The sequence below is a fragment of the Salvelinus alpinus genome, chromosome 22, assembly GCF_045679555.1.
Source record: "Salvelinus alpinus chromosome 22, SLU_Salpinus.1, whole genome shotgun sequence".
Taxonomy (NCBI): Eukaryota; Metazoa; Chordata; class Actinopteri; order Salmoniformes; family Salmonidae; genus Salvelinus; species Salvelinus alpinus.
Genome location: NC_092107.1, coordinates 11,613,723 through 11,685,225, shown reverse-complemented (window position 1 = coordinate 11,685,225; position 71,503 = coordinate 11,613,723). Strand labels below are relative to the sequence as shown.

The 71,503-nt window shown below is 42.3% G+C and overlaps 4 protein-coding genes across 7 annotated transcripts; 1 reads left to right on the top strand and 3 right to left on the bottom strand.

Moving 5' to 3' along the window:
• Positions 1 to 21,192: 21,192 nt before the first annotated feature.
• LOC139549000 (homeobox protein otx5-like) lies at positions 21,193 to 26,333 on the bottom strand. Its single transcript, XM_071359037.1, has 3 exons — positions 25,492 to 26,333; positions 24,190 to 24,341; positions 21,193 to 24,020 (listed from the first exon to the last, which is right to left on the bottom strand). Exons 1-3 carry the CDS (start codon positions 25,586 to 25,588, stop codon positions 23,388 to 23,390), a joined length of 882 nt encoding a protein of 293 aa, XP_071215138.1. The 5' UTR covers positions 25,589 to 26,333; the 3' UTR covers positions 21,193 to 23,387.
• A 23,337-nt stretch (positions 26,334 to 49,670) lies between these two features.
• LOC139548999 (histone H3.3A) lies at positions 49,671 to 53,370 on the bottom strand. Of its 3 annotated transcripts, none has more exons than XM_071359036.1 (4): positions 53,304 to 53,370; positions 51,717 to 51,860; positions 51,293 to 51,446; positions 49,671 to 51,074 (listed from the first exon to the last, which is right to left on the bottom strand). In XM_071359036.1, the coding sequence occupies exons 2-4, from the start codon at positions 51,842 to 51,844 to the stop codon at positions 50,946 to 50,948; spliced, it is 411 nt and encodes a 136-aa protein (XP_071215137.1). In that variant the 5' UTR covers positions 51,845 to 51,860; positions 53,304 to 53,370; the 3' UTR covers positions 49,671 to 50,945. The 3 variants fall into 3 exon arrangements, with proteins under 3 accessions (XP_071215137.1, XP_071215135.1, XP_071215136.1); XM_071359034.1 differs by lacking the exon at positions 53,304 to 53,370 and adding an exon at positions 52,695 to 52,837; XM_071359035.1 differs by lacking the exon at positions 53,304 to 53,370 and adding an exon at positions 52,699 to 52,818.
• Positions 53,371 to 54,017: 647 nt separating this feature from the next.
• On the bottom strand, positions 54,018 to 57,022 carry LOC139548998 (histone H3.3A). 2 transcript variants are annotated; one of them, XM_071359032.1, is made up of 4 exons: positions 56,730 to 57,022; positions 55,346 to 55,489; positions 55,057 to 55,210; positions 54,018 to 54,587 (listed from the first exon to the last, which is right to left on the bottom strand). In XM_071359032.1, exons 2-4 carry the CDS (start codon positions 55,471 to 55,473, stop codon positions 54,459 to 54,461), a joined length of 411 nt encoding a protein of 136 aa, XP_071215133.1. In that variant the 5' UTR covers positions 55,474 to 55,489; positions 56,730 to 57,022; the 3' UTR covers positions 54,018 to 54,458. The 2 variants fall into 2 exon arrangements, with proteins under 2 accessions (XP_071215133.1, XP_071215134.1); XM_071359033.1 differs by lacking the exon at positions 56,730 to 57,022 and adding an exon at positions 56,226 to 56,568.
• Positions 57,023 to 65,802: 8,780 nt separating this feature from the next.
• On the top strand, positions 65,803 to 70,839 carry LOC139548997 (ribosome biogenesis protein NOP53-like). The gene is made up of 12 exons (XM_071359031.1): positions 65,803 to 66,107; positions 66,653 to 66,729; positions 66,831 to 66,927; positions 67,453 to 67,652; positions 67,738 to 67,793; positions 67,947 to 68,042; positions 68,186 to 68,287; positions 68,407 to 68,556; positions 68,662 to 68,837; positions 69,168 to 69,234; positions 69,492 to 69,568; positions 70,163 to 70,839. Exons 1-12 carry the CDS (start codon positions 65,902 to 65,904, stop codon positions 70,221 to 70,223), a joined length of 1,365 nt encoding a protein of 454 aa, XP_071215132.1. The 5' UTR covers positions 65,803 to 65,901; the 3' UTR covers positions 70,224 to 70,839.
• Positions 70,840 to 71,503: the final 664 nt, after the last annotated feature.

The window sequence follows — 71,503 nt, the reverse complement described above, 5'->3', positions numbered from 1 at the left end:
TTGGTAATCAAGCCTACCACTGTTGTGTCGTCTGCAAACTTGATGATTGAGTTGGAGGCGTGCATGGCCACGCAGTTGTGGGTGAACAGGGAGTACAGGAGGGGGTTGAGAACGCACCCTTGTGGGGCCCCAGTGTTGAGGATCAGCGGAGTGTAGATGTTGTTTCCTACCTTCACCACCTGGGGGCGGCCCGTCAGGAAGTCTGGGACCCAGTTGCACAGGGCAGGGTCTGCTTTGCTTTATCTTAGCCAGGTCGCAGTTGTAAATGAGAACTTGTTCTCAACTAGCTTCCCTGGTTAAATAAAGGTGAAATAAAATTAAAATTAAATAAAAGGGTCGAGACCCAGGGACTCAAGCTTAATGATGAGTTTGGAGGGTACTATGGTGTTGAATGCTGAGCTGTAGTCAATGCACAGCATTCTTACATAGGTATTCCTCTTGTCCAGATGGGATAGGGCAGTGTGATGGTGATTGCATCATCTGTGGACCTATTGGGGCGGTATGCAAATTGAAGTGTGTCTAGGGTGTCCGGTTAGGTATAGATGATATGATCCTAGACTAGTCTCTCAAAGCACTTCATGATGACAGAAGTGAGTGCTCTGGGGCGAAAGTCATTTAGTTCAGTTACCTTGGCTTTCTTGGGAACAGGAACAATGGTGTCCATCTTGAAGCATGTGGGGACAGCAGACTGGGATAGGGATTGATTGAATATGTCCGTAAACACACCAGTCAGCTGGTCTGTGCATGCTCTGAGTACGCGACTAGGGATGCCGTCTGGGCCGGCCGTCTTGTGAGGGTTAACATGTTTAAATGTCTTACTAATGTCGGCCAAGGAGGAGGAGAGCCCACAGTCTTTGGTAGCGGGCCGCGTCGGTGGCACTGTATTGTCCTCAAAGTGCGCAAAGAAGTTGTTTAATTTGTCTGGAAGCAAAATGCCGATGTCCGCGACGGGGCTGGTTTTCTTTTTGTAATCCATGATTGTCTGTAGACCCTGCCACATACGTCTCGTGTCTGAGCCGTTGAATTGCGACTCCACTTTTTCTCTATACTGACGCTTTGCTTGTTTAATTGCCTTACGGAGGGAATAACTACACTGTTTGTACTCTGCCATATTTCCCGTTGCCTTGCCATGATTAAATGCGGTGGGCCGTGCTTTCAGTTTTGCGCGAATGCTGCCATCAATCCACGGTTTCTGGTTAGGGAAGGTTTAAATAGTCACAGTGGGTACAACATCTCCTATACACTTCCTTATAAACTCGCTCACCGAGTCAGCGTATAAGTCAATGTTGTTCTCTGAGGCTACCCGGAACATACAGTGGTGCAAAAAAGTATTTAGTCAGCCACCAATTGTGCAAGTTCTCCCACTTAAAAAGATGAGAGAGGCCTGTCATTTTCATCATAGGTACACTTCAACTATGACAGACAAAATGAGAGAAAAAAATTCCAGAAAATCACATTGTAGGATTTTTTATGAATTTATTTGCAAATGATGGTGGAAAATAAGTATTTGGTCAATAACAAAAGTTTATCTCAATACTTTGTTATATACCCTTTGTTGGCAATGACAGAGGTCAAACGTTTTCTGTAAGTCTTCACAAGGTTTTCACACACTGTTGCTGTTATTTTGGCCCATTCCTCCATGCAGATCTCCTCTAGAGCAGTGATGTTTTGTGGCTGTTGCTGTGCAACACGGACTTTCAACTCCCTCCAAATATTTTCTATGGGGTTGAGATCTGGAGACTGGCTAGGCCACTCCAGGACCTTGAAATGCTTCTTACGAAGCCACTCCTTCGTTGCCCGGGCGGTGTGTTTGGGATCATTGTCATGCTGAAAGACCCAGCCACGTTTCATCTTCAATGCCCTTGCTAATGGAAGGAGGTTTTCACTCAAAATCTCACGATACATGGCCCCATTCATTCTTTCCTTTACACGGATCAGTCGTCCTGGTCCCTTTGCAGAAAAACAGCCCCAAAGCATGATGTTTCCACCCCCATGCTTCACAGTAGGTATGGTGTTCTTTGGATGCAACTCAGCATTCTTTGTCCTCCAAACACGACGAGTTGAGTTTTTGCCAAAAAAGTTCTATTTTGGTTTCATCTGACCATATGACATTCTCCCAATCTTCTTCTGGATCATCCAAATGCTCTCTAGCAAACTTCAGATGGGCCTGGACATGTACTGGCTAAAGCAGGGGGACACGTCTGGCACTGCAGATTCAGTCTTCCCAGCCTGGTGCAGGTCTACAATTTTGTTTCTGGTGTCCTTTGACAGCTCTTTGGTCTTGGCCATAGTGGAGTTTGGAGTGTGACTGTTTGAGGTTGTGGACAGGTGTCTTTTATACTGATAACAAGTTCAAACAGGTGCCATTAATACAGGTAACGAGTGGAGGACAGAGGAGCCTCTTAAAGAAGAAGTTACAGGTCTGTGAGAGCCAGAAATCTTGCTTGTTTGTAGGTGACCAAATACTTATTTTCCACCATAATTTGCAAATAAATTCATTAAAAATCCTACAATGTGATTGTCTGGATTGTTTTTTCTCATTTTGTCTGTCATAGTTGAAGTGTACCTATGATGAAAATTACAGGCCTCTCTCATCTTTTTAAGTGGGAGAACTTGTACAATTGGTAGCTGACTAAATACTTTTTTGCCCCACTGTATCTCCCCCACTCTTGACAGTGTTCTCTTAGGGTAATCAGCAATTCCCATCCTCCATTGTAGAATATTAAAACCCTTGGATAAAGCCAGACTCAGCTATATTCACTACAATGAAACATACAGACACAAACAAACATCTAATCAAAGACACAATTCTAATCCTGTTGTTTTGAATGGGCCTCACTCACTCACTCACTGAATGGGCCACAACAATGTCACAACATTGACACAACACTGTCACAACTAAAGGGGAATAGTGCAATCAGTAAGTCAACCCAGTATCCAGGGTTGGGTTCAATTCCATTTAAAATTCAATTTTCCTGAATTGACTGAATTGACCCCATCCCTGCCAGTATCAGGGAGTAAGGGCCTGCACAGTATGCAACAGTGGTACCATGCTAGCTGGTTGGACTGCATTGGATTGTTGTGCTAAAAAGGAAATTGGATGGACTTTATTATGTTTTCTGGGCATTTCTTCTTGTCTTGACATGGCTGCAGGATGCCACCGTTTATATTGGGCTCCTGTAATCCAAAGGGAAAACGAAACTGGTTATGGGGCAGTTCTGTGAAATGAGGTTTTGGACTCATTGGGAAAGGGGGATACCTAGTCAGTTGCGCAAATAAATGCATTCAAACAAACCGAGTCTTCTGCATTTAGCCCAAACCCCTCTGAATCAGAGATGTGCATGGGGCTGTCTTAATCAACGGCCTGGGGAGCAGTGCCTTGCTCAAAGGCAGAACAGATGATTTTTCAACCTTGCCTGCTCAGGGATTCAAACCAGTGATCTTTCTGTTACTGGCCCAGCGCTCTTAACCGCTAGGCCATGTGTTGTACTGTATGTATTTGGGCATGTCCAGACAGACAGGTAGTGGCTGCAGCCAGCTGCAGTACAGTAGATTACGTCTAGACAGATCATTATGGCTAACTCACCTGAGCACCCTCACATCAAAACACAGATTATTGACCCTACAGTAGATCTAATGCCTTCACTGGATCAGCTTTTACTTAGCCTACTACAGTAGCAGTACACTAACACACTAAAGCCTATGTCTAAAGTAGAGTAGTGTACCATTCATTAAAACACTTGTGTGAAACTTTGTACATGGCAGATTGCAGTAAACTTGTAAAATTAGTTTGATTTCATTCTTACAGAAGAAAAGCAAACTTCATAATAACTTAGTTATGAAATCAAATTGAAGGATTAGGGGACTGTATCAAAAAGTGTTTTGTTACAGGATGTATGATATCAAAGAGGGTTTTGTTACAGGATGTATGATATTAAAGAGTGTTTTGTTACAGGATGTATGATATCAAAGAGTGTTTTCTTACAGGATGTATGATATCAAAGAGTGTTTTGTTACAGGATGTATGATATCAAAGAGTGTTTTGTTACAGGATGTATGATATCAAAGAGTGTTTTGTTACAGGATGTATGATATCAAAGAGTGTTTTGTTACAGGATGTATGATATCAAAGAGGGTTTTGTTACAGGATGTAGGCCTGGTCATAGTTCCTGTAAGAAACCATGTGTTCTTGATATTCCAGAGAGGCTGATAACAATACAGTGCATTTGGAAAGTATTCAGACCCCTTCACTTTTTCCACATTTTGTTACGTTACAGCCTTATTCTAAAATTGATTAAATTGTTTTTTTCCCTCATCAATCTACCCCATAATGAAAAAACAAAAACAGGTTTTTAGACATTTTGGCAAATGTATAAAAAAATACAAAACTGAAATATCACATTTACATAAGTATTCAGACCCTTTACTCAGTACTTTGTTGAAGCACCTTTGGCAGCGATTACAGCCTTGAGTCTTCTTGGGTATGACGCTACAAGCTTGGCACACCTGCATTTGGGGAGTTTCTCCCATTCTTCTCTGCAGATCCTCTCAAGCTCTGTCAGGTTGGATTGGGAGCGTCGCTGCACAGCTATTTTCAGGTCTCTCCAGAGATGTTCGATCGGGTTCAAGTCCGGGCTCTGGCTGGGCCAATCAAGGACATTCAGAGATTTGTCCCAAAGCCACTCCTGCGTTGTCCTGGCTGTGTGCTTTGGGTTGTTGTCCTGTTGGAAGGTGATCCTTCGCCCCAGTCTGAGGTCCTGAGCGCTCTGGAGCAGGTTTTCATCTAGGATCCTTCTGTACTTTGCTCCGTTCATATTCCCTCGATCCTGACCAGTCTTCCAGTCCCTGCCGCTGAAAAACATCCCCACAGTATGTTGCTGCCACCACCATGCTTCACCGTAGGGATGGTGCCAGATTTCCTCCAGATGTGACGCGTGGCATTCAGGCCAAAGAGTTCAATCTTGGTTTCATCAGACCTGAGGATCTTGTTTCTCATGGTCTGAGAGTCCTTTAGGTGCCTTTTGGCAAACTCCAAGTGGGCTGTGGCTTCCATCTGGCCACTCTACCATAAAGGCCTGATTGGTGGAGTGCTGCAGAGATGGTTGTCCTTCTGGAAGGTTCTCCCATCTCCACAGAGGAACTCTGGAGCTCTGTCAGAGTGACCATCAGGTTTTTGGTCACCTCCCTGACCAACGCCCTTCTCCCCCGATTTCTCAGTTTAGCCGGGCGGCCAGCTCGAGGAAGTGTCTTGGTGGAAGTGTCTTGGTGGTTCTTCCATTTAAGAATGATGGAGGCCACTCTGTTCTTGGGGACCTTCAATGCTGTAGACATTTTTTGGTACCCTTCCCCAGATCTGTGCCTCAACACAATCCTGTCTCAGAGCTCTACGGACAATTCCTTTGACCTCATGGCTTGGTTTTTGCTCTGACATGCACTGTCAACTGCTGTAGGACCTTATATAGACAGGTGTGTGCTTTTCCATATCATGTCCAATCTATTGAATTTTCCACAGGTGGACTCCAATCAAGTTGTAGAAACATCTCAAGGATGATCAATGGAAGAGGATGCACCTGAGCTCAATTTCGAGTCTCATGGCAAAGGGTCTGAGCACTTATGTAAATAAGGTATTTTTTATTTTTATTTTTTATTGATTTGCTAACATTTCTAAAAACCTGTTTTCACTTTGTCATTATGATGTGTTGTGTGTAGATTGATCTGGGATTTACATTTTTTTTTAATCAATTTTAAAGTAAGGCTGTAACATAACAAAATGTGGAACATGTGAAGGGGTCTGAATACTTTCTGAGTGCACTATATACAGTTATTCATCCCCCTTGGCGTTTTTACTATTTTGTTGCTTTATAACCTGTAATTTAAATTGATTTTTATTTGGATTTCATGTAATGGACATACACAAAATAGTCAAAATTGGTGAAGTAAAATGAAAAAAAGAACTTGTCTCATAAAATGTAAAAAATAAAAAAAACGGAAAAGTGGGGCGTGCATATGTACAGTTGAAGTCGGAAGTTTACATACACTTATGTTGGAGTCATTAAAACTCGTTTTTAAACCACTCCACAGATTTCTTGTTAACAAACTATCGTTTTGGCAAGTTGGTTAGGACATCTACTTTGTGCATGACACAAGTAATTTTTCCAACAGTTGTTTACAGACCAATTATTTCACTTATAATTCACTGTATCACAATTCCAGTTTACATACACTAAGTTGACTGTGCCTTTAAACAGCTTGGAAAATTCCAGAAAATGATGTCATGGCTTTAGAAGCTTCTGATACCTGTGGATGTACCTGTGGATGTATTTCAAGGCCTACCTTCAAACTCAGTGCCTCTTTGCTTGACATCATGGGAAAATCTATAGAAATCAGCTAAGACCTCCACAAGTCTGGTTTATCCTTGGGAGCAATTCCCAAACGCCTGAAGGTACCACGTTCACCTGTACAAACAATAGTACGCAAGTATAAACACCATTTGACCACGCAGCCATTATACCGCTCAGGAAGGAGACGCGTTCTGTCTCCTAGAGATGAACATACTTTGGTGCGAAAAATGCAAATCAATCCCAGAACAACAGCAAAGGACCTTGTGAAGATGCTGGAGGAAACAGGTACAAAAGTATCTATATCCACAGTAAAACGAGTCCTATATTGACATAACCTGAAAGGCCGCTCAGCAAGGAAGAAGCCACTGCTCCAAAACTGCCATAAAAAAGCCAGACTACGGTTTGCCACTGCACATGGGGACAAATATCGTACTTTTTGGAGAAATGTCCTCTGGTGTGATGAAACAGAAATAGAACTGTTTGGCCATAATGACCATCGTTATGTTTGGAGGAAAAAGGGGAGGCTGCAAGCCGAAGAACACCATCCCAACTGTGAAGCACTGGGGTGGCAGCATCATGTTGTGGGGGTACTTTGCTGCAGGAGGGACTGGTGCACTTCACAAAATAGATGGTCTCATGAGGAAGGGAAATTATGTGGATATATTGAAGCAACATCTCCAGACATCAGTCAGGAAGTTAAAGATTGGTCGCAAATGGGTCTTCCAAATGGACAATGACCCCAAGCATATTTCCAAAGTTGTGGCAAAATGGCTTAAGGACAAAAAAGTTGAGGTATTGGAGTGGCCATCACAAAGCCCTGACCTCAATCCTATAGAAAATGTGAGGGCAGAACTGAAAAAGTGTGTGTGAGCAAGGAGGCCTACACGCCTGACTCAGTTACACCAGCTCTGTCAGGAGGAATGGGCCAAAATTCACCCAATTTATTGTGGGAAGCTTGTGGAAGGCTACCCGAAACGTTTGACCCAAGTTTGACCCAATTTAAAGGCAATGCTACCAAATACTTATTGAGTGTATGTAAACTTCTGACCCACTGAGAATGTGATGAAAGAAATAAAAGCTGAAATAAATCATTCTCTCTACTATTATTCTGACATTTCACATTCTTAAAATAAAGTGGTGATCCTAACTGACCTAAGACAGAGAATTTTTACTAGGATTAAATGTCAGGAATAATTGAAAAACTGAGTTTAAATGTATTTGGCTAAGGTGTATGTAAACGTACAACTTCAACTGTATCTCCTATACATCTGGACTGCATTGGGACAAACAGAATTCATCAGTATCTTCATCTGGTGTGTGCACACTGTGTGTGTTTGTGTGTGTGCCTGGTAGTAGTGTGTTGGTCTCTATCAACCTAGTGGGTCTGAAACAGGACGCAGTGTGTGTGTGTGTGTTCACCTTCCCCAAGGTCTGCATAGTGCCGCTCCATCTGTGCCACTCCGGGGATTACAGCCCAATCCGTCTGTCTGCCTCTCAAAGTGCTGACGGACAGACCGCAGATTAGCACGGAGCTGCAGAGCACTGCCTCCACCAGCAGCAGAAAGGGTGGTGGGTGTGAGGGACCAGGGAGAGAGAGAGAGGAGGGGAGGAGATAGAGAGAGATTATCAGAGCAGTGCCAGAGACTGGGGTGATGTGGGGTGTGGGGGGCAGATTAGAGCAGCACAGAGAGGCATGGAGAGATTAGTACGGCGTAGTGCACAAAGAGATGATGGGGGGGAAGAGGGGGAGGAAGGAGGGGTCCGAGCCAGGAGATTAACCTTGTTCAGCCACGAGCAACAGCACAACCTGGCTCCACAACAACCATGTCCTCGTTCCAAATGGCACCCTGTTCCCTATAGAGTGGACTACTTTTGAACAGGGTCCATAGGACTCTATAGTGCACTATACAGGGAATAGGATGCCATTTGGGAAGCATCCTGATTCTCGAGTCTACATTATACTGCATATATTATTAACCCATCATACTTTATGACTGGTCTTAGTCTTACCTAGAGGCAATGATAGTATAGTTCAGAGCGTATTGACATGCACACTAAAATGTCACACACTCAATTACACTGAAGTGCTACTGGTAATGTTATACTGAAATGTAACAGGTTGAGGCTAAAGTACACAGATACATTATCAATCAACGTGTTCTGAGATTTTATGATCCTTCTGCATGCTACGATATAGACTACAATAACTAAATCAGAACAGTCTAGTTTACTGGAAACATGCTGACACAACAACCCTATCGGAACTACTACTACAATTACTACTACTACTACTACTATTAATACTAATATCACTACTAGGTGGGTCATGGCTCACATCAACATCATTATCCCAGAAACCCCAGACCCACTCCAATTTGCATACCTGACTGGTTGCATCACTGCCTGGTATGGCAACTGCTCGGCCTCTGACCGCAAGGCACTACAGAGGGTAGTGCGTACGGCCCAGTACATCACTGGGGCAAAGCTTCCTACCATCCAGGACCTCTGTACCAGGTGGTGTCAGAGGAAGGCCCTAAAAATTGTCAAAGACTCCAGCCACCATAGTCATAGACTGTTCTCTCTGCTACTGCTCGGCAAGCGGTAGCACCAAGTCTAGGTCCAAGAGACTTCTAAACAGCTTCTACCCCCAAGCCATAAGACTTCTGAACATCTAATCAAATTGCTACCCAGACTATTTGCATTGCCCTCCCCCTTTTACACCTCTGCTACTCTCTGTTGTTATCATCTATGCATAGTCACTATAATAACTCTACCAACATGTACATATTGCCTCAATTACCTAGACTAACCGGTGACCCCGCACATTGACTCTGTACTGGTATCCCCCTGTATATAGTTTCGCTATTGTTATTTTTCTGCTGCTCTTTAATTACTTGTTACTTTTATTTCTTATTCATATTTATATATATATACATATATGTATGTGTGTATGTATATATATGTATGTATGTATATATATATGTATATATGTTTTTTTAAACTGCATTGTTGGTTAGGGGCTGATAAGTAAGCAATTCACTGTAAGGTCTACACCAGTTGTATTTGGCACATGTGACTAACTTGATACTACTTTTATTTGATACTACTACTACTTCTACAACTACTACTACTATTACAACTACTACTACAACTTCAACTACTACTACTATTACTACTACTAATATCACTACTACTACTACTATTACTACTACTAATATCACTACTACTGCAACTACGACTACTACTATTACAACTACTACTACTACTATTACTACTATTACTACTACTACAATTACTACTACTACTACTGCTACAACTACTACTACTAGCACTACTACAACTACTACTACTACTTCTACTACAACTATTACTACTACCACTACTACAACTACTACTACTCATACTAGTACTACTAATACTACTACTACAACTACCAATCAGGTAGGCTCCCCTCACAGCTTCCTATTTAAAAGTAGATGTGCGTGTGCGTGTGTGTGTGTGTGTGCGTGCACACAAATACACTGTCAACATTGTTATTGCAGGTTTGATTGAATATGGTCATCAGATGTGCTGGAATATGAGTACAGTAACAGAGTGAAGGCCTTATTGTTCAGGCTCCTCACACTGGCCCTCACACTGGCCCTCACCCTGGCCCTCACACTGGCCCTCACACTGGCCCTCACCCTGGCCCTCACAATGGCCCTCACACTGGCCCTCACACTGGCCCTCACACTGGCCCTCACCCTGGCCCTCACACTGGCCCTCACACTGGCCCTCACACTGGCCCTCACACTGGCTCTCACACTGGCCCTCACACTGGCCCTCACCCTGGCCCTCACACTGGCCCTAACACTGGCCCTCACACTTGCCCTCACACCCTCACACTGGCCCTCACCCTGGCCCTCACACCCTCACACTGGCCCTCACACTGGCCCTCACACTTGCCCTCACACATGTGTTCCTCAGGTCTCACTGTTCCAGTATTAGACCAGGCCAGAGGGAAGGGAGTGGGGTGGAAAAGTGCCAGAGTTTTCAGCTGGAGCCTGTGCACACACTCAGAGCTGCTCTCTCTAGCTCTCTCACTCTCTTTCTCTCACTTTCTCTCTCTCTGTCTGGCACTCTGACCACATCACTGTCATTGACTACTCTGCTCTAGGCCTCCCCCTACTGACTGCTGTTGTTATAGAACCTACAGTGCATTCGGAAAGTATTCAGACCCCTTAACTTTTTCCACATTTTGTTACGTTGCAGCCTTATTCCAAAATGGATTCAATTCATTATTTTCCTCATCAGTCTACACACAATATCCAATAATAACAAAGCGAAAACAGGTTTTTCGAAAACAGAAATACCTTATTTACATAAGTATTCAGACCCTTTGCTATGGGACTCGAAATTCAGCTCAGGTGCATCCTGTTTCCATTGATCATCCTTAAGATGTTTCTACAACATTGATTGGAGTCCACCTGCGATAAATTCAATTGATTTGATTTGAATCATCCAAACATGATTTGGAAAGGCACACACCTGTCTATGTAAGGTCCCACAGTTGATAGTGCACGTCAGAGCAAAAACCAAGCCATGAGATCGAAGAAATTGTCCGTAGAGCTCTGAGACAGGATTGTGTCGAGGCACAGATCTGGGGAAGGGTACCAAAAATTGTCTGCAGCATTGAAGGTCCCCAAGAACACAGTGGCCTCCATCATTCTTAAATTGAAGAAGTTTGGGAGCACCTAGACTCTACCCAGAACTGGCTGCCCGACCAAACTGAGCAATCGGGGGAAAAGGGCCTTAGTCAGGGAGGTGACCAAAAAAACGATGGTCACTCTGACAGAACTCCAGAGTTCTTCTGTGGAGATGGGAGAACCTTCCAGAAGGACAAACATCTCTGCAGCACTCCACCAATCAGGGCTTTATGGTAGAGTGGCCAGATGGAAGCCACAGCCCGATTGAAAGTGCCAAAAGGCACCTAAAGGACTCTCAGACCATGAGAAACAAGATCCTCAGGTCTGATGAAACCAAAATTGAACTCTTTGGCCTGAATGCCAAGCGTCATGTCTGGAGGAATCCTGGTCCCATCCCTACGGTGAAGCATGGTGGTGGCAGCAACATACTGTGGGGATGTTTTTCAGCGGCAGGGACTGAGAGAGTAGTCAGGATCGATGGAAGATGAACAGAGCAAAGTACAGAGAGATCCTTGATGAAAACCTGCTCCAGAGCGCTCAGGACCTCAGACTGGGGCGAAGGATCACCTTCCAACAGGACAACAACCCAAAGCACACAGCCAGGACAACGCAGGAGTGGCTTTGGGACAAATCTCTGAATGTCCTTGATTGGCCCAGCCAGAGCCTGGACTTGAACCCGATCGAACATCTCTGGAGAGACCTGAAAATAGCTGTGCAGCGACGCTCCCTATCCAACCTGACAGAGCTCAAGAGGATCTGCAGAGAAGAATGGGAGAAACTCCCCAAATGCAGGTGTGCCAAGCTTGTAGTGTCATACCCAAGAAGACTCAAGGCTGTAATTGCTGCCAAAGGTGCTTCAACAAAGTACTGAGTAAAGGGTCTGAATACTAATGTAAATGTGATATTTCATTTTTTTTTATACTGTTGCCAAAATGTCTATAAACCTGTTTTTGCTTTGTCATTATGGGGTATTTTGTGTAGATTGATAAGGGGGGAAAAAATTACGTAACAAACGTAAGGTAACAAAATGCGTAAAAGTCAAGGGGTCTGAATACTTTCCAAATGCACTGTAAATACTACATGGCCATCATTGGTCTAATAGAATTGACAGCCCATCGTTTGTGACTAGTTTTATATCATGAGAATGTGTTTGAGGTGCAAACACCACTGTAGCCTGAATTTGCTCTATCCAATTATATTTTCTAGGCAACTGTTTTTCTTTTTTAGAATGGCTTGACTGGTCAGTAATCTCATGCCATTCAAAGTGCCAATTGTATCCAGTAAGTCAATATTGAACATTTATCCATTTGTGATCGGGCGTGTGGTAAAACCGGATCAATAGCCTATACAGGACAAGCTTAGTATAGTAGGTAACTATCTCTGTGTATTCTGCCAACATTTTCCTGTAGTTGAAATAAATCCACAAAGGATGGACAAACTGATGTAGGTAATGGGGTAGGGTAATGCTTAGTGAAGAGTCTGTCACATAAAGTATTATTTTTGTTCTCCTAGTGCTGTATAAATGGAGAACAGGGGCCGGATTCACAAAACACTTCTTACACAAAAACTTTCATCAAAAAAGTTCATAAGATAGTTCGTAAGTGCAATTCCTCAAAAATATCGTAAGATGTAATGATTTTATTATGAACTTCTCAAATATCTTCTTATGAATCTTCTTAAGATGTATGTTGCTAGGCAACCAATTTAGCTATCTAGCTAGCAATGGCAATCATGTTAACATATTTCGCAACTAAATTACTGTTCTAAAACATGTTCTTGGGTTTAAGATACTCCATTTTGAAACTTTCAGGTGAAGTTTGAGTGAATTAAACATGTTCAATTGCTTTCATGAGCTGTTTTCTCTCACTGCCCTGAGTTTAAGACAAGGGTTTAGCTATCTTGGAATCAACAACATTTCCAAGAACTTTATTTTCAAGAAATTGCGCTAGAAAATATCCAATAACCTTTCTGAGGAATAGCAACTTTGCTTAACTTTCTTCTTAAGTCTACAGTTAAAGGGAAAATGGCAGTTAAGAAGAAATGTGTTCTTAAGAAGGTTTTGTGAATCTGGGCCCTGGTTCTGAATACCGTGTCTGTACTTGTTTGTCTAACCCTGACACTTGTTATCAATAATCAACAGACACAGACACATTGAGTCTCATGGAATCATTGGAGTCATCATGAATAAACATGTTGACTTGAAGTTCCAAAAGGTCCACTCTGATATTTTTTTACTTAATGGAAATACGTACACCCCCCCACACACACCCTCGCCGCCTGTGATTGGTCACCACGTCCCGGCAGCACAGATTAAGACATGTTTCCCCACTTTACCTCCCCTGTTCCCCACGCCAGCATCACATGACCCATTACATCACTGGATTGAGGTCAGCTCTGGATTAGGATGCTGGGAGAGCGGTGGAATTACTGAAAGTGAGGGAGAAGTGGCGGGAGGAAGGGGGGTTCAAAGGGTACAGAGCGAGAGAGTGGCATTAAGAAGAAAGAGGGGCAAAGGGGAGAGAAGTAAGAGTCTCTGTACAGTAGAGGGCTTAATGTAAAAAGGGGGATTGTACAAAGCAAGCATCTTAAATTCCATGTCCATACTTTGGTTAAAGTGCAGTTTGTGTGTGGTCATGCAGTTGACCTCTGTTAGAGTTCGAACAATCATTTGTTATCAGAGGATAGATAATAACAGATAATGGTCTTCTACATAAGTGAGGAGGAAGGATATGTGACCCACAGGAATGGGGTCACCGTGAAATGATTGGTTGACTGTTTTGGAGATCACTCCACTGTGTCTCTACTTGTCTGCTCTGTTCCTCTGTTGACCACTCTCTCATGTATTCATTGTATAACGTTGTGTTTATCAAGCCATATGGGCAGGCCTCTCCGCCTGCTTGTTGCACTGTTCTCTCCCCTCCCTCTCTATTCCTCCCTCCATCTCTCAGGAGATTACGTTTGGAGAATAGTTATTGATGGTCGGTGATGCTAACAGTCAGTGGTAGCTGCTTCTTAACAGCATTCGCTAGTACATACCATATCAACACACTTTGGGAGATAACAAAAAGCCACAGGTTCATAACAGCAGTCTAAATCTATAACAAAGACAGGTTCATAACAGCAGTCTAAATCTATAACAACAGACAGGTTCATAACAGCAGTCTAAATCTATAACATCAGACAGGTTCATAACAGCAGTCTAAATCTATAACATCAGACAGGTTCATAACAGCAGTCTAAATCTATAACAAAGACAGGTTCATAACAGCAGTCTAAATCTATAACAAAGACAGGTTCATAACAGCAGTCTAAATCTATAACATCAGACAGGTTCATAAAAGAAGTCTAAATCTATAACATCAGACAGGTTCATAACAGCAGTCTAAATCTATAACAAAGACAGGTTCATAACAGCAGTCTAAATCTATAACATCAGACAGGTTCGTGACAGCAGTCTAAATCTATAACAAAGACAGGTTCATAACAGAAGTCTAAATCTATAACATCAGACAGGTTCATAACAGCAGTCTAAATCTATAACAAAGACAGGTTCATAACAGAAGTCTAAATCTATAACAAAGACAGGTTCATAACAGAAGTCTAAATCTATAACAAAGACAGGTTCATAACAGAAGTCTAAATCTATAACAACAGACAGGTTCATAACAGCAGTCTAAATCTATAACAAAGACAGGTTCATAACAGCAGTCTAAATCTATAACAAAGACAGGTTCATAACAGCAGTCTAAATCTATAACATCAGACAGGTTCATAACAGCAGTCTAAATCTATAACAAAGACAGGTTCATAACAGCAGTCTAAATCTATAACATCAGACAGGTTCGTAACAGCAGTCTAAATCTATAACATCAGACAGGTTCATAACAGAAGTCTAAATCTATAACATCAGACAGGTTCATAACAGCAGTCTAAATCTATAACATCAGACAGGTTCATAACAGCAGTCTAAATCTATAACATCAGACAGGTTCATAACAGCAGTCTAAATCTATAACATCAGACAGGTTCATAACAGCAGTCTAAATCTATAACATCAGACAGGTTCATAACAGCAGTCTAAATCTATAACAAAGACAGGTTCATAACAGAAGTCTAAATCTATAACAAAGACAGGTTCATAACAGAAGTCTAAATCTATAACAAAGACAGGTTCATAACAGCAGTCTAAATCTATAACATCAGACAGGTTCATAACAGCAGTCTAAATCTATAACATCAGACAGGTTCATAACAGCAGTCTAAATCTATAACATCAGACAGGTTCATAACAGCAGTCTAAATCTATAACAAAGACAGGATCATAACAGAAGTCTAAATCTATAACATCAGACAGGTTCATAACAGAAGTCTAAATCTATAACATCAGACAGGTTCATAACAGCAGTCTAAATCTATAACATCAGACAGGTTCATAACAGCAGTCTAAATCTATAACATCAGACAGGTTCATAACAGCAGTCTAAATCTATAACATCAGACAGGTTCGTAACAGCAGTCTAAATCTATAACATCAGACAGGTTCATAACAGCAGTCTAAATCTATGACATCAGACAGGTTCATAACAGCAGTCTAAATCTATAACATCAGACAGGTTCATAACAGCAGTCTAAATCTATAACAAAGACAGGTTCATAACAGCAGTCTAAATCTATAACATCAGACAGGTTCGTAACAGCAGTCTAAATCTATAACAACAGACAGGTTCATAACAGCAGTCTAAATCTATAACAAAGACAGGTTCATAACAGCAGTCTAAATCTATAACATCAGACAGGTTCATAACAGCAGTCTAAATCTATAACAAAGACAGGTTCATAACAGAAGTCTAAATCTATAACAACAGACAGGTTCATAACAGCAGTCTAAATCTATAACAAAGACAGGTTCATAACAGCAGTCTAAATCTATAACATCAGACAGGTTCGTAACAGCAGTCTAAATCTATAACAACAGACAGGTTCATAACAGAAGTCTAAATCTATAACAAAGACAGGTTCATAACAGCAGTCTAAATCTATAACATCAGACAGGTTCATAACAGAAGTCACTATCTGCAGTATGTTGTCAGACATATAATTTAGGTGAAATATAAATCCTAAACGGACTAGGACTTGTTACTATAACCCAGTGAATTCCTCTGAGCCAGACTCTCCAGATTAGTCTGTGAGAGACTGGCACAGCAGGGCCTGGCAGGACTGGGACTGGCTACTGGAAGAAGTCGCACACGGCCAGCCTTGCCATGAAGACACAGAAAACACTATACTGTATGAAAACATGATAGTGATGGAAAGTATTTTACTGTAATTTTTAGGTATTCTAGTTTTCTTCATGTTTTTCCCCAAATTAATTTGTATTCCACTCTTGTTCCAATATGTAGGCCTCGTTCTCTTCCCTCATTTATGTACTACAGGTCAAAATTTCATTAAATATCCTTTTTCCCAGGATGCACTGGGCTTCGAGGGCAGCTGTCATGGGTAATGTTGGAACCAATTTGTCATCTGGAGAGAGAAGGACAGTAATCCTGCCAGGAGAGAGAAAGATGTCAAGAGAATAATGCACGTGGAGATGGAGAGGAAGAAAGGCTGGAGAGACAGAGACACCATGGAGAAGAGAGAAAGAGAGAGAGATAGGAGGAAGAAGAGAGAGAGAGAGAGAGAGAGACTGTAATCCTGTCTAATTCACTTAGCGAAGCGCTGAAGGGGCAAAACACTAAGAGGATTGGGACATTCTCTAAATTAGATCAGTAAAAATAACAAAGTGCAAGGAGAGTTGAGAAGAAGTGTGGACATGTGGACACTTGGACACAGGCCAGGGGGCCAGGACAGGGCGACAGGATGGGAGAGGGGGACTAAGGATGATAGTGGACATGTTTACTGACAGACATCGGAACAGCTTGGCCTAGTGCTCCTGTTTGAGACTTCTCTCCAAGTCAGAGAAGGAACCACAATCCCCTAGTTAGTTCTACTTCAATTTAACCCTAATTCTAAGGCTGACCTATCCTCTTTTCCTCCCTCCTCCAACCCTGACTACGCCAAAATCAGACTTCTCTCATAAACAAGTCTAATCCGGACAATAATCTCAGTCCAAGACATTAACAATAATCTTGGATCCGAACACTGACTTTTAGTCTCGATTATAACTAGGTGTTAAACTTTAAGCCCCAGTATTGACTTAGTAAAAGTATATAACATGATTGTCAGTCAGGTGTTGATCCAGTGATAGACCTAACCATAATACTGATCTTATTACTACATAAAGTTGAATTGAGCATACTGTACTTATCCTTTAAACAAATGATGGAGTTAGGTCATTCCTGTTACAATTCTATCTTAGATGAATCATGACAGTAATAATCAGAGAACATTTTCACTAAAATAATAGTAATAACTTTTTTCGTGTAGGACTTCTTAATACAAGTAACAAAGGGCTTCACGTCATAAAATAAAAGTACTAACAAAGAAACAAAAACAAGAGGGAGATGAAATGTAAAAAAGAAGATAGCTAATTAAAATCGTACAGTGAAATCAAACATTAAAAGCATCTTTATGAAGTGTATCGTCACAAGGTAAAAAGAGGCACTGAATCTGCAATATGATGGAAGGAACAGTAATTACAGTGATAATGATAGAATATGATTACATTCATACTGCAGTTTTATTAGTAAAAAGAGATTTTCAGCCTTGTCATATCAAACAACCAATATTAGAATTAGACACCATTCAAAGATTCAAATGGGCAGCCATGATGCCATTTGGTTGATTGAAGAGAAGTACAGTGAATGGCATATAAAGCTTGACAGGGATAGACATAAGCTATTTGTTAATGTTGGCCATATATAGATGTAAATTTACAACCAATTGCATATTAGGATTAGGTTTTATGTCATAGAGAATACGGGCTTTTGGGGATTGTAAATTATCACAGATGGTATTTAAAACAAAGGCAGACAAATTTTCTCCATCTTCTCTTATCTAAAAAATGTTACTTTCTCTCTCAGTGTCGGTCTTCTTCCTCTTTTAAGTCTTATTTTGGACTTTATGTTGTAGAAAAAAAACGATTAAAACTTCACTTTCATGAGATGAACAAATTCATTGGATTTTCCTCCTTTCAATAAATCCATTTTGCACCTATAGAATTAGAATTGACTTTTAATCAGCTTGATTCACAAACAAAACATGTGGTATCCAGTATCCTTTGATTGGCTCCTTTCTGTTCACATAACCTCTCAGTTGTTTCAACCAACAATAAATGACAAACGATTGTAGATAAAGAACCATCCAACCTATCCCTGAGAGCAGTCTAGAACCCTGCCTAGAACCCAGTCTTGAACCAAAAGAACCCAAGCATGCCACCGCGTTTTCACAAACAATGTTCCTCCCCCCAAATCTTATGTGACCCCAATTTATCTCTGTGAAACTATGCCTCTGAGCAGAACAGAGCATAATTGGGATTTTTTTTTTTACCTTTACCCCCCCCCACACACATACACACACCCCTCCACCACCATCCCTGCCCCCACACTTTCTAGTTCCATCCAACCTATCACAGAGAGTAGTCTAGAACCCAAAGCCAGAGAACCTAAGCGTCCTACATGCCATCATGTTCTCACAAACAATGGTTCCCCCAACTCAACTCTCACGTGACGCCAATTCATCACTGTGAAACTATGCCTCGGACAGAACAGAATTGGGAAATTTGATTTCTTTTTCATTTACTTTTATTCCTTACAAACCCCCCACCCCCCTCGTGCAGAATGTCGGGGTGGACTGGTGGGTGGGTTGTTGGGATTAGGAATCGATTAAGAGGAAATTGGACTGTAGGGCTGGCTACGTCTCGCAGGGCCGCCGGCCCGGCCGCAGGATGATTACAGTATTTACAGAACAGCCCGGTGGCCAGCTTGTTTGCCAGGGATTAGAGGCAAAGAAATGAATCATATTTTTAAGTCCTAAGTGTATCTGTCTCCTGCTCTGTCCCACTCTGTCTCTGTGCTTTACTAGTCCATATGCTGCTCCCAGGGATTACCATGGGGGAGGTTCTGGTCCTCTCGTCTGTTTCCTCCATTGCTCTACTCCTCTTTCTCATCTCTTATCCCTCTCCTTACTTTTCATCTCTCTTTCCTCTCCTGCCTCGTCTCTCATTTCTCATATCTCTTTATCCCTCTCTCTATTCCTCTCCCTCCTATTTGCCTCTCTATCGATCATCTCTCTGCTCCCTGACTATAGACATGTAAATGAATACGGGCGGCAGGTAACCTAACGGTTAAGATCATTGGACCAGTAACTGAAGTTAACAGTTAACCTCCAACAACAACTGCTCACTGGGCTCTGATGATGTCGATTAAGGCAGCGCACCTCTCTGAATCAGAGGATGCACTCAGTTGTGGAACTGACTAGATATCTCCTTTCCTTTTGGGTATCCTTACCATCTATGTCAGGGGTTTCCAAAGATGTTTCACTCAGGCCCCCCTTCTAGCATTAAGGGAACACCCCCCCCCCCCCCCCCCCCCCCCTGCCCTTGTGCCATGTCTATTTCTATGGGAATAAGCACGGTTCGTGACACAAAATGTTCCCTCTTGTTATTCGAGCACTGTTCATGACACAAACTGTGAGAGAGAACATTTTGCAGGTTTAAAGCTAATTTTCTGCAATTCTACACATATTGCCATTTTTTATGTGTGTTCATATGATATTTGAGTGACTTTAAACATTACAACAATATCTATGGGCGAAAATTTTTATCTGACATGGGCTAGTTGATCTGGACATTTCTGACAAGTTATAAATAGCTCTGTAAGGTATGCAATGACTGACATGAGAAGAAGAAAACTGATGATGCACTACTCTATTTCGAAATTGCATCTTGTGCATTCTACTTTTACAACTTTCAAGAGTAAGTTGAAAGCTGGACTGAGTTCCTTAAAAAAATCAAAAAATAAAAGGGAGTTACATAGATTATATAATCTTTGTAACTCCCTCTGTGGACATCATGTTGAAACGCAAAGATCTGAACAGAGATGCTGTGCCATTACAGTCCTAAAACAAACTTTGACCCAAATATGTCAATGCCGTACTCAGTTGATAGTGTGGAAGTATTTTTTTATACAAATCAAGAAATATCACAATGGACTTATAAAACAGGTACAGAATTAGTCTTCTAGATGGTTATGCAAAGTTTTATTTAGGCTCGTCTAGGATTGGTTTGGTCTCTTGGATAATAATTAATAAGATTATATGGACAGGAAGGACCCTGATCCTAGATCAGCACTCCTACTCTGAGACGCTTTGTGAATATGGTCCCAGATCTTTTTTTAACATGCATTGGTCTTTTTACAACCTTTTGTCCAGTGCACTTTTCATAACACTGGTATAGCTGACTTACTAATAAAACACATGGAAATATATATTAGCCATCCAAATCCCTACCTCTCTGTTTTACGAGGTTAATCAATGGGCCCCCACAGATTTAGGCCTACTTCTAATCTTCATAACTTGCATCCACTCTGTTCTTTCTCCTCTCAACATCTCCCCTCTCAAACGTTTGCATGGATTAGAGTAGTGTCCCCGGACGTCACTTTTCAATCCCACTCTGTGTATGTACGATAGATACTTTACTTCCTGCTCTCCTTGCAGGGATACAGGGATACAACAGGATAACACATGTGGGAAAGGGATCTAGGAGAGGCATGCGATCTTAAAAGCATAATAGCAGTTGCTTCATTCTTATTGGTTGGATGATTAAGTGCCACTAAAGTGTACAATGAAGTTGGACTGCTGCTGTTCATTGCACACTGATAGGATTGTCTTATTACTTTGTTGGGCCCATTCTTATGCACGTCGTTATTATGCAAGCATTTATGTAGCAGTTTTAAAGGAGGAATGTCACATATTTGATTTGATCTGTGGCGAATGAGTTTTTCAGCACATGAACTAGATGTAATCATTGTATAGGGATAATCTTTGACTATACTGGTCTTTGATTAAATGTTATTTTCTTCGCTGCAAAGCAATTTCTCTCTTGGATAATAAAGTTATAGTACTCCTGCTAGTAGTACTGTATCCATCAACCACCAGTTGGTCTTTTAGCCTGTTGTGAGGCTCAGGGTACTGGAACAGGGTACTGGCACAAAACACAATGACCACTTAGATTTTCTTCAGTTGTTTAATGTCTTAAAACTCAATAGCTATCCCATGTAGAAGTCGGGGGTGGGCAAACAAACAGGAGATATGTCCGATATACTAATACTAAAGAGGGGGAGTCATTCGTATCAGAAATAAAAGCATAGAATGCAAATAATGAATGTGGATGATCAGGAAGTATACAGAGCATTGTATGCTATCACCACTAACTTTATTGGATAAACCCCTGAGTTTGAAAAACATTGTTCAGAAAAGAAGAGACCAGAAAACAGAAAAAAATACAATTAAAATGGCCAGTCTTCTAGAAATTTGCGTGGTGTGTCTGTGTAACACATTGTTAGTACCAGACATGATTGCATTTTCAAGTCAAGTTTAATATTTACAAAAAGAACAAAATAAACAGAATAGTAGCAATATTCATAATAGCTTTAGAATTAATAATAATAATAATTATAGTAATAATGATAATATTAACTTCAAACAAATTACCACAATTTTACTTCAAAGGACTCACAAATTTAAAGAAACATAATATGTTATACTCTAATACAAAAAGATGAAACGATACATCAACACAAAATGGTAGCCCTCGCTCCTTTACAGGTAACAACTGAGAGATGCTCCATGCTTTCTGTGCAAGGGTAGCGCAATCATGCCCAGACCCTTCCCTTTCTACTGTTGAGTCTTCTCTCCTGCAAATATCTCATTGTAACAGTATATTCGGCAACAGGGTTAGTTAAGTCATTAAGAGGAAATGTAGTATTTAAGTACTGGTGAAGTAATCATCAAACCCCCCCACCACCCACCCGCCCAACAAACAAAGAGTGGGATAAAAACGCAAAGGCTACACATTTGTCATCCTTGCATATCCCAGAATGCCTTGTGCCCAGATGTGATTCATTCCATGATTGGTGCTCAAAGATTAAGAGGTCTATTACTGACCCTATCACCCTAATCCAGCCCCCCTCCTTTACCCCCCTTCACTCTAACACACTGTCTGCCGAGGGTCCCCTCCCTTCAAAGCTACTGGGTAAAATGATACAACAATAGCCTATGGTCTCTACTTGACAGTACCAAAGGTTATCCTTGCTTTACCCATCCCCTCTTGCTTATGGAGACACCCATGCACGTCTGTGTGTCTGTCTGTGTGTCTGTTTGGCTCCAGGATCTCTCAATTCACCAAATATGAAAAGCAGCTTCATAACAAAAATAAACCATAAAACAAATGACAGAGGGAAAAAGAAAACAACCATTGTCCCCATTGGAGTCAGGCTTTGCCTATTGCTGGAAATCCCTCTGTTTGTTCAATATCAAATTCAAGGCAGAGTCATTTTCTTCATTACAATGTACACAACTTTCAATTGTCCTGAAGTAATGACAAAAATAACCACTGAATCCAATTTGGTCTAAAGTCAAGGCCAGCCCACCCATCTTGGGGGTGGAATTCCACTTTTCCTTTCTAATTCTCAGTTACCATTAAGCACAACAAGACCACTAAAGGAGTGACAGATCTGTTCAGAAATCAACTTGGGGTTGACTATCAGCTACCTGACCAATGGGATCCATTGCAACCAATATTTAATATCCTTTTTTTCCTTTTTTTTTTAAATCAATTGTTCGTTCTCTCCATCAAATTGATACTTCATCCAGCCTTCAAATTGCAAATCTCTATTAATTTGGTCCTCAAAACCCTGATTATGGCATACAAGAATGGACCTTTGTTAATTATGCTGTTTTTCGAAATGTAATCATCAAATTATAAATGTATACAATTTCATTCTACAGGTATTGCTTTCAATCGTGTGGTATGTATTCCTTTTTAAAATCAGTTCTCAATTTTAGTATCTCAATTATCTTTTTACATGTCGATTTGTTTGTCATCACTTCTATATGACTAACTTTATTACGTCAATGTCCCATTGATTGTGCATCCTCACGTTGATAATGCTGTATTAATTGGATATCATTGATTTAACAATATTGATGTGGTCAGTCATTTCTTGTCACCTTCCCAAAAATCACAAAGCCCAACATCAGTGGATCTGCTTCCACATTGCTTTCCATAACACAAAAAAGAATGACATTTTCTCAGTCATTGAGTTCATGGACTGAAATGATTAGTTGACCATCTATGTGTCCAAGTCTTTAACACTGAATGGAATGGGAGCTTCTCCTGGCTGGTCCCTTCCTTACCTCCTCCCACCTACAAGACCTGGAACTTCCAGGAGTTCTGGTCTTTGTAGTCCAGGCAGTCAGCTGCGTTGAAGTTGAGTTTCCAGGAGGCAGCTTGGTCCTTGTAGTCCAGGCAGTCGACGGCCCCGAAGCCCAGCGAGGCGCCTGTGTAGCCCTGCGAAGACAGAGAGGCAGGGGACTGGCCGAGGTGCCCGCCCATGGAGGTGATGGGGCTGAGGGCGCCCCCGGTGGCGGAGAGCTGTGAGTGCATGGGAGACAGGTAGGAGCTGCAGTCCAGGCCAGTGAAGTAGGAGGACGAGCCTGCGTAGCTCTGGTTGTAGGCCGGGGCCTGGGTGTAGGTCATGGGGTAGGCAGAGGAGCGCTGCATGCAGGGCGTGGTGGAGGCTGACAGGGGGTCTGGCAGCGGGGAGATGGAGGCAGGGCTCCAAATGGACACGGTCGCGTTGGCACTGCTGGAGCTGGGGGTGATGGCGGTGCCAAGGGGAGGGGGTACTGGACTGTAGGACCCGTTGGTGTTGACACTGGCCTCAGAGTTGGCCTCTCGGGCTGGAGAGGCCTTCTTCTTGGGTGGACGAGGTTTAGACTGGCCCGTGCTCTGCTGCGCCTGCTGGCGGCATTTAGCACGGCGGTTCTTGAACCATACCTGTGGAGGAGCACGTGGTGAGTTCTCAGACAACTCAGCTCCCATTCTGGCCAAACAATCACTGACGTTTTGTAAATAGACATTTGACCCACACTTTCATTTTTGCAAGATCATTTTACCAATTCTGGTGGGCATTTATGCATGGACGTATATATATCCTGTTTATTACCTGTACACGAGACTCTGGTAGGTTGATCTTGAGGGCCACTTCTTCCCTCATGAAGATGTCGGGGTAGCGCGTTTTGGAAAACAGTGCCTCCAAGATGTCTAACTGCGCGCGCGTAAACGTGGTCCTTTCCCGACGCTGCTTTCTGGGGATGTCTAAAATACACACACACACACAAAAGTTATTTTTTTATTATATTTCGTTAACTCATCGTATATTTGGTTTTGTGAACCTTTTCCCCCTTGGCCAAAATGCTTTCAAATGGAACAAGAGAAAAATAGAACGGAAGAACGAACTGTGAATCACTTGTTTGGTGTAAAAATGTTGTCAAATTGCCAAGTTAAATAATAGTCTAAATTCCATTAGGCTCATTTAGAACTGAATTCGTGTAATTTCGTGTAATATAATGTTACTAATAAGTACTTATACTGAGGCATATATGATGTTCTCTATTAAAACATGTATTGTATATTAATGAGTGCTTTGTTTCCAATGTTATAGAAAATAAATATATGTCTCTAGCCTATATATAGGCTATATATATATATATATATTTCCCTTTATTACAAATGTGTTTTATTTAATGTTCGAGTGTTCTATCTTTTTCTCATATCTCTTCACATTATACATTAATTCAGCTAAACACTGTGGCTTTATAAAACATAAACAAACACTAAATAAAATACGTTCGATAAAGGGAAGAAATGTATCTTGATAAAACATGAATGTTTTCACATGAAGGTAGAGCTCTATAACTCTTGATTACACAACTGACAGGAACCTCAAATATCTAGAGTTACAGGTCTTTGTGAATTAGACTGGTGTTTATAACGTATGGCCCTGGACCAATCAAAAATAAAACATCTGCATTTCCTTTCATACAAATAGTTGTTACCACTTACACATGAAGTATATAGGTCATCTCATTTTAAAACTGGAATTTTACTCCAAGGCCATTGAAACAAGTTACTATGGACGTTGACCATATCTTTAAAAATACAAACATGGTTTGTTGTATGTGCGCAATAAGACATTTCCATTTGAAACAATGTAGTTCAGTGATGACCCTCAAAATGTGGCATCAGCTAAGAATAAGACATGGTGTCCGTAGTATGACTATATATTATCCACAACTCGCTGTCATAAGTCTAACAACAAGAACGTAAACAACATAATGGGGGCTTGTTGTGCCCTGTTCCCTTTACGCACTCGTTGCTCATGGATATGTATCAGTACCGCTTGGAATTCAGGCAATTGTTGAGACAAACAGTTCTAAAACATGAAAAAGTTACAAATATGACTTACTTGGGTATCCGACGGCAGAGTGTAGTAGATCCATGCCAGGACCAGACAGAGTTAACCCGTTCACGGCGTAATGAGGCTGCTTAATGTAGGACATCATGCCTGTGCCGGCTTTAAAACGCTCCCTCGCCCTCTCTCTCTCTTACACTCAGGCCGGGGGCCGGGTCTTCTGCTATTCTCCAAGGGTTGTCCCTCTCTCTCTCTTCCTCTCTCTCTCTCTGTCCCTCCCTCTCTCTCTTTCTCTCTATCACTTCTTTTTCTTTATAAATGCCGATCGGCTTTTTGTTTTGTTTTCCTCCTTTGTCTCGGACCCTCTCGCAGTATTTTGCCAACTTTTGAGGCTACAGTAATACTCGCTGGTAAGGAGTGCAGGTTCAGGGCGCCGATACTCCTTGTTCTGCTGCCTTCACACCTGTTGATCAAGCTCTGTCAAAGCACATCTATTCAATAGGTATTGTGGTGCCGGTGTATTCTTTCAATTTCACTTACAAAGTAGCCTGAAACCAACAATTAAACACACTAGCCAGTGGTATGATCACCGTTCTAAGTGTGATGAACCTTTCAATCCAAGACGTGCGCTTTCGAAGTGCGCATCGGCGTCAAGAAGGGAAGGTATTGTTCCTTATTCTTCCGGTGTCAGATCTAGCGTTCCCTGGACTGAGCTCGAGCCTGTCTGTTGAAGCAAAGAGGATCGAGTCGTGCTTCCAGTGAGTGGCGATAAGCTGGGGTGAGAACGCGGAACTGAGCGAACCAAGAAAGAAGTTGGCTAATTAGAGCGAAGTTCTTGCGCCGAGTAGACTCTGACCCCTCCCTCTCTCTTCTCTCTCTCTCTCTACATCTCTCTCTTTATCTCTCTCTCCACCTCTCTCTATCTCTTTATCTCTCTCTCTCTATTTATCTCTCGCTCTCTCTTTATCTCTCTCCATGTCGTGACACACACTTTGCACTTTGTTGGATTTGATGCACATTCATCCAGTCAAATGAAACAACAGTTTGATATGTGTAGGATAAGGAACAAACAGGTGGACACAAACCAAATGGAACACTGGCGAGACAAACTGAGTTACACGGTTATTTTTCAAATCTCCTTTATCCACATTCAAGTTAAAAGGGGAAACATTGGTATAACAATTTTGAATTAAAGCGTACAGTAACTGCATAGCCTACCAATCCACTTAACCAAAACATACAATTGCACACTCATTCGTGAAAGTTAAATTGTGAAATTAAATAGATGGGCCACTCAATATTTCGGAGTAGCCTATACGTTTGGTGTGTTATAAGAGTCCGTTTTGAATTGTTAAAGACAAAGGGACAAGCTAGCAACTCTGTTGAAGTCATTTTCCTGGAGACGAAGAGGACCTTTAGGAGTTGAATAACAGTGCTGCACTGTCAGGGAAAGCTTGATAGCTATCAGAAGAGTACATCCGTATCGAATCTATTGTCTTGTTTGGGGAGAGCACATTTCATACATTTTACACCGCTTTTAAAACACAGAAGTAATTGGGCGATGTAGTCTGAGTGAGGAAATTCAAGGGGTGGAAGGGGCTGGGGGTGGGGGTGTGGTGGGTGTACAAGCAGGATTAAAACGACATAAAGGCTGCGTTGTTCTCTATTAAACCCTCTACTGATCCCCAACATACTCCCTCTTTTACTATTCATCTTTCTGTAGTAATAATAATAACAATATTAATACTTATAATTATGATATTAATAATAATAATGGTATGATGTTATTTGTTGTAATATTATAATTAACAGGGATAACAGTGCATCTTATTATTGTCTATCAAAATAGTAACATGATATCAACATTATGGTCATGATTGCAATTTAAAGCCATACATTTTTATAGTCTCTTGGTGCATTTCATTCCAAATAAGTGGGTGAATTATTATAGGCAAACTTGCAGAAGTCTATGTAAGTTGTACTCGTTAGCGCATGTCCCTCAGCGCATTTAATTGTAAATCATGACCATAATGGTTTGATTGATAGTTTCGTCGGTTGTGGTGTAAAACAATGTTAAAGACAGCATTAAGATTGGCCAAAAAGTTATAATAAACTGCAAAGCTACTTGTTGTTGAGTTGGGACTGAAAACATTGCGTTGCTTTCGGTTACTTTGTCCAGTGTTTTTATTCGTTGTAGAAATCTACCCCGGTGATTTATTTAAATGCGATGAGTGGTTGTCCATCCTGCGATTGTTGGCCTGTGTCTCATCCTATCCCTGTGGCCAGACAATTTCACAGTGTCCAAAGCCGATTCTCTGCTCTTGTTAATTGAATCGGATTTCTTATAGTTTAAAATCCACACAGACCCATGTACTGCCCAAACTGTATAAGGGGTTTATCTGAATCTGTAAAGCCACGGCGGAGATATAAAGAGAGAGAGACTATACCCGCATGTTGAACATTTTAAATCTCAAATAAACGTCTTTACCTGCGGCATCTGCCGGTGCGCACAGCGTGAGTATGTGTGTTGTTTTAACCGTCCAATTTGGAATATGTGTTTCAAGAGGCCACATCACCTGCCCAACTGGGCTATCAGGTATGGTTTTCGTCTTTACATTTCATATAGATAATATCGAAAGCTGACGATCGAAATAGCCTATTATTTGTAAATAGGACAAGAAGCGCAACAGTCGATGGTTAAAGACTTTAAAACTACGTGTGACATACTTTCTGAGGAGCAAAACAAAGAGCGCGTGTCAGAGTAGGCCTACACGCGCACTCATATGTGCACCTGCTCGTCTGCGCTTCTAGGTCTCGCTCTCTTACCATTCCTTCAGTACAATTTTAGGATATGCTTTTATGCGTTGGGAGAAACAATTAACTCGTACAAAAGCTTTTCAAATATAGTATTTAACATTAATGATGTACGTTTTTCCACGCATTTCCTGATTGTTATATTATTTTTACCATGATCAAACCGGTAGCATTTTCAAAGACAACCAAATTGTATTCATGTAAGTTATTGACTTTTGGTTGGGCATATTTCCATACTTTTTCTGATTTCTTTAGTTTTTATTTACGATTTTGTTGCATAAAATGCAAATGTTATGCATTTGGTTTATCGAATGAATTCGATAAAAATTAAAGACACACGCTCGGTTAAGGTGTTTGTGTTTGACCTACACTAGCTTATTTCTTCATTCATTCTTTTTCATCCTAGTCTACATCACTTTATCCTAAAATTGTGTTTAAAACGGAGGACATTCTAAATACAAAAAAAATATAGAACCTACAAATTGTTAATGAAGAAGCACTGCATTTTGAGACATTTGGCAATAGCCTGTCATTAATATATTTCTAGTCTTCCAGAAAAGTGTAACCTGGTCATTTATTTTCTGAAAGTATTGCTGTTGTTCTTTTGTGCTGTCAATAACAACTGTAATAACAGTTGTGAATTGATATTTTAGGAGGTGCTTGTCTTGGAAATTTACTGTGCATTGCAATTAATTATACTATGGTTGCACTAGGACCCAGGGCAGATACAAATTCAGAACACAACCACCACATAAGAGGCTTACCATATCTAATCACACACACACACACACACACACACACACACACACACACACACACACACACACACACACACACACACACACACACACACACACACACACACACACACACACACACACACACACACACACACACACACACACACACACACACCACTTAGAAACATCATATTATTTTAAACTCGCATGCAATCAGTCTCAGAGGCATGCATAACAACTGCTGTATTTTGATAACATTTTCATCTTCTCCAAACTATTTTATTCCCTAGTTGACCCCGACTTCCCTCCCACTTTGTCAGAAGACTGCAGCCATATGTTGCATGGTTGCTCTTGTCTAATTTAATTACCAAATATGTAAGCTCTTTCAATGTATATTTTTCCTGTCTGGCTACAAAGAAAACGGGTAAAATGCAAACATGTTACTTTCCAAACCAATGTCTAAATGTGCAAAAATATATATTTGCACCAGACACGTAGTAATCGGCCTATACATATATTGATATATTTACTGGGGTCAAACATTCATTTGTGGAGCCAGTTTCCCCTCCAGGGGCCTTCTGTTGTAAAACAAGCAGAGGCCTGTGGATATTCAGGGACCTACTGAAAAAACTGTCATGAATGTGAGGATGTGACTTATTAGTGAGGGATATTAATCTCTATTTAACATCCAGGTCATGTTAAGACAATGTAACCTTGATTGGTTGCATATACAATTTGAGTGTACTTATGTGAGTGTGTGATACCTTGGATGGACAGGGCCTATGCTCATGGGTGACAGTGCTATGGCTCTCAGGGAATGTGTGTGTGTGTGTGTGTGTGTGTGTGTGTGTGTGTGTGTGTGTGTGTGTGTGTGTGTGTGGTGTGTGTGTGTGTGTGTGTGTGTGTGTGTGTGTGTGTGTGTGTGTGTGTGTGTGTGTGTGTGTGTGTGTGTGTGTGTGTGTGTGTGTGTGTGGTGTGTGTGTGTGTGTGTGTGTGTGTGTGTGTGTGTGTGTGTGTGTGTGTGTGTGTGTGTGTGTGTGTGTGTGTGTGTGTGTGTGTGTGTGTGTGTGTGTGTGTGTGTGTGTGTGTGTGTGTGTGTGTGTGTGTGTGTGTGTGTGTGTGTGTGTGTGTGTGTGTGTGTGTGTGTGTGTGTGTGTGTGTGTGTGTGTGTGTGTGTGTGTGTGTGTGTGAGCGTGTGAGAGAGAGAGAGATTGTGTTAGCACAGAAAAGAGGAGATTACCCAATGATCACTACAAAGTTTAAGAGGTCACCGATATAGAGCATTGGTGATTGGTTGCATTAAGCATGGGCCAAAAAATACAAACCAAACACAACAACCCCCTCCTCCAAAACCCCCAAAACCCCAACAGTGTTAGTGTGCAGCTGCTAGAGCCCTGACTTCATGGTATTTGTTCGATACACACATTGTGACACCAACACCAACACACACACACACACACGCACAGAGTTCAGCCGATTTATCATAATATGCTTTATCTGAAAAGTAAGTATCTTACCTCGGGATAAAGGGAGGATAGTGGGGCTTGTAGTCAGATTGGCAGAGGAAGGGAGAGGATGGAGGGAGTCCGCTAGTCCATAGAGAGGACATGAAGGACCTGTTTGGAACGAATTGATGACTGATAAGATATAGGGGCCTGCTCGCCAATACAATGGGGAAGTGTTGTACCCAGGAACATAGATCTCTGTGGCACTGATATGATTGACAGATGGACCTGGAGGGACCATCGTCGTACATAGATGAATGGATGGATGAACAGGTAACCCCCGAGGAGGAGGGGAGGGTGTTTGGACCCCACTGGGGGCCTTTTCTATAGTTGTAAGGAAAAATAATAGTGTGATTCCTGATAAAGGAGTGTAGAGAACGAGAGGAAGTAGAGAGAGAGGAAGGGAGGGGTATAGTGGGAGGGGCGTGGGGTAGGACCTGTCCACAGAGACATTATCAGCGGCATAGCTATATACTTTATACAGGTGTGTGTTTAGTGGTTTCAACCCTTTTGTTGTGCTATGTTTTACATTTGAATTCCAATAGTTTTCTTTATGTGTCTTGCGTGATTGTGTTTTTGTATGTGATTGTCCTTATATGTAAATCTTGCAAATACTGGCATTTACATTTAATCGTACACGGTTAATGGTGAAGTCATAACATCCATGTCAGTGGTTGTCGTGGCATCAAGGTCAGGCTGTGTTAATAATGAAATTAGACTGATGTAGGGATTACGCTGTGTAACTAAGCCAGGCAGTGACAGTAGTGAGTCTGTGTGCACAGATACACTGACTGTACAAAACATTAGGAACACCTTCCTAATATTGAGTTGCACCCGTTTTGCCCTCAGAATAGCCTCAGTTCGTCAGGAAATGGACTCTAGAAGGTGTCAAAAGCGTTCCACAGGGATGCTGGCCCACGTTGACTCCAATGCTTCCCACAGTAGTGTCAAGTTGGCTGGATGTCCTTTGGGTGGTGGACTATTCTTGATACACATGGGAAACTGTTGAGCGTGAAAAACCCAGCAGCGTTGCAGTTCTTGACACGCTCAAACCGGTGCTGGCACCTACTACCATACCCCGTTCAAAGGCACTTACATCTTTTGTCTGGCCCATTCACCCTCTGAATGGCTTACATACACAATCCATGTCTCAATTGTCTCAAGGATTAAAAATCCTTCTTTAACCTGTCTCCTTCCCTTCATCTACACTGATTGAAGTGGATTTAACAAGTGACATCAACAAGGGATCATAGATTTTACCTGGATTCACCGTCTCAGTCAAAGACTCCAGTCACTCAAGTCAACTCTCTGCTACCGCACGGCAAGCAGTACCGGAGCGCCAAGTCTAGAACCAAAAAGCTCCTTAACAGCTTCTACCCCCAAGCCATAAGACTGCTGAACAATTAATCAAATGGCCACCCGGACTACTTACATTAACACGCTGCCCCTTGTTTGGGGCGGCAGGTAGCCTAGTGGTTAGAGCGTTGGGCCAGTAACCAAAAGGTTGCTTGATTGAATCACCGAGCTGACAAGATAAAAATCTGTCATTCTGCCCTTGAACAAGGCAGTTAACCCACTGTTCCCCGGTAGGCCGTCATTGTAAATAAGAATTTTGTTATTAACTGACTTGCCTAGTTAAATAAAGGTTACATTTAAAATTGTTTTTACACTGCTGCTACACTCTGTTTACCTAATAACATTTTATTTGTCACATGCACCGAGTACAACAGGTGTAGACCATGTACAAAATAACTTGACTAACCTGTACCCCCACACATTGACTCGGTACCGGTACCCCCTGTATATAGCCTCGTTGTTGTTATTGTGTTACTTTTTAGCTTTATTTAGATTTTTACTTTAGTTTATTTAGTAAATATTTTGAACCGCATTGTTGGTTAAGGGCTTGTAAGTAAGCATTTCAAGGTAAGGTCTACTACACCTGTTGAATTCGGAGCATGAGACAAATACATTTTGTTTTGATTTGTCATGTAAAGAGCAGGTGTTTCTAATGTTTTGTACACTCAGTGTATATCATCCCTTTATATTTGCATTAGTGGTTCCTGCTTTATGTTACATACATCGTTTAATGTTTGATGTATAATACAGTATAATATAAATTAGAGTTAATGATATGGGAGCATAGCACTTCTCATTTTGAACATGTATTAAAGGAGCAATCTGTGATTCAAACAACAACAAAGCAAAAATAGATGTACCAATCCCAGATTGCCATTTGTAATCACAGGCCATTCAGTCTGGGTACATTTGTTAGGATAGGGTTCCTACTACAGTGTACAGTTGAAGTCGGAAGTTTACATACACTTAGGTTGGAGTCATTAAAACTCATTTTTCAACCACTCCACACATTTCTTGTTAACAAACTATAGTTTTGGCAAGTCGGTTAGGACATCTACTTGTGCATGACACAAGTCATTTTTCCAAAAATTGTTTACAGGCAGATTATTTCACTTATAATTCACTGTATCACAATTCCAGTGGGTCAGAAGTTTACATACACTAACTAAGTTGACTGTGCCTTTAAACAGCTTGGAAATTTCCAGAAAATGATGTCATGGCTTCAGAAGCTTCTGATAGGCTAATTGACATCATTTGAGTCAATTGGAGGTGTACCTGTGAATGTATTTCAAGGCCTACCTTCAAACTCAGTGCGTCTTTGCTTGACATCATGGGAAAATCAAAAGAAATCAGCCAAGGCCTCCGCAAAAAACTTGTAGACCTCCACAAGTCTGGTTCATCCTTGGGAGCAATTTCCAAATTGCCTGAAGGTACCATATTCATCTGTACAAACAATAGTACGCAAGTATAAACACCACGCAGCTGTCATACCGCTCAGGAAGGAAACGCGTTCTGTCTCCTAGAGATGAACGTACTTTGGTGCGAAAAGTGCAAATCAATCCCAGAACAACAGCAAAGGACCTTGTGAAGATGCTGGAGGAAACAGGTACAAAAGTATCTATATCCACAGTAAAACGAGTCCTATATTGACATAACCTGAAAGGCCGCTCAGCAAGGAAGAAGCCACTGCTCCAAAACCGCCATAAAAAAGCCAGACTACGGTTTGCCACTGCACATGGGGACAAAGATCATACTTTTTGGAGAAATGTCCTCTGGTCTGATGAAATAAAAATAGAACTGTTTGGTCATAATGACCATCGTTATGTTTGGAGGAAAAAGGGGAGGCTGCAAGCTGAAGAACACCATCCCAACTGTGAAGCACTGGGGTGGCAGCATCATGTTGTGGGGGTGCTTTGCTGCAGGGGGGACTGGTGCACTTCACAAAATAGATGGCATCATGAGGGAGGAAAATTATGTGGATATATTGAAGCAACATCTCAAGACATCAGTCAGGAAGTTAAAGCTTGGTCACAAATGGGTCTTCCAAATGGACAATGACCCCAAGCATAATTCCAAAGTTGTGGCAAAATGGCTTTGGGACAACAAAGTCAAGGTATTGGAGTGGCCATCACAAAGCTCTGACCTCAATCCTATTGAAAATTTGTGGGCAAAACTGAAAAAGTGTGTGTGAGCAAGGAGTTCTACAAACCTGACTCAGTTACACCAGCTCTGTCAGGAGGAATGGGCCAAAATTCACCCGACTTATTGTGGGAAGCTTGTGGAAGTCTACTGAAACGTTTGACCCAAGTTAAACAATTTAAAGGCAATGCTACCAAATACAAATTGAGTGTATGTAAACTTCTGACCCACTGGGAATGTGATGAAAGAAATAAAAGCTGAAATAAATCATTCTCTCTACTATTATTCTGACATTTCACATTCTTAAAATAAAGTGGTGATCCTAACTGACCTAAGACAGGGAATTTTTACTAGGATTAAATGTCAGGAATTGTGAAAAACTGAGTTTAAATGTATTTGGCTAAGGTGTGTGTAAACTTCCGACTTAAACTGTATGTGCATGGGGCAAGTTAAAGATTTACAATGTAGTAAGCCTTGTGTAGGGTTTCTTACAAGACGGATGGGTAGGGTTTGTAAAGTACAAACGGCCTGTGCCCAGACACCTTTGAATTACTATCTCTATTGCTTCTGTGTGAAAATATTGGGCCTTCTCATTATAAAGTGCAGGTCTGGTGCTGCTCACCAAGATATTTACTCATAAATGAATCTGGCCGTTGGTTATGCATCTAATCAGTCCTGCCAAACTCTGATAATGTGTGCTATGCTGTATATCAATATGAGACATACTAAAAAAAAGGTAATTAAATAATGCTTTCAAAGTTTTCATGTTTGCATGCGTTCATGGTTAGATGATGTTATCTGTCTCTTTTTGCAAAGGTTTTGTTGCTGATTGTATTATCAATATTCCTGGCTTGTTAAAGTTAGTTTAGTAGAGATATTGGATATTGAAGGAGACACAGACTGAACGCAACATGTCGTTGTTTAATACACAGTCCTCAGCCAGGATTTGTGGCTCAGTCAATGTCTATTAAATCTCGGTATGTGTGCAATCAATACTCACAGTCTGGGTTGTGTCTTAATCAATGTCACTACTCTGTAAAACACACACACACACACTCACGACGCGTGTGCTGCTGACTGCGTCTGAGGGCAGATGGGCAGATTCCTAATCCTGTGCAGACGGCAGCAGGTGGGGTCTGGGACTGGGTGAGTCAGCAGGGCAGGCAGCAGTTTAACTGTGCTAATGGCCGGCGTTTAGAGTAGACACCCTGTCTTGCCCTGGACCACACTGTCCTGTCTGGGGATTACACAGGTTAACACCTGCCATGCTGCTTCAACGTACACCGGGCCTTCACTCAGGCATAAAGTCCATGTTTCAAATGACCTTTTAAATTATATTTTGGTAAAATCCACTACATTTCAACCTATGCTGCTATGTCACATAGCATAAGTGTACTTATTAGTATCAATTCATGCAATCTTTTATTAGTATACATTTTATCACGACTCGGGATATGACCCAGATGCAGACACAGGAGGCAGATGGTTCAGTTCTCAGATAATTTATTATAACACAGGGGGCAGGCAAAGGGCAGGTTGAGGACAGGCAGAGTTTTGTAACCAGGTCAGAGTCCGACAGGTACAGAACGGCAGGCAGGTTCAGGGTCAGGGCAGGCAGAAAGGTCAGAACCGGAATGGCTAGAAACAAAACACTAGAGAGCAGGGAATAACAGGAAACACACTGGGACGACCTGACAAAACAAGACGAACTGGCAACAAACCAAAAGAAAACGCAGGTATAAGTACACAGGGGATAATGTGGTAAAATTGGAGACACCTGGTGGGGGGGTGGAGACAAGCACAAGACAGGTGAAACAGATCACGGTGTAGCGCATTTATCATATATGTATAATCTGTCAAATGACTTTGTGACCCCCCCTGAATTGCTAATAATTTGCACCAGTCCCCCCCCCCCCCCTTCAAGAAATAAGAGCTGCAAAATTGACCAAGTATGTCTCCCATTTCAGTCATCCTTGGAGCAGGGGACAACATGTATTTGTATTTGTACTGTACATCCATTTAGAGAGGGCATTCTGTGGTGGACAGAGCTAGAGTTAACATCTCTGCAGTAGGACAGACGTAATATAAGAGAAGCAGGACACAAAGTACGTGAGGATGGCTCGGGGGGGATCCAGATGGGTGCCATGCCTCCGGTACGTAAATTGGAGAATTTTGCATTTTTCAAACACCTGAAACAGCTTTTTCCTGCAATCTAGAGCCATAATCAGTATGCTTAATTCTATGTAAAAAGATGTCTATTTTTCTGCATATCTAAGCATACCTCTGGAGTTGTCTGTATCCTCCTGACTGGTGGTTCTTTTCTTAAATAAACTAAATATGCTTCTCTGCATCTCTGCTAAAATCTGGGTAAAAGATTGAAAGGAATGTGAGTCTTATTCAGTACATTTAGTTATTGCTTGCTTTTCTAAAGTCTACTAACCTTGCCAGCTAAGGCATGCCAACTAAGGTAGTTAGACAAGCTAGCTACTCTAACTTGATTTATAGCCTGAAATGGCTTCTTGGTATCTAGTTATGAGGTTGGGAGTTTGGGAACCTATCAGGGCTAACTTAAGCCAACTTCATAAAAATTGCTAGGTGGCTAGCTAGTAGTACTGCAGAGGAACCCCCCCCCCCAGGACAAATCTGAGGGGGCACATGCCCCTTTGCCCCCTATGGGCATGACGCCTCTGAAGAGAAGTGATGTTTCAATTGTGTCAGTGTGTTTGGAGGAAGAGCTCTGGTTGGTATTCACAAAGTAAATGCAACTGGATTGAACTGGATGTATGAAGGTATGCAGAGTGACGTGTATACACAATTTGCAGATTCAGCAGGTTTCACAGTTACAGACCGGGTTAAAGACATGACATGTAAAAGAAGGGAGAACAGCTGCACACTGAGCACCTAAACAGTGTGAGGATATGTTCCTTTCTTTTCACATTTCTAGAACACATCAGTAACTCATCTACTACACTAATTCTGACAATACTACTGAATATAAATCGATAGTTATGTTATTATTAGACAGACTCAATCTAAATTCATAGATTTAACCATTCATTCAAACTGCTTGCTAGAAATTGAGCCTGTCTGATTGACAGGGTTGTGCTGCAGGTACCAGACACAGACCAAGTTAGGGTAGGTTAGGTAGGTTAGGGTAGGGTAGGACCACTCTGCTCTCCATAAGGCATTGCATATGAGACCACGCATGAATGCACATATCAGCTTTATTGTTTGTGCTGGGGCACGTTGGAGTGTGTGTGTGACCATGTGTCCTGACAGAATGTGTGTGTGGTGGTGTGCTGGTGGGCCTGGATGGGTGGGGGGGTTGAGTGGGGTAAGGGGGTGTACAGTGGCTTGGGCACTCTCCCCCGGCCCATATGGCAGCAGACAGCAGTAGTAATCAAGGAAGTGGAGCAACAGGCCTGAGTCCTTATAATCCCTAACCACACTCTGACACGTGCCATGCTGACGCACACACCACCCGCCACACAAATACACTTGGATGCATGCACACGCACATGCACACACACACACAAACGCACGCAAAAACATGCACATCATGTACACGCATACATGTGTACACATACAGAAGCACACGAAGAGATGAGCACTACATCACTGACATCCAAAACATCTAAAAACACATACTCACAAAATACAATTTTCTTACATTTTTGTCATTTAGCAAACACTTATCCAGAGCGACTTACAAAAGCAATTAGGATGAAGTTCCTTGCTCAAGGGAACATAACAACAAAAAAATCCTCACCTAGTCAACTCAGGGAGTTGAACTAGCAACCTTTCGGTTACTGGCACACCACGGTTAGCTGCTAGGCTACCTGCCGCCCTTCACTCACACAACATTCATACTGTTTAACAACTCCATTCTACCATGCTTTCCCTACATTCACAGGTACCACTCACGAAAGAGCAACATAGAGTACACACTCTGTCACAACAAGCACAATGAAACGTCGGCACATACATTATTGTTTGTCTATTTATTTGGATCCTCATTAGCTAAAGCGTCAGCTCCTCTTCCTGGGGTCCACAAAAAACCCACAACATGACAAGTAACAGAACACTGATACACTGATAGACAAGGACAGTCACACAATTTGAAAATACAACGATATACAAACAATACAACAGAGAAATGATACACGAACCAAGGGTGTCATTCATGCTGTCACACGCACTCATAGGATCTTCTACACATGTCTATCCTCATTCAATGCACAACTAAATCACAGGGACACATTTACACACTTCGACACACTTCAACACACTTTAACAAACTTTTTCAATTTACCACAAAACACCTTGTTAACCCACCAAATCTTACAATGCACGCCCACGGACACACACACACAAACCCCTTTGTGGTGACGCACAAGGTCACACTCTCACAATGGTCTCTTATTGTTAATTGGCTGTTTAATCCTGTGGAATGTCTCTAATTAGTACACACTGGCGGGTGAGGATCTTAATATGCTGCATTACAATAGACTGGCTGTAATGGGGATCTCAGACCACACTCTCTCACCTCCCATGCCCCAACACACACAAACACAACACACAACGCACACACACACACACACACACACACACACACACACACACACACACACACACACACACACACACACACACACACACACACACACACACACACACACACACACACACACACACACACACACACACACACACACACACACACACACATAGCAGAATCTGTAGACTGTTACAGTCACACATGCAAAGTCATTCATAATCATGATTTTCATTTCCAGTCAGGTTTCCATGATGAGGTCAGTTTGGGGTGTCAGTGACAGTAATTCAATGCGTTTATATTGATGAGCGAATAGAGCATCTAGGACAGTTGAACCCTTGGAATTTGAAGAAGAGAAGAGGCACATCTAAATACATGTGATCAATGACGAACAGATAATCATGAGCTACGGTACACCATTCAATAGAACACGCACTCTCTCAGTCCCTCAGACGCACATCAGACGCCGTTATCTGGCAACAAGTCATGTTATTGGATGTCTTGCTCACTGTTGGCGAACAGGACTCTAAACCTTGAGCTCACTTCACTGAATCTCCATGGTAGATCGTCGAGATGCATGAGCAATGAACCAGTTACTGTTTGCTAGATTTTGCTGTGTGCTTCACAGCGTCCTTTATAGCTATCCAACTAAGGTCATGTATTGCTTCGCCTGCAACGGGGTGTGAACAGTAAAAAACAACTCTATAATATGTCTGGATTCTATGCAGCCTGACTCTGATAAAACATTTCCTGATGAGGATAACAGCACCACCAAAGACGCTTATGATGACAAGGCCTTCCAGAGCCAAGCCTGTTCACTGGTTAAAGTGCAAGACTGAGGGCATGCTGGAAGCAGACACAGTCAGCACTGGGCCTAGTGACAGGTGTCATGCTGAGTAGAATGTGTGTAAGTGTGTACAGTGACATAGAGGTGGCAGTACTGATGCCAAGAGCTGAAGGGACAGAATAAGAGTGAGATGAAAAATATATACACAGGTTAAATGATGCAGAAGAGTAGTAGAGAGGAATATTGAGAGGAAAGGAATGAGACAGAAAAGGGTGGAGGGAGAGGAGGTCAGACAAGAAGAGGAGGGGGGGGGGGGGGGGGGCAGGGGTGGAGGGTGGACATGTCGGGTGGTGGTGGGTGGGTTGAAGGAGGACCGGGCAGGGCAGCATCACTGCTGACACACTACTGCGGTCCAAATCCCAGCTTAGTGGGTCTAAAACAGGGCCGAGAAATCTCCCGCGAGGCCCCTAATGCTGAGACCGCTGTCACCCCCAATCACTCACACCTGCTTAATCCCCACGCCGTGACCCAACACTGACACACACACAGCCGCCCGCCCACAGCCACCGCACACCAACACCGGGCAGCCCATTGGCCCTGGCGGGTGGCCGGTCCCAGCACTTGGTGACACGAGCTGCAGGGTCAACCTTCTGTGCCAGGGGGGAGGGGAGAGGCGCAAGGGGGGGAAAGGGGGTACAAGAGCCAGCTGGGTAGAATTGGGGTGGGCTTCCATAGTGTTTAGCATAGTAGTGATGCTATAAGATGGTTTAGGAGAATGTATGTTGTATGATGCACAGATAGAGGGAGTGAAGGCATTTAAAGAGACCAGGACGCACATACTAAAATAACAATTTCCTCCTACAACACAGATATCCTGGTTCTATTGTTCTTGTCATATCAAATGATAAGCATTTGTTTCCTGGTTTATTCTGCAGGTACTATGTGAGCAATATATCCTCTGTGCTCTGAGAATGCATTTGAGAGTCAGACATGCTCATGTTGCTGAAATCGGTCTCTTTTGTGTCTCCCTGTAGGTCCTGTCAATGTCTCTACCAACACTGCACCCCAGAAAGGTCCAGAGAGCCACAAGCCTATGAAGACATTGCGCTCGGCTCGCAGTGAATCAAAGTGCTGCAATGAATTAGGAGAGAGGGCCTGGATGAGAGGGGATGCAGGGGTTTCTCATGGTCTCACATAGAATGATCTCACTTACTTAGAATGAATTGTCAAAGCTTCTTTCGGAAGTGTTAATCCTAATTTAACTGTCTGCAAACAAGCAAACAGATAAAGAATCAGATTAAGTGAATAATACCATTTGGATTTATCAACATAAAGCTGAAACCCAGCCATGCTCAGGTTACGCTTCATATACTATACTGAACAAAAATATAAACGCAACATGCAAGAATTTCAAAGATCTTACTGAGTTACATTTACATTTTACCTCATTTCTACCAGCATGTTAAATGTGCAACCAAAGGGAAAAAAACTCTAGACCACCTTTACTCCACACACAGAGACGCGTACAAAGCCCTCCCTCGCCCTCCATTTGGCAAATCTTACCATAATGCTATCCTCCTGATTCCTGCTTACAAACAAAAACTAAAGCAGGAAGCACCAGTAACTCGGTCAATAAGAAAGTGGTCAGATGAAGCAGATGCTAAGCTACAGGACTGTTTTGCTATCACAGACTGGAATATGTTCCGGGATTCTTCCGATGGCATTGAGGAGTACACCACATCAGTCACTGACTTCATCGATAAGTGCATCAATGACGTCGTCCCCACAGTGACCATACGTACATACCCCAACCAGAAGCCATGGATTACAGGCAACATCCACACTGAGCTAAAGGGTAGAGCTGCCGCTTTCAAGGAGCGGGACTCTAACCCAGAAGCTTATAAGAAATCCTGCTATGCCCTCTGACAAACCATCAAACAGGCAAAGCATCAATACAGGACTAAGATTAAATCGTACTACACCGGTTCCGACTCTCGTCGGATGTGGCAGGGCTTGCAAACTATCACGCACTACAAGGGGAAGCACAGCCGCGAGCTGCCCAGTGACACAAGCCTACCAGATGAGCTAAATTACGTCTATGCTCGCTTCGAGGCAAGTAACACTGAAGCATGCACGAGAGCATCAGCTGTTCCGGATGACTATGTGATCACGCTCTCCGTAGACGATGTGAGTAAGACCATTAAACAGGTCAACATTCACAAGGCCGCAGGGCCAGATGGATTACCAGGACGTGTACTCCAAGCATGTGCTGACCAACTGGCAAGTGTCTTCACTGACATTTTCAACCTCTCCCTGTCTGTAATACCAACATGTTTCAAGCAAACCAGCATACTTCCTGTGCCCAAGAACACTAAGGTAGCCTGCCTAAATTACTACCGACCCGTAGCACTCATATCTGTAGCCATGAAGTGCTTTAAAAGGCTGGTCATGGATCACATCAACACCATCATTCCAGAAACCCTAGACCCACTCCAATTTGCATACCGCCCCAACAGATCCACAGATGATGCCATTGCACTCTACACCGCCCTTTCACACCTGGACAAAAGGAACACCTATGTGAGGATGCTATTCATTGACTACAATTCAGCGTTCAACACCAAAGTGCCCTCAAAACTCATCACTAAGCCAAAGACCCTGGGACTAAACACCTCCATCTGCAACTGGATCCTGTACTTTCTGACTGGCCGCACCCAGGTGGTAATGGTATGCAACAACACATCCGCCACGCTGATCCTCAACACGGGGGCCCCTCAGGGGTGCGTGCTCAGTCCCCTCCTGTACTCCCTGTTAACTCATGACTGCATGGCCAGGCACGACTCCAACACCATCATTAAACTTGCCAATAACACAACAGTGGTAGGCCCGATCACCGACAACGACGAGACAGCCTATAGGGAGGAGGTCAGAGACTTGGCCGTGTGGTGCCAGGACAACAACCTCTTCCTCAACGTGATCAAGACAATTGTGGACTACAGGAAAAGGAGGACCGAGCACGCCCCCATTCTCATCGAAGGGGCTGTAGTGGAGCAGGTTGAGAGCTTCAAGTTCCTTGGTGTCCACATCACCAACAAACTAACATGGTCCAAGCACACCAAGACAGTCTTGAAGAGGGCATGACAAAACCTATTCCCCCTCAGGAGACTGAAAAGATTTAGCATGGGTCCTCTGATTCTCAGTAGGTTCTACAGCTGCACCATCGAGAGCATCCTGACTGGTTGCATCACTGCCTGGTATGGCAACTGCTCGGCCTCCGACCGCAAGGCACTACTGAGGGTAGTGTGTACGGCCCAGTGCATCACTGGGGCCAAGCTTCCTGCCATCCAGGACCTCTATACCAGGAAGTGTCAGAGGAAGGCCCTAAAAATTGTCAAAAACTCCAGCCACCCTGGTCATAGACTGTTCTCTCTGCTACCGCATGGCAAGCGGTACCGGAGCACCAAGTCTAGATCCAAAAGACTTCTAAACAGCTTCTACCCCCAAGCCATAAGACTCCTGAACATCTAATCAATTGGCTACCCAGACTATTTGCATTGCCCCCCCTTTTACGCTGCTGCTACTCTCTGTTTATTATCTATGCATAGACACTTTAATAACTCTACCTATATGTACATATTACCTCAATTACCTCGACTAACCGGTACTCCCTGTATATAGCCTCGCTATTGTTATTTTACTGCTGCTCTTTAATTATTTGTTACTTTCTATTTCTTATTCTTTTTTTTTTGAATTTTTTCTTAAAACTGCATTTTTGGTTAAGGGCTTGTAAGTAAGCATTTCACTGTAAGGTCTACACCTTTTGTATTCGGTGCATGTGACAAATAAAATTTGATTTGAATTGAAATATATTCATTAGGCCCTAATCTATGGATTTCACATGACTGGGAATAAAAATATGTATGTTGGTCAAAGATACCTTATAAAAAAGGTAGGGGCGTGGATCAGAAAACCAGTCGGTATCTGGTGTGACCACCATTTTACTCACGCAGCACGACACATCTCCTTCGCATAGAGTTGATCTGGCTGTTGATTGTGGCCTGCGGAATGTTGCCCACTCATTTTCATTGGGTGTGTGAATTTGCTGGATATTGGCGGGCACTGGAACTCGCTGTCGTACACGTCAATCAAGAGCATCCCAAAAATGCTCAATGTGTGACATGTCTGGTGAGTATGCAGGCCATGGAAGAACTGGGACTTTATCAGCTTCCAGGAATTGTCTACAGATGGGGCAGTGCATCATCATGATGAAACATGAGGTGATGGCGGCGGATGAATGGCACGACAATGGGCCTCAGGATCTCGTCACGGTATCTCTTTGCATTCAAGTTGCCATCAATAGAATGCAATTGTGTTTGTTGTCTGTAGCTTATGACTGCACATACCATAACCCCCCCGCCATCCTGAGGCACTCTGTACACAACCTTGACATCAGCAAACCGCTCGCCCCCACATAACACAATACATGCTGTCTGTCCTCTGCCCGGTACAATTGAACCCGGAATTAATTAGTGAAGAGCACACTTCTCCAGCGTGCCAGCTGCCATTGAAGGTGAGCATTTGCCCACTGAAGTCGGTTACGACGCCGAACTGCAGTCAGGTCAAGACCCTGGTGAGGACAATAAGCACGCAGGTGAGCTTCCCTGAGACTGTTTCTGACAGTTTGTGCAGAAATTCTTCGGTTGTGCAAGCCCACAGTTTCATCAGCTGTCCGGGTGGCTGGTCTCAGACGATCCCGCAGGTGAAGAAGCCAGACGTGGAGGTCCTGGGCCTGCGTGGTTGCAGTTGTGAGGCCGGTTGGACGTACTGCCAAATTCTCTAAAACGACGTTGGAGGCGGCTTATGGTAAAGAAATTAACATTCAACTCTCTGGCCACAGCTCTGGTGGACATTCCTGCAGTCAGCATGCCAATTGCACACGCCATTAAAACTTGAGACATCCGTGGCATTGTGTTGTGACAAAACTGCACATTTTAGAGTGGCCTTTTATTGTCCCCAGCACAAGGTGCACCTGTGTAATAATCATGCTGTTTAATCAGCTTCTTGATATGCCACACCTGATATGCCACACTTCTCACTAATAGGGATGTAAACGAATGTGTGCAAAAAATTTGAGAGAAACAAGCGTTTAGTGTATATGGAAAATTTATGTGATCTTTTATTTCAGTATATGAAACATGGGACCAAGAGTTAACATTTAGATTTTATATTTTTGTTCAGTGTATATAGTGAAGAAAAAATAATAAAATAATAGCACATCTATCCAACTTTCTCTGATGTACTGTGTAGTGGTGCACTTCATCTCTAGGTACAGTGCATTCGGAAAGTATTCAGACCCCTTTACTTTTTCCACATTTGTTATGTTACAGCCTTATTCTAAAATGGATTAAATACTAAATGTTCCTCATCAATCTATACACAATACCCTATAATGAGAAAGCAAAAACAGGTTTTTAGAAATGTTTTCAAATGTATTAAAAATAAAAAACAGAAATACCTTATTTACATAAGTATTCAGACCATTTGCTATGAGACTCTAAATTGAGCTCAGGTGCATCCTGTTTCCATTGATCATCCTTGAGATGTTTCTACAACTTGATTGGAGTCCACCTGTGGTAAATTTAATTGATCGGACATGATTTGGAAAGGCACACACCTGTCTATATAAGGTCCCACATTTGACAGTGCATGTCAGAACAAAAACCAAGCCATGAGGTCGAAGGAATTGTCCGTGCAGCGATGCGCCCCATCCAACCTGACAGCGCTTGAGAGGATCTGCAGAGAAGAATGGGAGAAACTCCTCAAATACAGGTGTACCAAGCTTGTAGCATCATACCCAAGAAAACCTGAGGCTGTAATCGCTGCCAAAGGTGCTTCAACAAAGTACTGAGTAAAACATTTTTTTTAACGTATTTTGCTTTCTTACAGTTTTTCCTCAGTCGCTTTGGTGCATTTTTCACATCATCCCTAACATGTGCAAAATAATAAGTGCATTTCTCAGAACAATTTGTACAAACTGCAATATACAATAGATATGTTTCTAAAGCTAGTCAGTCACTAAAAATCCTTAGTACATCTCTCAAAAGTAAATATTCATGCCAATGATCATGTCAGTGTCATCAGAATGATAAGTCATTGAGTCATTGTTCACGAACAAGGTCGTCAAAATGTTTAGGCATGTTGTCAATGTAACTGTATACTTTGACAGTATTACCTGATGTAAACTTAGGCTACAGTTTGGATGACAGTTACTGTATTGAAAATGCACAAGGCTGCACTTCTATGGCATATATCAATTTCAACAGTACTATTTACATATTACTGTATGTGGGTTATTGATTGAAAGAGACTGGACAACACAAGGGGCACAAAGGAAAAAAAACTAAATTAGAAAGAAACACAGGAAACCACCCCTAAGGCACAACTTTGCCCGCAGCACTGTTGTGCTGTCTCTACACATCCAGACGTTCCTGTCTGTCGGCCCACATATTCTCATCCACATCACACCGGATATTTTCCCTTCCAATGCAACGTGGAAAGAATCTTTTGGAATGCCTTATCCATCCTCTGCAGGCGTCTACTGTGATGTCCTCACATGCTGCATCCATTGCAGCCAGCAGGGTCATCTGTGTGTGTGGCTGACGATCGTACACCTTCCACCTCCATGCTGAAAAGAACTCCTCAATTGGGTTAAGGAATGGTGAATAAGGTGGGAGGAATTCTATGAGCATCCTCGGGTGGGTCACAAACCATTGCCTTATGATGTTTGATCGATGGAAACTCACATTATCACAAATGACCACATACTTTGGCAAATCCTCTCTAAACAGACCCCTCTCATCATCAGGGATGAGAGCCCTGTAGAGAGTCTCTAAAAAGTTGAGTAGATGCTGGGTGTTGTATGGCCCTATAAGGGGGATATGGGTTAGGACACCATGCTCTGAAATAGCAGCACACATGCTGTTATTTCCTCCCCGTTGGCCTGGCAAATCCACAGTAGCTCTGTGACCGATAATATTCCAACCCCGCCTTCGGTCAGGTTGAAGCCAGCCTCATCCACGTATACAAAGTTGTGAGAGGGTTCACTTGATTCCAACTCCATTATACGCTATATCCCAGAACACAGTTGAATTTGTTTTGGTAAGGAAGAGTGACATAAAATGTACATATATTGCATGTTCCTTCCACAGCAATGGAAATGTGTGCAGTTTATACTTACTGTACTATGTATCACTATAAAATGTTGCTGTAAAGTAGTTACATAGATATATGTTTTACTGGTACCGTAGCTCCTTAACTCTGTCCTCATTCCTTTGGAATGGTACACGGTACAGCTGTTTCATACTCATCTGGTTTCTATGCAGCACCCTGTCGATGGTTGAGATGCTAACCGTATGGATGTTTTCAAAGACATCGTTGTCTTCTATAATGGTCCTTTGTATTTCCCTGAGTCTCATGGCATTGTTTGCTCGGACCATGGTGCAAATAGCCTCCTCCTGTTGAGGTGTGAAAAGGCGTCCTCTGCCACCGGTTTGAGGTAATCTTGCAGTCCTATGTGGGGAAAAATGCAGTGATGCATCGCACACTTTCACATAGACAAAAACTATGCGAACACACATTTTACTGTAAAACATACAGGTGGGTGCATGTAAGGTGCAGTATGTATCTGTATAGAGTATATTTCTGTATGCTGTGAAATACAAGTGGATTACTGTAATATGAAGCATTGTAGGAAGTATACAGTATACTGCTTATATACAGTAACAGTGGTGGACATACCTGTTCTCTCTTCGAAACGTTTGAACTATTGAGGACACGGTTGATCTCCCAATATTCAGCTGCACCCTTCGACCCGCCTCAGCCATTGTAAGGCCATGATTGACAACATGGTCTACAATAGTGGCCCTTATGTCATCAGATATGCCCTATGTCCTCTTCTGCCTCTTCCTCTGTTTTTCCTTCCACCACGCATCCTTGCTCCTCTTCTTCCTCCTCTTGGCTGTTGACCCTGTTCGTTTCCTGGTCCATCCATTATTGGAAAATTGCAACTCTGTGTTGTGGTCTGTCTATATGTGCTTGCCAATTGATTCTTCATGAGATGCACCTTTGAGGAATTTAGACAACTGGTTGATTGTTGGTTGAACTAACACTTTACATTCCTTCATGAGTGAGGGCCAATTTCACCTGCACGATTCATCAATTCACGTTTTTGTACAAAAGGTCTAATAGAAATGTGTAAAACTATGCTTGACAGTTTATGACAAATAGTTCAACAATTTTGCATGTAATGGCTTATGCAAGGAACTAATGCCTAGATGTTTTGAGGGGTAAGACTATTCAACAGAGAACCATCTACTATATTTTGATCAACATGACATGAGCAATTGATAATGTGGAAAAAAGCTGACACTTGTACATTATCAATTGCAATTTGTTCAAAGGAATAAGAAATTGCTTTAATGATGTGCACAAGTGACTAGATGATTTGGAATTTGTACAAGTAGTATCAAGAATTGCACTTTTGATCTGAGAAATGCACCAAAGCGACTGAGAAAAACTGTATTATGGGGGTATTTAGTGTAGATTGATGAGGAAACATAACAATCTAATACATTTTAGAATAAGGCTGTAACCTAACAAAATGTGGAAAAAGTCAAGGGGTCTGAATATTTCCAAAGGTATTTATTTAATAAATGTATCTGCCTGCTTTTATATTGGTCTCTCCTGTCTGTAGAAGAATGCCTACTGTTGTGTGTTTATACTGGTGTTAATCTGTATGGTAGCTATACGTACTGTATATATTTGAGTGTGCGTCTGTGTGTACAGATTGTCAGGTGTGGGACAGGAATTGACAAGGACGCTGATCTGGTGGCTAGATTAGGTCAGTGTGGGTGGAAACTAGGAATGAGGGACAGCTATTCCTGAACCGGAGAACATATATATAGACCAAGATTTTTCTGTCCTGCTGCCTGACCCACTCACACATAAATTGATGTACACAATAGATAATTACCCTAATTTACTTCAGAGGACAACAACCCTGTTAGGCATTTCTAATCAGGTGCTACTTTTTTATATTATTAGCAGATTTGTTTGCAGACTTGTTAAAATGAACAAGTCTGCAAACTACACCTACGATATAACAAATAGGTATGTGCATAGGAATTATGTGGACATCACCTGAATTACCATAATGAACAGGTTTCTACTAGTTTCCTGAACATGCTAAGCAACATGGTGGAAAACTTCAGACATACTTGTTCAGGGGGGGATTCTAAAAGTCAAGAAGACAGATTCGATCTTTATGTTGATTTGTCCTGTCCAGTGTCCACCCCTGTGAGAGATGTGCTATTCTGAGGCCCTTGCATGCTTGCAGCCTCAATCATATATTTTCACTTTAACTGTTCACTTCTAGCAGTTCATTAGGACAGACTTTCACAATAAAACAGAATCTAAATTGGTGTGAATGTTGAAGAGAATGCAAGGGTCTCTGAGGCTGAGCCCAGTTTTTATGCTAGTGTTAATGTAGTTATCAATGTGATGACTGACCAAGTAAAGAAACAAAGCACTTTTTGAACATTCTCTATAGGGATGTTCTCTCTCTGATCTGAAGACTTCACATAAAAACAGGGACACATAGAATGACACTGTGCTCTAGGCCAGACTTACCACAGCTGAGAACAAATATCTGATACAATGATGTTTCTGTAAGGTTTCAGTTTTATCTCTTTATCTCAGATAGAGCAGCACAGCTCCAATGGTCTGAATACTGTTGAAGGGATACCTAAAATAATGTTTAGTATAGGGCTCTAAGGATACCCCTCCATCCATGGTCTTCACTTCATTCAGAGTATGGCTTGTCTATATGGCTCATTGTTCAAATGTGGTACTTTACTGCCCTCTATTGGTCGTTTTTTAGCTCCAAAAATTATTATGAGAACAAACCATGTTTCAATTTGTATTTATTATTTATGTCTTTCCATTGCCTCAGCTCAGTACTGGACACTTTCTGTGTAACTCCTTTACACACGGATTTTTAAAATATATATAATCACACATCTATTTTGTCCTTTATTTGAAACATTTGACTGAGATCGTTAACGCATTCAAAAACACCAGATTGTGATGGTAATAGCAAACAAACCTAACTCATGATTGTTCACAAGAATTTTGCTACACTCGCAATAACATCTGCTAAACATGTTTGTATATAACAAATAATATTTTATCAAATGTGTGCTTTTTACAGCTCTGGCCATAATATTAAATATCTATGTTAGTAGTAACTGATTCAGTCAATGAACTAAACAAAACTGACAGACGTGTGTAACATCCATTTATTACCACATATGAGAAATCTGGAAATTACAAACATTGTTTTATTTAAACATCTTAACATTTCAAATTCCAATTAAGAAACAAAAATGATTTAAGTTAAAAGGGTGACATCAACCTGAGAAGCAAAGGGGAGGTCTGAATATCCGTGACCATTCCAATTACAGCTCACATAACATTAACATACATGATCACTTTACCAATTAGACTGTTTTTGGTTTGCAAGAGAGCATTGACCACCAGCTCCATAAACCTCACAACAAGGCCCCTCAGGAGTGGTCACTAAGAACACTGGATTCGCTATTTGTTTGCAAAAGCCTTAAAATGCTGTCTCCAATTATTTATCGCAGAAACCAAATTTGAGAATTCAAAGAAAGGGAAAATAGTGCCAATCATATAAGAGGCAATGAAATGAGAATGAACAATCTAGAATCCCCTTGGACAGCCAAAACAAATCACAAGCTTCAACACCTGTAGAAACGATAGCTTACGTCGATTTTGTTTTCTGTACAAAATTTTATTTGAATCCACCTTCATTTCATTCACAAATATTTTTTCTATGAAAAATGTGCGTAAGCATAAAAAATAAAAGTAATACCCATGATAATGATCAATATTGTAATAATAAACAATTGCTCCAGAGATGTTTTTGAATTGTATACAATTTGCTGTGCTGATCAGAATCTACACGCTCACACACAAAGGGTGGGGGCTGGACTCTCGTTCAGGTGTTGAAAGATACCAGCTCAGTCTCTATTTCACTGGAAGAGTGGGGAAGGAGGAAGGGGACTAGGGCAGTTGTTCTAGCACCCTGCAGAGAAAGAGGTACTCCCCTCTGCAGACAACCTAACCCCATCCTCCTGTGACCACAACCTATGTCAGATTCCCTGTCTTGTTTTATCTGATCTCTCCACACGGCATCATGACAATGGAACATCTGATTTGATGGTGTGGTGGTGGGGGATCTGACCAGCAACAAGCAGGTACATGCACAAAAAAGTACCCATAATAGTCTGCTGCCGAGAGTACTAAGAAAACACCACTATACACGTTATTCTTATCATAATCATTGTTTCTCTAAATCACTACCAACATTAGAGGAGAGGGTGAGGGGAGGGCAAGGAGAGGGTGAAGGGAGGGGCAGGGAGAGGGAGGGATGGAAGGGCAGGGAGAGGTGGAGGAGGGCAGGGAGAGGTGGAAGAGGGGAGGGGAAGGGAGGGCAGACTGGTGAGGGGAGTAGAGGTAAATCAGGTAGGCGTCTAAGCACGCTCCCCACGGATACGACGCGCCAGCTGGATGTCTTTGGGCATAATGGTGACACGCTTGGCGTGGATGGCGCACAGGTTGGTGTCCTCAAACAGACCAACCAGGTAAGCCTCGCTGGCCTCCTGCAGACAACAAAGAACAGGTTGGAGAAATGGCTCACAACAACACACTTAAAAATGTGTGGACAATATCAACCTGTAAAATTCAGGCACATGATCGAAGCATTCCTCTTCAGTGTGTGATTTAAAAAAAGTTATAATGCAATTATTGTCCTCCTGCCTCAAACTTGAGATATGTGGTTTATGACAGCTTGTGTCCCTTAGTTGGGGTTAGCACTGACCTGCAGGGCTCCAATGGCTGCACTCTGGAAACGCAGGTCAGTCTTGAAGTCCTGAGCGATTTCTCTCACCAGGCGCTGGAAGGGCAGCTTGCGGATCAGCAGCTCAGTGGACTTCTGGTAACGACGGATCTCACGCAGGGCCACAGTACCAGGCCTGGATTAAAACACACACAGTTAGAACAATCCCATGACTAACACCACTGTATGGATTCTTTACAAAAATCCAGAGTCAAACATGTCATCAAACTCTTTAGGCCTAAATCCTTCTCTCTTGGATCCAGTGGTGGAGTCATAATAAGGGCCAGTAGTGTGGCTCAGGGACAGAGGGCAGCTTTGGCAAGACCTTTCAGCCTCTCTGTCACTCTCACCTGTAACGATGGGGCTTCTTGACCTCACCTGTAACGATGGGGCTTCTTGACCTCACCTGTAACGATGGGGCTTCTTGACCCCACCAGTAGAAGGGGCACTCTTGCGGGCAGCTTTGGTGGCCAGCTGCTTACGTGGGGCTTTGCCTCCAGTAGATTTACGGGCTGTCTGCTTGGTACGGGCCATGGCTCCTACAAATCACCTGAACAAAGGGGAGAACAACAATAATTACTATAGCTTAAACTTTTAGTCATTGCAATTATACCTGATAAGTAACTGCATTTTTATTCATCCATTACCTCGGCTGATTCAAAACTTTCACAAAATGTGAAAAGCCCTGTGAAACAAGATTATTTCTGTACAGTAATGGGGTGTTCCACTCACTGTCGTTGAACACATCTAGAACCAAAAAAAGTGTTGAGAGGCGACAACATGAATCTTCCCAATCAAAGTCGACAGTGGGCCAATCAATCAATCATTGGGGGAAAACGACGGCATTGGTAGGTTAGTCAATCTAATTGTGTAAACATATGACTAAGACCAATCAGCATGTGTTCTGTCACGAGGAGGCGCGATCTACAGCTCCAAGACGTTGTTGGTAGCGACCGCCCACTCCGCTGTGACGATGGCGGCTGCTTGATGCGCAACCGGGATAAAGACCAGAGGCAGAAGAGCAAAGGAGTACCACTAAAACTTTGATATTTAAATAAACCGCTGTTTGACAATATCATCAAACAACTAATATACATAGAAGACATCTCAGAGAACTCGTATGTAGGCACAGAAAAGGAATTCGACCCCCAATGCCTGCGTACAACCGAAGCGAACCCGCGCATAATTTGAATTTTTTTAATCCAGTTGCACTAGCTGTAGAAAAGGCTGCAATTCTGTGCCGTTTCGACAGTGGGGTTTGTTATTTTCCTCTACAACGAAAACGAGATGGATCTCCAACAAAATAACACCACAATTGAAGCAATTTGAAACTTTTCAAATGTGAAGATCATGTAAATTAAAAGCAGTCGAGTGTTTGACTTACCTACACCAAAAGTGGTTAAAAAGAATGTGAGAAGTGTTTAGCTTGTCTGGCGGTGTCAGTATTTTCTTCCTCGTATCCACAATGGGAACAACCGTCCAGCGGGAAAATGGCCGCTATGTCAATCATTTCTCCCAGAATGCCATAGTGTATACAAACATTTCTTGTTTCGTTTCATTTGTGGCGCTTCAGACACATCTTTGGATATTTTTTTGTACGCCACTGAATGTTACTTCGTATCAGTCTCCAAATTTCATATGCGAACATAGTAGCCTACTTGCTATCAATATTTTTCTCAAGATGTGGAAATGGTTTGGCTTTTCAATTTGCCATGCTCAAGAAAGCTATTATGCTGAAGTAATTGTGCATTTCTATATCATACAACCTTGTGCAAATGTCAGCCTGCAATGTCAAAGGTCTGGTTTCCAATCAGTCGTGTAAAGTACTTAAGTAAAAATACGTAAGTACTACTTTAGTTTTTGGGGGTATCTGTACTTTAATTATATTTTGGACAAAAACAGTTCACTCCACACATTATCCCTGACACCCAAAAGTACTCGTTACATTTGGAATGCTTAGCAGAACAGGAAAAGGTCAAATTCACGCACTTACCAAGAGAACAAGGTCATCCCTACTCCCTCTGATCAGGCAGACTCACGCCTCACAAATCAGTCGCATACACATGTTTAGCAGATGTTATTGTGGGTAGCGACATGTGTTCCTAGCTCCAACAGTGCAGTAATATCTAAACAATTCACACATCTTAATTCCTTTAAGAAATATAATATTAAGACGAGCAAAGTCTGAATGTGATGTAAAGATTTTGGACATGCTTGTAAATGAAGCCCGAGTGCCCCTGGCTATCCGTAAAGAACAAAAGTTAAACGGTGCCGTGTGTTTAGTGAGGAATTTGAAATTAGTTATACTTTAGTATTGTACTGGTGATGTTCACTCACCATTTTCTATTAAAATGTATCTTTACTTGTAGTCAAGTAAAACAAGTGGGTACTTCTTCCCCACCACTGTTTCCAATGAATATGAAACGGCTCACTATTTAAAATATACAGTAAATCGATAAAAAAAAAGACCATTGCCAGCAGCATACAACTTAGTACAGGCCAATCACTTCACTCAACCAGTTGTGGAACAGTAGTTTATCACCTTTGTATGAGAATTCGGGATATTACAAAAATGTCTGCTTAAAAAATATAAACTAAATCAGTATGAAAAGGGTATCACAACCTGAGAAAGGAACTAAAATATTATCTGGATAAAAACATGGGAGAAATACATAAACATTTTGCTACATATAGGCCTATGCAATACTTTGAATCATGCAAAGTCATATTTTTATTGATCAATTTCAGAACAGAATTACCCATTTGTAAATGTATCATGTAAACAGTAGAAACACTAGTTGTAAAAAAAAATTTATAATAAAGGGTACATGTAAAAACACCATGTATATCAATTAGAAAACCAACCCTGTTATAATGTAATAGTATCAATAGTAGGAGGGAGAAATGCTTGCCCAAGATGCTTCATGCATGCACCCTTTGCTGTGCGGAGTTGCATACACATTAAAAGGTGTGACTCAGATCAGCTTCAAAACAGATACAAAGTACCCTAAAAGTCTGCTGCTATGAGAACTAAGGGGAACAAAACTACACACACACTTTACTTGTCACATCATTACTCAAATCAAGCGCCTTATAAGGATAAGTGGAAGGGAGGAAAAGACAGACTGAGGTAAAAATATGGAGGCGTCTAAGCACGCTCCCCACGGATACGACGGGCCAGCTGGATGTCTTTGGGCATGATGGTGACACGCTTGGCGTGTATGGCGCACAAGTTGGTATCCTCAAACAGACCAACCAGGTAAGCCTCACTGGCCTCCTGCAGACAAAAAAACAAGTTAAATTCAGCTGACATGCATAAGCTCTAACTTGGTATGGACCAATGCATTCTTTGAACATTTGGGGAGATAAAAGGTGGTGACCTACTGGCAGTTAAGGGATACTTTGGGATTTTGGCAATGAGTCTATCCGCTTCCCCTGAGTCAGTATGAAGAAAGTTTGAGCCAATGCTAACTAGCATTAGTGCAATGACTAAAAGTTTATGATATCTACGAGCATGCTAGCAGATACCCATAGACTTTGTCATTGCGCTAATACTAACTAGCATTAGCTCACAAACCTAACTAACTTTCTTCATACTGGACAGACATACGGCATTCAGTAGTTCAGCAAAAGATGATAAAGGGCCTCATTGACAAAATTACGAAGTTTGCCTTTGAGTGTACAGATTCCCGATAGGTCTGGCTTTAGTGTTATTTGGTGGGTTAACGAAAATCATAAACCCTGACCTGCAGGGCTCCAATGGCTGCACTCTGGAAACGCAGGTCAGTCTTGAAGTCCTGAGCGATTTCTCTCACCAGGCGCTGGAAGGGCAGCTTGCGGATCAGCAGCTCAGTGGACTTCTGGTACCGACGGATCTCACGCAGGGCCACAGTACCAGGCCTGGAGTAAAACACACAGAAATTAATTAACCACTGTGGTCCTTTACTCCATCTACACAAAATTATTAAAGGAGACCACGACACCAGGTGGGTCAAAGTCTGTTCAGGCACTATGTGTTTTGTCACTCTCCATCACCTGTAGCGATGGGGCTTCTTGACCCCACCAGTAGAAGGGGCACTCTTGCGGGCAGCTTTGGTGGCCAGCTGCTTACGTGGGGCTTTGCCTCCAGTAGATTTACGGGCTGTCTGCTTGGTACGGGCCATGGCTCCTACAAATTACCTGAATAAAGGCAAAATTGAGACAGGAATGTTAATGGAAGTGTAACCAACTAGATATCAAATTGCAGCATAAAACCAAGCCTGCTAAACGCCACGTGTCAACCTACTTCCAAATGCCAAGCTTTCATGAGGCATTTGATTTTAGGTGAGACACTTCAGCTTTATGAACCCATAAAAGTGCATTTTTAGTCTATTAATGATTCGATACACTATCCAATCAACGGGGAATAATCTGTTACATGTCATCTGATTACAAAGTTAACTAATGTTATGTTAGCAGCAAAAATATTGTCATCTGATTTGATACTTTTGAAAAACAAGACGGATACATTTAGAAAGAATGTTATGACAAAATACATAGACACCTTTCAATTCATCATTGGAAGAAAATAAGAGGTACGTTTAAATTTGTTCCACCTGACCACAAGTAGAGACCACTAGGATGACACACCAAAAGCGTTCGATGGATCTTTTGTCTAACGATTCTAAAGGAAAATTAATCCAAATGTAAAAGGAAATTATCAGATTACGTTAGAGTTAGTACTGGTTAATCCAAAAATTATATTAAGAGTACAATTTGACAGGTAACTAGTAGCCGATACCACTTAAAGTAACCTACCAATCAACATGCTTACAATTTGATATTTGTTTACAACACTGATTGTACCCAAGCCTGTGGCTCAATTACGCAAAGATGTACATCAAATTGAGCGAATTACAGCGTAAAGGTTTCTTACAACTACCAATCGGGACTTGTTTAGCGATCTGATGGGCGGGATTTTCTTCCTTGTTCGCCAATGAGCAATGTTTTTCACCAAGTAGGTCCCTGCCTCTTACGCATTGGAGACGATGGCTGCTGTAACAGGAACGTATTAACGGGAAGGAAAATTCGAATGTGTTTTACAAGAGGGTGACAATTAAAACGACATTTAAACGATGACATTACCGCTTTATACTTATAAACACATTGAAGATTGTTCTAGACACCACTAGGAATCGATTGAAAAACTTCAGTACTCAGAAGATCACGCAGAACCGGTGCATAACCGTGTCAAATTCGACAGCAGTGCTTTGGTCTCTAGTTACTACAAGCAGATAATAGCTTGCTTTTTCGGTCGTCGAGCTTGGGTTTCCCTATGATTGCGGATTTAGTTGCAAAAAGATACTATCTAAAGAACAAAAAAGTGAAAATTCACAAATACACAATATATAATTTTTTATATTTCAAACGCGACACTTACCTTTGATACAACAGCTAATGTTTAAATGTGAAACTGGTCTCGTGTCCTTATTTATTGCGTTGTTCCCACAACAGAATGGAGTCCTATATTGGGTTAAAATGGCAGGTTACCCACAATGCATCTGCTGCGACAAGAGAGACCAACTTTTCTACACGTTTATCAATTTACCCATTCAATCAATTATCAATCATCTTAACTGAAAGACATGATCAATACATTCAGAAAAGCGTGATATACTACATAATGTGCTATGTTTTTGAAATGTCCATTTATTGCATTGGCAGATATTGACCATTTAAATGTATGACAATTATGGACTAATTGAAGGTGGTTTATGGAACACGTGATTCCACGTGAGTGCACGAGACAAAATGTCTATAATTACAAAATTAGCAATTACTGGATTTCTGTTACCTAAAGTTGTTAATGTAAGAAATCAAACAACTTAGATTCTCAGATGACATTTCTTGGAAGGTTTGTGTATTGTGACAAACATTGCTTTAGTATTATATACAAGTTTTAAATCACAAAAGTATTAAAATATCTAGCAAAAATCTTATCATTTTATACATTTTGGGCCTACAAATATCTTATTTCCAGGGGTGGTATTTACACAAGCCCTCCTCGAGGTGGCGATAAAGGCCCATCAGCTCGTGCTGAACATTCTACAGCTGATCCAGCAGAGCATTGACTGGAGACGTCGAAGGTTTACGCAGACGCTCGTTGAAATCCCGGGTACTGCTCTGGTAAGTAGATTTGGCCAGAGAGGCTGAAAGCGGTTAATATTTGATAAACAAACAATCAAACTTTATTCGGTGTGGCGGCAGTTGGCACGGCTGTGCTGAGACTGGGTGAGATATGGTAAGAGATAGTGATGGAGAAGAAAGTGAAGCAAGTATGGAGGTCAGGAGGAGCATAAAGTGGTTCTGGAGTTTAGGGAGGACAGAGGAGTTGGGGAGATGAGTCCGATAAGGTTGACGGCTGTGATAAAGGAATTGATTGGGGAAGTTGTAATGCTAATGTGTTAAGAGATGGGAGCTTGTTGGTGTACTGTAAGGACATGGCGCAGAGGGAAGCAAATAGGGAAGTGTATGGTGGTGTCGAGCAGTTGGACTGATCAAGCAGGGAAGCAGTGGATTAAAGGGCTGATAACAGGAGTGCCTGTCAATGTTAGCACTAAAGAGGTAAGGGACAACTTGAGAGGAGACGTTTTAGTGAATGTTCAAAGATTGCAAGCGACAAGGGGTGGAGTTAGGATGGATGGAAATGGCCAAATTATGGAAAATCTGATAGAAATGAAAGATCTGGTGTGCCTGAATGATGGCTGAGGGACCAGGTTTGATGTCGTGCCACAGGGAAAGAGTCTGCCTTAGACCTCACTCTGGTATCTCGTGCGATGGCAGGAATCTGTGAGTGGGGGATAGATCTACTGCACAGATTCTGTGAGACCTGGGCCCTGACAGTCAATTTCAGTAAGACAAAAATAATGGTGTTCCAGTTCTCAGGACCACGAATACCACAAATTCCATCTAGACACCGATGCCCTAGAGCAGTGGTTCCCAAACTTTTTATAGTCCCATACCCCTTCAAACATTCAACCTCCAGCTGTGTACCATCTCTAGCACCAGGGTCAGCGCACTCTCAAATGATGTTTTTTGCCATCATTGTAAGCCTGCCACACACACACACTAACCTAAACATTTATTAAACATAAGAATGAGTGTGAGTTTGTCACAACCCGGCTCGTGGGAAGTGACAAAGAGCTCTTTTAGGACCAAATAATAATCATAAATTTTGCACTTAGCCATCTTACATAAAACTTTATTTGTTCATTGAAAATGATGAATAACTCACCACAGGTTATTAAGAAGGGTGTGCGTGAAAGGATGCACATAACTCTGCAATTTTGGGTTGTATTGGAGAGAGTCTCGGTCTTAAATAATTTTACACTCACAGTCTGTGCCTGTATTTAGTTTTCATGCTAGTGAGGGCCGAGAATCCACTCTCACATAGGTACGTGGTTGCAAAGGGCATCAGTGTCTTAACAGCACGATTTGCCATGGCAGGATACTCTGAGCGCAGCCCAATCCAGAAATCTGGCAGTGGCTTCTGATTTTAAATTCAGTTTTCACAGAACAGCTTGTTGCAATTTCGATGAGGCTCTCTTGTTCAGATATAGGTAAGTGGACTGGAGGCAGGGCATGAAAGGGATAACGAATCCAGTTGTTTGTGTCATCCGTTTCGGGAAAGTACCTGCGTAATTGCGCACCCAACTCACTCAGGTGATTTGCTATATCACATTTGACATTGTCCGTAAGCTTGGGTTCATTTGCACACAAAAAATCATACAATGATGGAAAGACCTGTGTGTTGTCCTTGTTAATGCAGACAGATAGAGCTCCTTCTTAATCATAGCCTCAATTTTGTCTCGCACATTGAATATAGTTGCGGAGTCCCTGTAATCCGAGATTCAGGCCAGTCGTGTCAGAAACTCGTCATCATGCAAGCGGTCAGACAACGGAAAATTATGGTCAGTAAAGAAAACTTTAAGCTTTTCTCTCAATTCAAAAAAACATTTCAATACTTTGCCCTTTGATAACCAGCGCACTTCTGTATGTTGTAAAAGCGTTACATGGTTACTGCCCATATCATTGCATAGTGCAGAAAATACACGAGAGTCCAAAACGTATTTCAAGCTGTCAGGCATTCCCTTGGCAGCAAGAGCCTCTCGGTGGATGCTGCAGTATACCCAAGTGGCGTTGGGAGCAACTGCTTGCACATACGTTACCACTTCACTATGTCTCCCTGTCATGGCTTTTGTGCCAACGCAAAACACCAAATAATGCATGCAGAGCAGAGTTAGGCCAATACCCACTAATGATCAAAATCCTGAAAAGAGCTGTTAAATTCTACAACCACCTAAAAGGAATCAATTCCCTAACCTTCCATAAAGCCATCATCTACAGAGAAATAAACCTGGAGAAGAGCCCCCTAAGCAAGCTGGTCCTGGGGCTCTGTTCACAAACACAAACAGAGCCCCAGGACAGCAACACAATTAGATCCAACCAAATCATGAGAAAACAAAAGATAATTACTTGACACATTGGAAAGAATTTACCAAAAAAACAGAGCAAACTAGAATGCTATTTGGCCCTAAACAGAGAGTACACAGTGGCAGAATACCTGACCACTGTGACTGACCAAAAATTAAGGAAGGCCGGAGGGAGGAGGAGATGTGTCAGTGGATGGAGTAGGCAGGTGGGTGTTTGGAAGGGCAAAGTGGGATCAGTTTCAGGAGCTGTGTGAGGAGGTGATGGCTCTGGTGGATAGTATGACTAACTGGGTGAGAACAGCGTTAGTGGGGGCAGCTACTGAGTCTATACCTAAGAGTTCAGGGAGGAGGAGGAGGAGGAAAGCAGCCCCATGGTGGACGGAGGAGTGTGGGGAAATGGTGAGGAGTAGGAACAGGGCATTTAGACTACTAAAAAGGATGCATAACTTCCATCAGTCTGATTCAGTATAAACAGGCTCAGGCCCTGGTGAGGAGAACTATCCATCAGTATAAACAGGCCCAGGCCCTGGTGAGGAGAACTATCCATCAGTCTGATTCAGTATAAACAGGCTCAGGCCCTAGTGAGGAGAACTATCCATCAGTCTGATTCACTATAAACAGGCTCAGGCCCTGGTGAGGAGAACTATCCATCAGTCTGATTCAGCATAAACAGGCCCAGGCCCTGGTGAGGAGAACTATCCGTCAGTCTGATTCAGTATAAACAGGCCCAGGCCCTGGTGAGGAGAACTATCCGTCAGTCTGATTCAGTATAAACAGGCCCAGGCCCTGGTGAGGAGAACTATCCGTCAGTCTGATTCAGTATAAACAGGCCCAGGCCCTGGTGAGGAGAACTATCCGTCAGTCTGATTCAGTATAAACAGGCCCAGGCCCTGGTGAGGAGAACTATCCGTCAGTCTGATTCAGTATAAACAGGCCCAGGCCCTGGTGAGGAGAACTATCCGTCAGTCTGATTCAGTATAAACAGGCTCAGGCCCTGGTGAGGAGAACTATCCGTCAGTCTGATTCAGTATAAACAGGCCCAGGCCCTGGTGAGGAGAACTATCCGTCAGTCTGATTCAGTATAAACAGGCCCAGGCCCTGGTGAGGAGAACTATCCGTCAGTCTGATTCAGTATAAACAGGCCCAGGCCCTGGTGAGGAGAACTATCCGTCAGTCTGATTCAGTTTAAACAGGCCCAGGCCCTGGTGAGGAGAACTATCCGTCAGTCTGATTCAGTTTAAACAGGCCCAGGCCCTGGTGAGGAGAACTGTCCGTCAGTCTGATTCAGTATAAACAGGCCTAGGCCCTGGTGAGGAGAACTATCCATCGTGCAAAGAGGTCATGTTGGCGTCGGTTCTGTGACACCATTGGAAGTGCGACACCTGTGGAGGATGATTAAGAGGATGAGTGGGGTCAGAAGGAGGGGGAGAGAGAAGCATCCTGCAATGCTGGGTAGGAGGGAGGATGTAAAGGATGCGTTGAATGCACCATATACCATGGCAGAGGTGAAAATAAAGGTATAAATATTCACTATTTATATAAATGATTTAGACAAAAATGTCCAAAATGCACAACTTGATGATACTGTTATTTACTGTTGTGCCTCGTCTCTTACGAAAGCTTTCCAGAACTTGGAAACTGCTTTTTATACTGTTCAACATACCTTGTGTCAATTGAAGCTTATCCTCAATACTGACAAAACTAAAAACTAAAACACGATTGGTGTTTTTAAATCACTGATGAAGGATTTTGAGGCTGATTCCCTGACCTGTCAATGTTTCTAATTTGCTGTTTTTGATTTTGTTATACTCTTGTGAATTCAATGGTTTTTACTAGATTACTTGTAGTTTTTCATGTTGTCTGTCTGTAATTTTTGTAATGACTTGGTGCTGCCTATCTTGGCCAGGACGCTCTTGAAAAAGAGATTTTAAATCTCAATGAGCCCTTCCTGGTTAAATAAAAAAAAATAAAAAAGGGGAATAGGTAAGGCTGGGTTAACTTCACCTGGGAAAGATGAGGTGTGCTATGTTATGTTGGCCCATCTTAGTGATGAGGCACTGGATAAGGTATTGGTGTTGTACAACAGAGTGTGGGAGGAGGGGAAGCTACCAGGCAGTTGGAAGGAGGCAATAGTGGTACCAATCCGGAAGCCAGGAAAGGATCCAACGAGGCCAACAAGCTATCGGCCAATAGCTTTAACATCACATGTATGTAAGATCATGGAACGTATGATTACGGAGAGGCTAACTTACTTCCTGGAGAGCAGGGGGCTAGTATCACCAGAGTGGGTTCAGGAAGGGCAGGGGAACTATGGACCCAGTGCTCTGCTTATGGAAGCAGAGGTCAGGAAGGCTCAGGTGAACAAGGAGACTGTTGTAGCTGTCTTTTGTTGATGTGGAGAAGACGTATGATGTGATGTGGAATGAGGGGTTGTTAATCAAGCTTGACATTATGGGGGTAGGAGGATGAACGTACAACTGGATAAAGGATTTCCTGTTTGGAAGGTCTATCCAAGTGAGGGTCTCTGAGGCAACTACCTGGTGGATAACGGTACACCACAGGGGAGCGTGATTAGTCCTCTGTTGTTCTCAATCATGATCAATGATGTTTACTCTCAGTTACAGCTGGATTTTGGGAAGTCGTTATCTGCAGATGATGGGGCCTTATGGAAGAGAGGAAGAAATGTGCCATAGATAGTCAGGAAGGTACAGGAAGCAATTGATGAGGTAGAGCAGTGGGCATTAATGTGGGGATTCCGGTTCTCTGTAGCGAAGACAGTGTTCTTTACCAGGAGGAAGGTGGGAGATGAGGTATGCTTGAGGTTATATGGGAGAAACTTAGAGAGGGTGGGGACCTTTCAGGTTTCTTGGGATATACTTTGACACTAGACTGACCTGGGCAGAACGCATTGAGAGAGTGGTGGGAAAGTGTAAGAAGGTGCTACATGTGATGCCCTGTCTGACGGGAAGAAGTGGGGGGCTGGGCGTTCCTCATTGAGGACCATGTATGTTGCATTGATCCAATCTGTAATAGACTATGGTAGCATAGCATATGGTTCGACAGCCTGGACCTTATTGGAAAGGCTAGATGCCATACAGGGGCAAGGACTCAGAATATGTAGTGGGGCCTTTCAGACATCTCCCAGAGGCTGCACTACAGGTGGAGATGGGGGAAATGCCATTGCAGATTAGGAGACAGCAGCTGGCAATTAATTATTGGGTCACCCTACAGTGTCTCATCCTGCAAAAGGGATTTTACTGGCATGCTGGGAACATGAGCGAAGACAGAACACAAGCTTTGGGTGAGTGGGTAATACCCAGGCGAAGGAGATGGGACTGTATGGAAAGGAGTTTAGTCCAATGGTAGCTATTTCTGTAAATCCACCATGGCTACTCCTGCCTCCAGTAGTTAATCTAGAAGTGTTGGAGAGACGACAGAAAGATAGGGAGGGTGATCGATCTGTTTTGTTTAAGAGACGTCTGGATACTGTGTATCAGGATTTTGTTGCCATATACACAGATGGTTCAAAAGATCTGAGGACAGGACATACTGGGTCAGCATTTGTAGTGCATGAATGTGGGGTGAGTCAGGAAACGCATTACAGATCATCTGGCTGTATATACGGCGGAGCTGATGGCCATACTGTTGGCCTTGAAGTGGGTGGAGGAAGTCAAGCCAGACAGAGTAGTTATTCGCTCTGATTCATGTGCAGTGCTAAGGAGTCTCCAGTCCTTTAGGTCACGTAGCAGACGACCTGCTTTATGAGGTGCTACAAACCCATGGCAGGATTAGACAGATGGGTATACAGATAAGAATTTACTTGGGTCCCAGCCCATGTGGGGGTGGAGGGGAACGAGGCAGTTGATGTACTGGTGAAACAAGCACTTAGTAGTGTTGATGTTGTAGTTTCAATGAGCAAGGCAGAGGCAAAAAGCCTGATATGGACAGTGATGGTACAGAGATGGCAGGAGCAGTGGAATAGAGATACTAAGGGCAGGAATTTATTCACATACCGAGGAAAGTCAGAGAGGGGAAGACGGCGGGAAGGGACAGAAGAGAGGAGGCTATTTTTTACAAGATTAAGGGTGGGACACAGTCAGTTGAATAAGTCCTTAAATGTGATAGGAAAGCATCCAACAGGAAAGTGTGATTATTGCCAGTAAACAGAGACCGTGGAGCATGTATTGCTACAGTGTGGGAAGTATCAGAGGGAAAGAGAGAGGCTGAGATCTAATATGAGGGAGAAGGGGATACAGGAAATTAGTTTAAAGTGTATATTGAGTAGAACGTCATTAGATATAGTCTCAAATATTTTGTTGTCTTTTTTAAGAGCAACGGACCTGGCAGGTAGGATTTAGTTAATGTCTGTTTATGGCCCACACTCCAATACAGTAGCTGGCGGTAATGCACCATAACGTTGGATGCCAACTGCCGATAATCCCCACAGAAGACGAAGCTGATCCAGCATGATTGTACGGAGATTGTGACAGCCGGTTAAATGGCGTCCCTTGACAAGGCAAGAACAAGGTGTATGTCAGCAGAAGTGCAGTATTATCATAAGGATACTTATACTTGGAATACGGAGGAAGAATGGAGGGAAAAAGAGAGGCAGAGGAAGTCGAAGACAGGTAGGTTAAAAATGGCGGGGAAAAAGGGAGATTCTTTGTTAAAGAAGAATGGTAGAAAGTGTGAGCAGAGTGAGTTGAAGAGAGGAGGAGAAATGGAAGTGAATGAGGGCAAAGTATCGGAGGTGGTAGGTGTGGTGAAGTTCTCGGAGCCCGAGGCTTGCACCGAGGGTCAGGATAAAGATGAGTCTGTGACAGTAGGAGTGAAGTTTTTGGAAAAAGTGGACCCTTGCCTTTTGGCAGATCCATTAGTGGTCTCAGGGCAGGTGAAAGCAGAGTTGGGTGCTGTGGAATCGGTGAAGATAACCAGAAGTCCTCTTGTGATAATTGTATGTGTTTCTGCTGGTCAGAGGGAGCAGGTGCTCTGTGTTAAACGAATGGGGGCAAGGGATGAGAAATGTTTTGCACTCAAGAAAGTGACGTTACGAGCTATTGTGCCGAATTCTTTAAGTTGTTACAGGTGTCAAGCTTATGGGCATGTGGCATCAGTGTGTAGGAGGGAGGTTTTTAGGTGTGAGAAGTGTGCAGAAGGGCATGAGAGAAAGAAATACGTAGCATTGGGGAAAGTAGTGGTATGTGTTAATTGTAAGGGTGCCCATGGGGCTGGGGATCAGAAATGTCCTGTGCGAGAGAGGCAGGTTGAGGTTTCCAGTGGAACAGGCAGGTATGATATCCAGTGGAACAACCACTTTACAATAGTGCATCTAACTCTTTTAAGGGGGGGGGGGGGGGTTAGAAGGATTACTTTATCCTATCCTTAAGGAATACCTAGGATAGGATAAAGTAATCCTTCTAACCCCCCCCCCCCCCCCCCCCTTAAAAGAGTTACTATTGTAAAGTGGTTGTTCCACTGGATATCATAAGGTGAATGCACCAATTTGTAAGTCGCTCTGGATAAGAGCGTCTGCTAAATGACTTAAATGTAAATGTTAGAGTAGTGCAGTAGTTGTCATATGCTGAGGCAGTGAAGAAAGTAGAGGAAGATGGGTCAAGGGGGAGGGATCCTGAGAGGAGTGGTGTGAGTAGTAGATCTGTACCAGTACAGAGGGATAAACCAACAAGTGATATACGTTTCAGTAAGATTGGATTTTTGGCATTTATAGCAATGGTTATCAACTGTACTGCAGGGATGGAATGTAAGTCCCAGAAAATAAAGGTTGTGGGGTCAGCTGCAGATAAGTATTTGAGTGTGCTAGACTTGACATCAGAAGAGTTACAGGGTGTGTTAAGTGGTGGTGTCCCATCCTTTCAGGCTGTTGGCCTGAAGTAGGACTAAATAGATTTAAATAGTGGAGTATGGTATTTTATTTGTACATTATTATTATGTTTTTAGTAGTGTTAGATGGTAGGCTACTTGTTGTATTTATTTATTTTGTATTTTTTTCAAGCAAGGTTTAAGAGAGTTATACTCCAGTCTAGTAGGTGGCGGTAATGCAACATTTATTGGATGCCAACTGCCGTTAAACCTCAAGAAAGAAAAGAAGGCTGATCCAGCATGGCGGCGGTTAAGAGACTCAAACGCGTGGCAGCGTTGCAGCCAGGATTCATATCTTTTAAATCGTCGGCCGAATCAGATGACTTGAACAGTGGCCGGAGAAAGCGTGTGAATAAGAACAAGAAAAAGAATTGGAACAAACACAGTGATATTCAAGATGTTGAAGAGTTTTTGGATGACGTGAGACTTCAGGAAAGAGCTACAGGGTGAGCAGCATGTTTGCCAACAGAGCTAGCTGTCTTGCTAGTTATTACCTGCTAATAAGCGATTATTTAGCAGGTATTGCGACATTATCAAAAATCTGTGATTATTCTAGCAAGCTAGTTTTGCATGTCAATCAGTCCAAGTCAACATCTTGCAAAAATTAAAGTTGTACCTTGCTAGCTAGCAATGCTAATGTGTTTATTCTAATTAGCAAGCAAGCTAAGCTGGTTAACCAAGGGAGCTGGCTAGATAACTACGTTTAAAAAATATAATAATAATTTCTACCTACATTCCTAACTATAATCACCCTCATAATTATCCAACCTTGCGCAACACACCTAAACTGAATCGTTTCTTGACCGGTTTACTAGTAACGTTATAATGCCGTATGATTCGGCTGCTTTTATGTAACGTTACCTAACGTTAGCTAGCTAACGTTATTAATACTTATATTTACAGTTTAACACATGCTTTATGCCTTAGCTACATATTTTGATTAAAATTTAATTGCCTAGTTTACATTTTCTTTTAATAATTTATTCGACAGAGGACTGATATCTGAGAAGCCAGATGATACCCTGTTCTTTGTGGACATCGGAGAGCAGAAAAAAGGTGTCCAGCCAGGTAAGCAATACCACTGTTTACGTAAAATATATTTTCTGCTTCAACTTTGTTAATGTTTGGAGTGTCAAATAACTGAAGTTTGTGTTTTCTGTGTCTGCTAGAAGTCCAAGAGAGAAAGAAGGGGAAGAAGTCTAATTCACGGCCCCTGAGGATAGACCTGATCCTGCAGCATGACTCCCTTGTCCCTCCGCCTAAAGAGTGAGTTTTTCTGATATACCCTAAAAATTGCCCTCTCACCCCCATCCTTCCCTGGCCCTTAGCTGGAGATGGTTCGGCCGGTTCAGTCAGGTTGCGCATGGCACAGTGTCCAGTGATGAACCCATCCTTGCGCTCACAGTATTTCCTTGGGAATGTGAAGACAATCATGGAACTCAGGGAGCTGTTGTGTGAACAGCCTCCTGGGAACTGAGGGCAATGTGCTGTTTCCCCTCTACTGGGTCGTATTTACTAGTAATGAAATGGAAACAAACGGGAAGGGACCACCTGAACTTGTCCAATAAGAAATACTTGTTTTTGTTTTCTGTTGCGAAAGGTTTTGCTAATGTGTGCACAAACTAAGACTACGCAGATTTCCCCCCACTTTGTAAACTGGAGCCATGCAGCAAGGCTGTATTTAGATAAGTGTACTTTGGTTAACTTATTTCTCATAATAAGCTGTGTTTGTACACACTGTTGAAGTCTTTAGGACACTACTTCAAATTCAGTTCCCTCCTCTCCCCCCAGTGTTTTGGCCCACCAGCAACCAAACGCAAAGAAACTCCGCCGCATTGCAGAGAATGCTGAGAAATTGGCGGCCATGGGTGTGTTGCCACGGAGACAGAAACGGCTCTTGAGCCGCAGACCGGCAACTAAAACGTCAAAGGCAAAGACGGCAGCCAACAACTTCCCAGACAGACCCTATTATGACTTGTGGGGAGGAGAGGGTAAGTTTGGCTATTCAAAATGCTAAACTAAGTCAAATAAATTGTTGGCGTTCTGTCAGTGTTTGTGACCATCTTCATATTGCAGCCGAAGAGACAGCAGATCCTTACTACCTTGAGCAAACAGGGAAAAGTCGTGTGAAGGTGAGAATGCAGAATTGTCACTGCCTTAAAGTTTCTAGTGTCTCAGCATTGTATGTGCTGTATAGTGAAAAGGGATACTTAGGCAAATAGGAGTGTTTGTATATTTACTCTGTCTTACCATGAAGTTTTAAACGCTGTCTTGTTCACTCTTAGCGACCAGTGAAGCTCAACGCAAAGCCCTCTATTCTCCCGGCAGTGGAGGTCATAGCCCCTGGAGGCTCCTACAACCCAGACTTCTTCTCCCATCAGGTAACTTAATACACTTAACAGTGATTTAAATGCCAATGCCAATTTATCAATGTTTCTGCTCCCATGATATGTGTGGTGTTCTGTCTCTTCATGTTGAGTAATGCCGTGGTTGATGTATTGAAGTGCTGACCTTTTTCTCCCAGGCCTTGTTACTAGAGGCCCATGAGGTGGAGGTAAAGAGGGAGAAAGCGGAGCTGAGAATAGAGAGACAGCTGGCTGTCAAACAAGAAGATACTGCCACTGAGGTACGACAACAGAACCCCCCCCCCCCCCCCCCCCACTGTTCATCATTACACAATTCAGAACAGTATGTGGTCCTTCAGCTCCATTTTGCCTGACCTTCCTCTCTGTTGTTTCTCTGCAGGAGACAGTCTTCCAGGAACAAGTGGAAGGGCTAGTGGAAGAGGAGGAAGATGAGGAGGAGGAGGAAGAGGATGTTTCTATTCGTGGCGGCTTGCAGCAGGAGAAAAAGACAGAGAAAGAAAGGAAGAGAGAGCGAGCTGACAAGATAAAGGCATGCAAGACTACAAAGCCTTTTTCCCCTAATGTGCTCTAGCTTTTCCCCTCCATGTGCTAGCTTAGGATCTGACCGACGGTGTCTCTGTCTCTTGCTGTGCAGTCACAACAGAAGCAGGCGGCAAGGGCATTCACTGACAAGAAGCAGCAGCTCTTCCAGCTGCGCTCCATCCAGGCGACCCTGAAGAGGCGGGAGCAGCGGACCAGAGAGAGGGTGGCCCAGCGGAAGGCCAACCAGGAGGCAGAGAAGTCCATGCCCCGACGTCTCGGCAGACTCAAGTCAGTACCTCCACAGGAATGCCACTATTCTCATCTACCATCTTCGTTATTTATTACAATTTCTATCTAGAGCGAGATGCAACAGGTCCTCCATAGAGCTTTCTGGCCAATTTGAAAAGCAGGTCAAACGCATCCTAGTATGAACTGGAAGAAGCCTTAGACATTTCTGTAACGATGGGCTCCAGAAAAACCTATACCCCATTCCAAACCAAATAATTTTGCCCGATTTCCATAGTGCTGCTTTCCCCTTAGTGTGAGTTTCGTCTGTGCCATTGTCCTGTCTGTGATCTCCATACTCTGTCTGAAATGGTCCCTCACATATCTCCCCAGGTTCCAGGCTCAGGATCTAGAGATCCAGCTGAGTGATGAGATTCCTGGATCCCTGCGGACACTCAAGGTTTGTGACTGACTGACTGACTGACTATCCCCCTCACTGTCTACAATACATTCACACTGGGCTGGCATTTTGAACCCATGTACATATATGTGGAACTGAAATGCTGAAAAAGTTACAGCATAGCAACTTAATTCACAATGTCACATGCTTACCCGTTTTGGAGCAAGGTCCTTCATCAGAGCACTATTTATTTATATGGCTTTACTGATGTGTACTGACATGTTTCCCTTCTCCACATGTAATTATGTGTCCTGCAGCCAGAGGGCAGTGTCCTCAAGGACCGCTTCAAGAGTATGCAGAAGAGGAACATGATTGAGCCCAGAGAACGAGCCAAGTAAGTTATTCTCTCCCTTTCTGTAAAACAAACAGCATCTCATGTCAGGTATATATTTATACATAGTAGTTTGTGTATGTCATTAACTCATAACTTTCATAGTAGAACATTCTAGATTTGTTTGCATTATTGGCTGTTTCCAGAGAGGTATACTACAATGCAGGATCTATGCGTTAGCCATAATATTGTGAAATAATTTCTTTAGAAAGATGAGCTTTAAATTGGCTTGGTCTAATTGACCCAACAACCAAACACACATTTAGCTGTCTTAATAAACCAGAAAATAGTTACTTTAGTTGTTTTATCAAAGTTAGCTGGCTAACATGTGTTGTAGTATCCCCCTTTTTGGTTCAGTCAGCTTAAGCATGACGATGTCCAGTGATGAACCCATCCTTGCGCTCACAGTATTTCCCCGGAAATGTGAAGACAATCATGGAACTCAGGGAGCTGTTGTGTAAACAGCCTCCTGGGAACTGAGGGCAACGTGCTGCTTTCCCTCCACATCTCCTTTTGTTTTTCTTATACAAGAGAATATGGTCTTGATTTGATAAGCCATTGAAGTGCTTTGATTGTGTGCTCCGCCTCCTCCCACAGGTTCAAGAGGAGACACAAGGTGAAGTATGTTGAGAAGAGGGCCTTCAAGGAGATCACCTAGAGACCAAACCAACATATGGAACTGTTCAGGACTGTGATGTCACTCACAACACAGCGGCACCCACCGCCACTGGGCGACAGCCAGCCAGAGAGCTACTATTTGCCCCCTCAAATGTCTCCAATCAACTCAGCCCATTTTAAGTCAGTGATGGATTTGCCACCCTTTTAAATCTGTGTTGTAAAATATTGAAGATCCAAGTCACCACGATTTGGAACATTATTTGCAGTGCCAACACGAACCAGCCCAATCCAGATAGCGTCAGTCAGGGTCAGTTCTAATGTATTTGGAGGTCAAATTAGTTAATTTGCAGGATATTTAAATCCACTGATTCTGGCTCTGTCAACATCAGTTGGGAATGTTAAAGGCTTCAGAAGGGGGCTCTCTCCCAGTTGGTGATCTTGTCTTTCGTTCTTGCAAAACCATCCAGATTAATGCTCTCATTAGAAGGAGTGGATTCCTGAGTGAATAACAAGGCTGTTAATGGCAGACTAACGTTTAAAGCCACTTGTCAAGATTTGGACTTGGGTACGTTCTTTCAGTTACATCTGTTGTGTACAAAATCACTTTATTTGCTATAATCTGACTTGATTTCATTAAAGCAAGTTAATTAATGAAATTGTTTTGACTGATTATGCTATTTACATCTGTTTGTGATTCTCAACAAATAAGTCATGCATTAAGGTGTCTAGTATGATTGCAAAGAAGTTTCATATGATTTCTTAAAATTGTCTCTCGACCACAAGCATAAGTCTCTAGATGAAATTTGAATTTGGCACCAGAAGTCTATTCAACAGCTTAAAAAACAATACATTGTTGAAATTGTAAAATATTTTTGTAAGCAATGTTTAAAGGGTCTAGTTTACATACAGTGTATCCATGGTGCTTGTGGTATATGAAAATATCTTGGTTGTCGTGTGACCTTTGCGAAAATAGTGGCTCAAACTTATTATTCAGTGGCAGTAGAAAGTACACGGCCCTTGGATTTCTTCACATTTTGTGTTACATAGTGTGATTTCAAATGGATTTTATTGTACATTTTTGGTCATTGTCGCCGCAAAATACTGTAAAAGTGTGAATATATATATTTTTTAAGATGAATGAAAAACAACACTACCTTGATTAGGTAAGTATTCATCCCCCTCAGTCAATACATGTTAGAAACACCTTTTAACAGCGATTACAGCTGTGAGTCTTGGAAAAGTCTCTTAAGATATTTGTGCACCTGTATTGTGCAATATTTGGCAGTTCTTTTCCAAATTCTTGACTACAAAATTGAAGTC

Bases quoted from the DNA above. Each gene is read 5' to 3' on its own strand.
- LOC139548999 (XM_071359036.1), bottom strand. From the start codon at position 51,844: ATGGCCCGTACCAAGCAGACAGCCCGTAAATCTACTGGAGGCAAAGCC. The intron at 51,447-51,716 runs GTGAGGTCAAGA...GTTTTAATCCAG, and splicing joins AAGAAGCCCCATCGTTACAG to GCCTGGTACTGTGGCCCTGC. The intron at 51,075-51,292 runs GTCAGTGCTAAC...TGTTGTCTGCAG, and splicing joins CAGCCATTGGAGCCCTGCAG to GAGGCCAGCGAGGCTTACCT.
- LOC139548998 (XM_071359032.1), bottom strand. From the start codon at position 55,473: ATGGCCCGTACCAAGCAGACAGCCCGTAAATCTACTGGAGGCAAAGCC. The intron at 55,211-55,345 runs GTGATGGAGAGT...GTTTTACTCCAG, and splicing joins AAGAAGCCCCATCGCTACAG to GCCTGGTACTGTGGCCCTGC. The intron at 54,588-55,056 runs GTCAGGGTTTAT...TTTTGTCTGCAG, and splicing joins CAGCCATTGGAGCCCTGCAG to GAGGCCAGTGAGGCTTACCT.
- LOC139549000 (XM_071359037.1), bottom strand. From the start codon at position 25,588: ATGATGTCCTACATTAAGCAGCCTCATTACGCCGTGAACGGGTTAACT. The intron at 24,342-25,491 runs GTAAGTCATATT...TGTGTATTTTAG, and splicing joins CTCTGCCGTCGGATACCCAA to ACATCCCCAGAAAGCAGCGT. The intron at 24,021-24,189 runs GTAATAAACAGG...GCTCCTCCACAG, and splicing joins TACCAGAGTCTCGTGTACAG to GTATGGTTCAAGAACCGCCG.
- LOC139548997 (XM_071359031.1), top strand. From the start codon at position 65,902: ATGGCGGCGGTTAAGAGACTCAAACGCGTGGCAGCGTTGCAGCCAGGA. The intron at 67,794-67,946 runs GTGAGAATGCAG...GTTCACTCTTAG, and splicing joins CAGGGAAAAGTCGTGTGAAG to CGACCAGTGAAGCTCAACGC. The intron at 68,557-68,661 runs GCATGCAAGACT...CTTGCTGTGCAG, and splicing joins AGCGAGCTGACAAGATAAAG to TCACAACAGAAGCAGGCGGC.